The sequence below is a fragment of the Chenopodium album genome, chromosome 7 (genome assembly GCF_948465745.1).
Source record: "Chenopodium album chromosome 7, dcCheAlbu1.1, whole genome shotgun sequence".
Classification (NCBI taxonomy): domain Eukaryota; kingdom Viridiplantae; phylum Streptophyta; class Magnoliopsida; order Caryophyllales; family Amaranthaceae; genus Chenopodium; species Chenopodium album.
The window spans coordinates 71344858-71416946 of NC_137840.1; the positions used below are offsets into that span (position 1 = coordinate 71344858).

General features: G+C 34.1%; 2 protein-coding genes and 2 pseudogenes across 6 annotated transcripts; 2 read left to right on the forward strand and 2 right to left on the reverse strand.

Moving 5' to 3' along the window:
* The first annotated feature begins 6879 nt into the window (after positions 1-6879).
* Positions 6880-8777, forward strand: LOC145639410 (uncharacterized). Of its 2 annotated transcripts, none has more exons than XM_081690648.1 (3): positions 6880-7020; positions 7927-8267; positions 8364-8777. In XM_081690648.1, exons 2-3 carry the CDS (start codon positions 7949-7951, stop codon positions 8585-8587), a joined length of 543 nt encoding a protein of 180 aa, XP_081546774.1. In that variant the 5' UTR covers positions 6880-7020; positions 7927-7948; the 3' UTR covers positions 8588-8777. The 2 variants fall into 2 exon arrangements, with proteins under 2 accessions (XP_081546774.1, XP_081546775.1); XM_081690649.1 differs by having other exon boundaries at positions 6883-7020; positions 7957-8267.
* Positions 8778-8995: 218 nt separating this feature from the next.
* LOC145639411 (uncharacterized) lies at positions 8996-42200 on the reverse strand. Of its 4 annotated transcripts, none has more exons than XM_081690651.1 (26): positions 41072-42200; positions 39879-39959; positions 38549-38686; positions 36954-37064; positions 36808-36858; positions 36609-36709; positions 35312-35405; positions 34868-34999; positions 34454-34708; positions 34296-34374; positions 32548-32633; positions 32335-32418; positions 31365-31439; positions 31198-31245; positions 30922-31017; positions 30278-30507; positions 22565-26043; positions 21424-21500; positions 20959-21039; positions 20701-20772; positions 20524-20617; positions 20364-20418; positions 12289-12417; positions 12068-12185; positions 11866-11948; positions 8996-9891 (listed from the first exon to the last, which is right to left on the reverse strand). In XM_081690651.1, the coding sequence occupies exons 1-26, from the start codon at positions 41237-41239 to the stop codon at positions 9471-9473; spliced, it is 6438 nt and encodes a 2145-aa protein (XP_081546777.1). In that variant the 5' UTR covers positions 41240-42200; the 3' UTR covers positions 8996-9470. The 4 variants fall into 4 exon arrangements, with proteins under 4 accessions (XP_081546777.1, XP_081546776.1, XP_081546780.1 ...); XM_081690650.1 differs by having other exon boundaries at positions 8996-9894; XM_081690652.1 differs by lacking the exon at positions 8996-9891 and adding an exon at positions 10924-11273.
* Positions 42201-42362: 162 nt separating this feature from the next.
* On the reverse strand, positions 42363-43679 carry LOC145639413 (cytosolic sulfotransferase 5 pseudogene; annotated as a pseudogene).
* A 5395-nt stretch (positions 43680-49074) lies between these two features.
* Positions 49075-50311, forward strand: LOC145639412 (cytosolic sulfotransferase 5 pseudogene; annotated as a pseudogene).
* The last annotated feature ends 21778 nt before the right edge of the window (positions 50312-72089 follow it).

Here is a 72089-nt window from a genome sequence, read left to right on the forward strand (position 1 = left end):
ATTTTCGAAAAATTCGAAAATTAGGGTGAGGGGGTTCGAAAATTTCGAACATATTAGGGCTAAAATTCGGTCTCTTCATGGCTATTTTGAGCATAATTAAATCACATTTAATCGATTCCAAAAGTTTAATGACATTAAATATAATAATTGAACCATAATTAAATTAATTTCTCCCTCTTAATTGATTATAAAATTAACGTGGACATCAAATAATCGTATCATTATGATCTAGCGCGTTCATGCAAGAGGCTAACTGATACCACTGTAGGAGTTTATAGGTACTATGCAGCGGAAAAACATGAATCATATTCAATCAAGTACCAATCCCGAGAATCACATGCATAACACACAAGACACATAATCATACCTTTGACGCGTGAATTCCACGAAGCTATTCGACAGGCAAATCAGGGAGAGAATAGAGCCCCAAGCGTTGCTCCTCTACTTAGTCCACGAGATTCGAACGAGCCGTCCACCAATACTAGATTGGTCGAGTGATTGAGGAAAACCGCGATCACCACCTTTATGGACAACCGACCACCGCACGAACCACCACCACCACGAGACACCACCGGCGCCTAGGAGGAGGAGAGAGCCGTGAGAGAGAGAGAGGACTATGAGAGGGGTTGGGTTTCGTGTTTGCTAATTAGGTTTTGATCACACTGATCAGTTAATTGCTTACTTACTGCAAACCTAGGCACCTAGTCTATTTATAATCTCATTATAATTAGACTAGGGCACGAAGCCCAAAACTCCTTCTAATCCACTACATGGCCGGCCACCTAGAGTGATGAGGCCCATGATGGGCCTCGTCCTCTAATGCTCGATCTAGCCCCTTTGTGTGACCTTATAGGATCCGTCCAATTGGACTTTGGGCTATTTTACTAATCCAAAGATCGTTAGTACCTCTAGCTATGGCAAAACGACGACCCAAAAGTACGAACTTAATTATCTCCATAATTTGATCCATTTATATATATAGTAATTGCACACGACGAAGACATAACTCCTTCAATTTGACCATTATATGTTGTCATAAATGTCCGTGGTAGGCTTGAGTTCAAGAAATCGGTGCAAGTTGTGAACAGGTAAATTGACCGTTTTAAGGAAAATTAAATGGTTCCACCCACCTAATTGGACTCCCGGAGGGTATTTGGACCATGATAAACATCTCGACAATTTATATTTTCGGACGAAAAAATTCAAAAATTTTCAAAATTGAAGGCTATTATCAACGCTCTTTGAGGAATTTCGGAGGTTATGGGGCCCGATGGCGGAAAGTCTTTATGCCCTAAGTCAATAGAGGGATGAAAAACGGTACCGTTTTTACAACTGCTATGGATTTGACTTCAACACACATAAGTCAATAGAGGGACGAAACACGGTACCGTGTTTTCAACTTCTAGGAATTTGACTAGTTGTGGCATAAGTTAATAGAGGGGAAAAACACGGTATCGTGTTTTAAACTTCTAGGAATTTGACCATTTGTGGCATCAGACAATAGAGGAAAGAAACACGGTACCGTGCTTTAAAACTTGTGGCATAAGTCAATAAAGGGACGAAACACGATATCGTGTTTACAACTGATATGGATTTGACTTCAACACGCATAAGTCAATAGAGGGACAAAACACCGTACCGTATTTATAACTTCTAGGATTTTCACTAGATGTGTCATAAGTCAATAGAGGGACGAAACACGATATCGTGTTTTAAACTTCTAGGAATTCGACTAGTTGTGTCATAAGTCAATAGAGGTAGGAAACACGGTACCGTGTTTTAAATTTTTAGGAATTTGACTAGTTGTGGCATAAGTCTATAGAGGTTGGAAACACGGTATTGTGTTTTAAACTTCTAGGAATTTGACTAGTTGTCCGTGATAGGCTTGAGTTCATGAAATAGGTGCAACTGGTAAACTTCTCGACAATTTTTATTTTCGGGCGAAAAAGGTAAAAAAATTCCAAAATTAAAAGCTATTATCCATGCTTTTTGTAATACCCCGTATTTTTAATGTATTTTATAAATTATTTATTTAATTATAAAATATATTTTGGGTCAAACTATTTTAATTATGGAATTATAAATAAAACAAGTATTTATATTTGGGTCAATAAGTATTCAATCCAAACGTAGCCCATCTTTATTGAACCCAATCATCTTATTTTTTTACTTTTGGGCCACCTACTTCATCATTTAAGTCCATTATTTTTTATGAAGCCCAAACCTACTCTACACTATAAATACTCTACTTGTCCCCAAAATTTTACCACCCAAAAAGGTCAAATGGTCAAGGTAAGCTATTTTCTTTTTATTTTTATTCTTTCTTTCTTCTTTTCCTTTTTCCTTTTCTTATTCTTTCTTTTTATTCTTGCATTTACGTGGGTTTTGGGTGACATAAACCCACCACCTTACCGGCACCGACCCTAGCCGCCGTCAGCCACCTCCGGCCGCCCAGAAGCCGCCGGCGACCAGCCGACCACCACCACCACCACGGGTCACCTCCTTCTTCCCTTTTCTCTCCTCTTTTCATTCTAACTATTTTGATGATTTTATTTATGGGTTTTGGTTTTAATTATTCAAAGTATGTTTGATTAGTATTATAATTATGTTTTGATGATTAAAGATTATAAATTTTAAATAATAAAGTGTTTTATTTTCAGATTTCATAAAATTATAAGTTAGGGTTTTAATTATTAAAGTGTTGATTTTTAGGGTTTTTATGAATAATTGATTTAGGGCTTTTATAGTAATGATGTTTTGAAATTTTGGTGATTATAACTACTTATTAGTTTAACTTAATTCCAGACTTATTTTGAACATGCATATTCATGTTTTAATAATTAGATTTTCGTTCGTTAATATTAATCTCGTTTTAATCCCGGTCAGATTCTAAACTCCTCCGATTTTGATAAAAAAGTAGTGTTTTTCGAGTGTAAACAACGTTTTAAGAAAGACTCATTACCTTTGGTAATGAGCACCATCCTCTCGTGGCCAAATTCAGCCTCTAAATACGATTTTCGAGCAGTTTTTGATTTTTAACGAAGTTTTTTTTATGCTTTAAATTTTATCTTTGAGTTTAAAAGGGGTAAGAGATAATTTAATGTTTCTATGGATAATTTAAGTATAAAGATGTATTTTGATGAAGTTTTAAAGGATTTTTTATTAGTTTAAAATGTTGGAATTTTATTTAAAGTAGTATAATTGTGATTTTAATAAAAGGGTGTGATTATCCATTAAAAAGGAGTTTAATTAGGGGTTTTTAAATAATTTTCAGGTTATTATAAGTTATTTAAAGTGAGTTTAAGTTGCTGGAAATTGTGTATACAAGGGTAATTAATATAGTATTATTGTCCCTTTATGTAGGAGACTTGGTTCGGGAATTGTTGTAGTGTAATCGGCTACTTTAAGGGCTTATTTGAGGTACGTTCGCGTACTTAGCATATTTTGATGATGTAGAATCATGCTAGGCTTGATTTCAATTAATTACAAGTAGTATCATGCTAAGGTTTATGTATGGAATTGTGAATTTATGATGTTTGTGGTTGAATTGGGAAGCATGAATTATTTGTGACAGTTATAGATTGGAAGATTATATTTTTGGCATGTTGTGTTTGAACCACATTTTTATTTATGGCATGTTAGAAGGCATGATTAATTAAACTACATGTTTAATTATGTTTGGAATATTGAAAAGGAATTTTATTATGGTTCAAATAATTTTTATTGATGCTTTAAGCATGAGGAAGGAACTATATAAGTGTCTATGTACACAAGGAATAAATTGTATGTTGGTGACTTTGTGCACTTAAGGTGTTTTTAACACCGAGGGATAGGATTTTTGGCGCATTATGCGTTTAAGGTGTCTTTGACACTGAGGTAGAATTAAAAAGGGTTCAACATTAAATAATATGTGGTCACTAATTATTCAAGAATTAAATTGGTATGTTTGCTTGATTGAATAATTATTGTTGATTGATTTATTATGCTTTTGAGTCATCACCAAGTCTAATAATATGTAAATAACGTAAAGTGAAAGAGATTACGCACTAAAACTCTTGGAACGTATATACCTTGAGTATGAACAATGGGGGGGGGGGTTATGGGGTTTTATATTTAACCATAACTTCCAATGGAGTACATGACGCTGTATATTCATTTTTATTATTTATTATGCGCAGGAATTCCGCCACCTTTGTGTGGTTTTGTCGCTGGCACGGTTAGCTCCCGTGTCAGTTAACCTCAAATTTATTTGGGGGAGGTTAATAGGTGGAAACCCGTTCGATGCGTAATCAATGCAAAATGAATTAATTAGGGTCTAGTCATTTTGTTGTGTCGATTGGTGTGTTTGTGAACAGGTGCAATGAGGTAAGTGTGTGTTGATAGGTGAAAGCATGTTAGTGTGTTTAATTACGCTTATGTACTCAGCTTTGCTGATTGTGTGTGTTTGTGTGTTTGGCCATGTCTTTACTTTGGCCCTACGACGACCCATTTTCTAATGGCGAGTAGTGGGGACAAGTAGATAGGAGGTTTTCAGGTGATGAAGCATATTCATGAATGGGCATGGGTGAAGAGCGAATCATGCTAGTTTCTATTTGTATATGATGTGTTTAATGCTTTAATTATTTATGATATTATTATCATGCATGACTAACGCAAAGGTTTTAAAGTTGGTTTGGTTTTAATAAGGGCCTACAATGGTTCCAAGTTGTAGGATGATTTTATTTTACTTCGTTTGACTTTGGTTTTGACTTTACTTTCGTTGATTGACTTTTCAAGTTGACTTGTTTTGAACGGTTTTGAAGTCAGTCTTCCGTTGTGTGTCTTTGATGGTTGCCTTAGCCGTTTTCACGGTGGCGGTAATATCTTAGATATTCCTATTTAAATTTTTAAACAGGGAAAAAAAACAGGTATTTTAAAAGAAAGGAATTTCTAGGGTGTTACACTTTTTGCGGAATTTCGGAGGTTACGGGGCCCGGTGGCGAAAATTCTTGAGGCCCTAAGGGATACATCTCAGGGTCATGTAATGTCGTTTGGAACCATATATGACCATTATATGTTGTCATAAATGTCCTTAGTAGGCTTGAGTTCACGAAATCGGTGCAAGTTGTGAACGGGTAAATTGACCGTTTTAAGGCAAATTGGATGGTTTCACCCACCTAATTGGATTCCCAGAGGATATTAAGGACCATGGTAAATATCTCGGAAATTCTTATTTTCGGGGCGAAAAATGGTAAAAAAAATTCTAAAATTGAAGGCTATTATCCAAGCTTTTTGAGGAATTTCGAAGGTTATGGGGCCCGGTGACGAAAAGTGTTGAGACCCTAGGGGATACATTTTAGGGTCATATAATTCCGTTTGGAACCATATATAACCGATATATGTTGTCATAAATGTTTGTGGTAGGCTTGAATTCATGAAATCGGTGCAAGTTGTGAACGGGTAAATTGACCATTTTAAGGCAAATTGGATGGTTTCACCCACCTAATTGGACTCCCCGAGGATATTAGGGACCATGGTAAACATCTCGGCAATTTTTTTTCCGGGCGAAAAAATGTCTAAAAATTTCAATATTGAAGGCTATTATCCACGATTTTTGAGGAATTTCGGAGGTCATGGGGCCTGGTGGCGAAAAGTCTTGAGTCCTTAGGGGATACATTTGAGGGTCATATAATGCCGTTTGGAACCATATATGACCATTATATGTTGTCATAAATGTCCGTGGTAGGTTTGAGTTCACGAAAATCGGTACAAGTTGTGAATGGGTAAATGGACCGTTTTAAGTCAAATTGGATGGTTCCACACTTCCACCCACCTAATTGTACTCCCGGAGGGTATTAGGGATTATGTTAAACTTCTCATCAATTTATATTTCCGGGAGAAAAAAGGTAAAAAAAATCCAAAATTGAAGGCTATTACTTAAAGGTTCTATTAAGGTGCCGGAAAATGTTGATTGAGCCATTTGCTAATTTTTTGGGGGGAGAGAGCGGGTGGGGGATGAAAGCTAGGGGGTTATTTCTTATGTGAGTTATGAATCAAGAGTTTTCTTACGAAACAAAAGAGAGAGTTTCTGACAAATCTCCTTTATTCTTCTAATTGTAAAAATATTTTTAATTTCTTTTACTTTAGCCGAATTAGCATAAGTGTGGTCATGTACTTAGAAATTAGGATGGAAATTCGTGTAGGTGTGACAAATCAATATTCTTTAAATAATCAAGGGTTTTTATAGATGCTTTTGATTTAACTGCATGGGTGTTTGTTATAGTAGATTACTTCGAATTTTAGGCTTGAGTTTTTACGAATCTTCTTGGAATAAGATAGCTTTGTTTATGATAGTATATAAATAGATACAAGTAGTTAAACAAAACAATCAATGAAATCACCAATTTGTCTAGGCCAACTACTTAGAAATTCACACACATGAAACATAACATTAAAGCCAAATTACTTTAGTCCAAGGATTACCGAAGGATGCTTACGTCTCTATGAAGCTCTTTCGTGTTAGCTTGTCATCAATGATTGCTTATTAAATTGTACTCCGTATCTTAATTCCTAAGGATGAGGATGAATTGATTTACATTGAATTCGTCTACTTTCAATAGTAAGCTCATTTCTTAAACAAAATCCTATAAATAAAAAAACTTACAAATAATTAGTTAACCGTCTTTAAAATATCACCTAAAATAAAAGGAGGAATTACCAAAGATAAAATACTCAATTTAATAGATTAGATAAGAATTTTAACTTTGCAACGTACAATGAAAACTCGTACTGTATTTTTTTTAGTAAATGATCAAGGTAGTTTAAACACTTTAGAAAGAGGAGAATAACATAGAAAATACTCCAATTATATAACGCGTCGAAGCAACGCGTATAAATACAGAATATAAATTGTGGTTCCTTCATTTTTAACCACTTATATCAAAATTCTCAAACCTTCAAACATTTTTTCACACCAAATCAAAAACAAGAAGAAGAACCCAAAGAAAAAATTTTGAGGATCAAATTCTGAAGTTTATTTTGGTAATATGCTTTTCATTGATTTAAATTTGTTATTTTTGTATTTTGGCCTAATTTCTGATATTTTATTCCCAATAATTAGTTATTTAATTTTCTTCTTTGATTTTTCTCCTTCCCTGTTTCTGTGCTCCTCTGTTTTTCTTATGATCAAGTTTTAAAATTTTATGTTTTTGAATTTTTTTTGTGGCTATTTGTTGATGGAATGGTTCGGATCATGTTAAACCCAACTACTATATTACGATAAATAGTAATTTTGATGAATAAATATGATTTATTGTAGGTTAAATAAAATTAAAGTTATAAACATATTACATGATTTTGTCTTTCATATCTTCACAAGTATTTCTATGAGATTTTATTTTTAAAAAAAAAAAAAAAATTGATTTTGCTGAAGATTTAATTCTTGTACGTTTTACGCAATATTTTGTTTTCACAAATTTGTACCTTGAAATCGTGTAAAGTATAATATTAATGATTTGGTAAGAGATTTATCATAAGAATCCTGTACAAAACTTGTACACATGTAATCATGTATAGTCAGTCACAAAAATACTTTGTACTAGGTCACTTTCGAAATTAGTAGGCTAAACTAAAATGCTCAAGTTTACTAAAGATTTCAATGAAGACTATATTATTGATATGTAGGAATGTGATAAAATATTAAATAGCAGACAATTAAATATGAGCTATTCTGTAAGGACGGAGGGAGTACAACATTTTATCACGGAGTTGTCTATTATTTCGAATGATTTTGTGGTTTGTCATCGTGATCCCTGATCCTTAGGTCACAACATTGTTATGAGTAACATCTTTAGTACTGCTAGATATAATATCTTCACTATTGTCCTTAATTCTTATGATACTCATTTCTTTGAATAATAGACTAAATTAGGTTGATTGCTGTTGCAGTAACTTAACCTAACCTGCAAGAATGGACAGGCCGAATAACAATGATACAACAGACAAAGGTCTGTTTTCAGGTCTGATGGGATATGCTGCAGGACATCATCGTCCTCACGGTCATGGATACGGTGCATACCCTCCTCCACATGGATATCCGCCTCAACAGTATCCACCACAGCCTTATCCATCCCATTCCTATGACTCTTATCCACCATACCCGCCTCCTGGTGGATATCCGCCTTCTGGCTATCCACCCCACGGGGGCTATCCCCCTGCAGGGTACCCTCCTCCTGGAGGGTATCCTCATTCATCTGGCTATCCACACCATTCATCTTCCCATCATTCAGGTACATCTTTGAGCTTTTATTGCTTACTTTTGATTAATACTTCATTACCATTGCTGTCAACTGATGTTATAATATAACATGTTTTGTATTGAAAAGGCTTTAGACCAAATATGGGACTATTAGCTGGAGGTGCTGCAGCCGCTGCAGCACTCTATGGAGCGCATCATCTCTCACACGGACACCATCATTCGCATGGACATGGTATGTATGGCGGCTTTGGTCATCATGGAAAGTTCAAGCATGGAAAGTTTGGCAAGCGCTGGAAGCATCATGGGGGACATGGCCTATTTGGGCGAGGAAAGTTCAAGAAATGGAAGTGAAGACATTTTGCTATTATCACTAATACTCAATAATACTGTATTTTAGGGGGATTGATCTGGCTTTATGTTTATGTTTAATTATTTTTGGTGTATGAAGAATCGGGTTGTTTAGTACTTATAGGCCCTGGTATATGAATATATTTATCACTCATTTGTGTTGTACTCTTGATAAATAAATTCACCTTATGTAGATTCAATGTAGTGTCAAATACCAACTTTTGGGTATTAAGCAGATTAGATACTCGTTAATGTGGATGTCAACTAACTAATTCGTTAAAGTATTGGTGAATAGTGTTACTCAATACCCTGTTACATAATTTTAATCAGTTAATCTAAGAACTTTGTTACATAATTCTGAAAAAGACGTTTGTTATATTTGGGATGATAATTGCAGGAAATACATGAATGAGCAAGAAGAAAAATATTTCAACAATTCCACTCGTCGACATTGTGGCCTGAAACGATTTGGACTGAAAACTAGTTTTTCTACTACAAAATGTATTAATGACAACAATCACAACATGTGTTGTCTTTGGATGTAAACTTTTCTTCCTACATTTGAAACTATGTACAACCTTGTAACATGCTATACCTAATACCGACTCATTACTTGATAATTGCTACAGTTTTCGCGCTCAAATTCATGGAAGATATACATTGCCTACAGACTACAGCATTAACAAATTGAGAGCACTGGCCATTCATTTGGTAATACAACAAATATTCATACAACAGGTTACAACACAACTAATTCATCTCTGTAGTCATTTCACTTTAGGGCCGCTTTACGCATATTATGTGCCTCTGGTCCATCCTTCAGTTGCAGCTGACCTGTGCATTCAAAAGTTGGTCAGAACTTCAGCATATTTTACAGATTAAATAACTATGAATGTTTTCTCTCCCATTTTCCTTCACGTCTTCCATCTCGTTCTCTTCTCTCCAGTATTTGCCTGGACTTGCTTCCTCTTGACCCATGTCTTTGAGAACCAAATCCACCAGCGAGGCCATCAAATCCTGGCCCTAGCTCGGGATCACCAGTGCTACCTGTATCTCCAGAATCCTTACTCCCATCAAAGTTTTCCTCATAACTGCTGCTGCACTCATCAGTACGATCACGTGCTTGAAGGATTGTTGGAGGTTGAACTGGGAATGTCCTCGAACCTGAGAGGACGACAGTGGGTGTGGTAGCAAGAGACTGGGTGTTGACTGACATATCAGAAGGTAAGCCGGTATTACTTCCTCTTAAGCTGACATCAGCGTTGGACCTCCCATTCTCTCTGTCCCGATATCGATCACGTGGACGGCTGCTAAGGTAACCGAAAACAAGTTAGGAATTTTGAATTTAAGACAAACACAGATTTTAGAACTGTATACATAAATAAAAACACCATTTACAAGGAAGCCAGCAATTAAATTTTGAACAAAATATGGTTCATTAAAGTGTTTTTTACTCTAGCAGACGGCTATTGCTATCTTATTGCCAACTAGAATCAGCCCTCTGTTATAATAGGGCTAAGGCTGCATACATCCCCCCCCCCCCCCCCCCTCCTTCCTTGTAAGGTGGGTGGGAGTTTTTTTTTTTTTTTTTTTGGTGTTCCATCCGGTTCACCCTTTGGGCTAATCCGGATTCGGGGATCAGTTCTGGGTGGTTAGGTTCCTGTCCCCTCCCGATTGTTGTTGCGGGGGATCGAAACCAAGTGTAGTCCCAATCACCACTACACCAACAACCAATTGGTTGGGTGGGAGCTTCTTTAGAGGCTTTAGATGATGCTGTTGATTGTATCTGTAGACAAAAATTGGAATGGGTTGAAACGTTAATTTGGTTGTACCCATCATAGGGCTAAGGTTGCATACATCTGAACCCCCCCCCCCCGGCCCCCCAACCCCTCCCCCCTTTCCTTCCTCGTAAGGTGGGTGGGAGCTTCTTCAGAGGCTTTAGATGCTGCTGCAGAATGTCTATAGACAAAAATTGGAATTGGTTGAAACGTTAATTTGGTTGTACCCACCATGTTGCCTAATTCACCCACATACAGTAAACCTAAAAAGGCAAATCACACAAGTAAAATGGTAATGTTTGGCCCAGTTAAAAAATTAGGTAGTGAAGCGCTAACCCGTACCAAATCTTCATACTAGCGAATAAGGTAACACTGGTTATAATCATCTTTTAGTATCTCTTCCATCGGAACTCTCATATTGATAATCCTTCCTTTTACAATATAAGCAGCTGAACTTGAGCCTGATTTTTTATTTTTATTTTTTATTTTTTATTTATAACAAATCTCTCTAAATAGTAAAATTCATCCAATTGTAATTGTAGGTTTCCAATGTGTCCTATTCCACAAGCATCTCAAGTTTATCATCAATAAGCATCACTGGCGTAAGCTGACACTTAGGGTTGCTTGTTTCAAGCTTAGCACAGCTTCAGCTTGGTTGATCCAACCTCAAAGTGACTAGCTAAAATACTTACCAAGATGGGTCTGAGTCCATACCACAGGCTCGGCATGGCTCACCTATTCACCTTACATCCTTTTTGTTTTACTAATATAAGAGAGCTCATACTACATCAACACTTAACTAAAAAGTGGAACTATGCTTGAAATTGACCATTACAGCATCAACATTCTCTGACAATCTACATTTGAGCCAAGTTGAGGCTTAAAATCTTCTTCAGCGCTGACGCCGAACCCTACAAGGTCAATTCAATAATGACCTCTATGTGAGTTCAGACTATAGGTGACATGATGTATATTCTTCTCTCATAAAAGTCTAACAGTATCAAACAAATGACTTTCAGATTGACAACATGATAACTCTTAACCCTAAGAACAGCTATCTACAAAAAAGGGCATGCAATATATTAACGTGGCGTAGTGAAGGGACATTGCAATTCATTCAGTTATTTGGTACTCCCTACGCCCCATATTTACCTTCTCAAAGAAACTACATTAAATTCATATTTTCCCTCCACATCAACCTTTCTCTCTCTCAAGTCAATACTTTCTCATACTACTTATTCTCTCTCTATCCACTCAATTGTTTCTCTGATTTTAACAATTTTCCTTAATTTCTGTACCACTTCAGAAGTTAAATACGCGACAAAGAATTTTTTTTTATCATCATAACTTTTGTGTATCTGAGACAAATTATCCCAAGTTACTTAGTTACCCATGTGTATTATTTAGCTACTACACAATATACCCAACTTTGGACTTATACACAACCGATGGAACAAAATAAAAACAAGCCAAAACTTGGGAGAATTGAAGCATGACAATTACCTGCTATGAGTGGAAGAAGAAAATTCTCTTCGCGGTGGTCTGCTTCCAGACTCCACTTGCTCTAATTCACGTTGAAGTTCTCTCTACATGAAATTATGATAAGTTGGTAAGCATCACATGTGAATAAATAACTTCAGAGCCAAAAACACGACAGGAAAAAGTCATTTCTTGGATAGTCAAGATCATATTAAAGTTCTCCCACCTGTGTTTGCTTTTCTTTCTCTAAATCAAGATTATATCGAAGTTCATTTGTTTTGGCACGCTCAAGCTCCAGCATCCGCTGCCTTTCAATGTCCTTTTCCATTTCTGAAGTTCTTTGTCTAAGTTCATAAAAAACAGTATTACTAGGAAGACTACACACATGTTACTACTAAGGTACATCAGCACCAGAGTATTATTTATCACTATATATTGGATCCAAACCTATCAAGTTCTTGCAGTTGTTCTGCTTCTCGTAAAGCAGCTTCTTCAAGATATTTCTGGCGTCTGTGTCTCAACATAAGTTTCTTCTGCCTTCGCTCTATTATTTCTTCCTTGATTCTAGATTTCTCTCTGGAATTAGAATGAAGCAGCAACCTTTGGTGAGTAAAAATACTAACTGTACCTCCAGAAACCTAGAACTTACAAGTGCAGTTACTAGACCAAGTAAGAAAGAAGTGAATCGTGAAAGATTAAGTCAACAACTTGAATGGTGCAATAGGATTTCCCAAGAACAGCACAGATCCATAAATAGATAAATTTTGTGTATTAGGAATGCAACTATTATCCAATGATCTCATAACTATGACCCTAGGATAATTTGTATAGTATAAATTAGAGCTGTCAAAAGTTGATCCGACCAGAAATACAGACTCAAACCCGATTATTAACCGACACATCTGAACCCGAAAAAATGGTGACCCAAACACGACCTGAAACCAACCCTAGGCCCCAATTGACCCGAGCATGTGAAACCCGAACCCGAACATGAAGAGATGAACCGACCCGAATGTAACCCGTAAATTTTGACCTGAACCGAACCCAATTTGAACCGAAATTGACCCAAACCAGTTTTAACCTGTCAAAACCCGAATTTAACCCAACTTGTTACTAATCTGACCCGAATTTAACCCGACCCGTTCCTAACCCAACCCTAATTTAACCCAACCTGTTACAAACCCGACCCGAAATCAACCCGAATTGTTATTAACCTGACCCAAATTCAACCCGACTTGTTATTAATACGACCCGAATTTATCAGACCTATTACAAACCCAACCCAAAAATTCAACCCAATCTGTTACTAACCCGACTCGAAATCAACACGACTTGTTTTTTACCCGACCTAAATTCAACCCAAATTGTTCCTGACCCGATTTCAAATCACCTTAAATGCAATTTAGACCACCTTATTATTGTTCATCAAAGCATTTTGTTTAGGAAAACCCAGTCGGTCCAAGCCGGCAAAAGAAAGGAGCATCATCCTCAAATTTAAGAGTTAAATATATTATATATTTTATGTATGATCAAAGGAAACAATTATCTTCCTAAATAATAGATTACAATTTCCTAGCATATTGCCATATAAATTATAGTCAAAGAAAATAACTAGCATGATAAAAATGATAATTATCTATTTATAGTTAGTTGAACTCAAATATGACCTCAATAGAAAAAAAAACCCGACCTGATTGTATCTTGAAAATTATTGACTTGAACATAACCCGACTTGAATACGAGAATGACCCGAATGACCCAACCTCATTATAACCCGCAAATTATTGACTTGAACCGAACCTGACTTGAACCCGAGCATGACCTGACTTGAAAATGACCCGACCTGATTATAACCCGCAAATTATTGACTTGAACCGAACCCGATTCGAAACCCGAGAATTACCCGAACCAGTTTTAACCCCTGAAAACCCGAATCAAACCCGACCAATTGTTCACCAGACCCGAATGTAACCTAACCTGTTATTAACCCGACGCAAACCCGATAAGAAGTATGACCCGACGTGACCCGACTAAAGCATGACCCAACCCAAACCCAACCCGCATAGGTTATGGAATTAATCCGAATTACCCGACCCGAGTTGACTCGACCCACACTTACCGACCCAAACCCAACCCGTTTACCCAAATTAACAGCTCTACCCGAAACCTCCAAAATTTCTCAAAAAATGTGGATATTATTCTTTAATTTTGCAATTTTTTGACTTTTTCACCCAAAAATAAAAACTACCTAAATGTTTACCACTGTCCCTAATACCCTCCGGGAGTCCAATGGGTGGAACCATCCAATTTGCCTTTAAACGACCAATTTACCGGTTTACAACTTGCACCGATTTCATTAACTCAAGCCTACCACAAACATTTATGACAACATATAATGATCATATATGGTTTCAATTGGCATTATATAGTCCCGAAATGTATCCCCTAAAATCTCAATGCTTTTTGCCATTGGGCCACGAAACATTCGAAATTTCTCAAAAAGCGTGGATATTAGCCTTCAATTTTGGAATTTTTTGACTTTTTTTCGCCCCGATATAAAAATTTACGAAATGTTTACCATGATCCCCAATACCCTTTGGTAGTCCAATTAAGTGGGTGAAACCATCCAATTTGCTTTTAAATGACCAATTTACCGATTTACAACTTGCATCGATTCCATTAACTCAAGTCTACCACGAAATTTATGACAACTAATTATGATCATATATGGTTCCAAATGGCATTACATGACTACGAGATAAATCCCCTATAATTTCAAGACTTTTCGACACCGGGCCCCGAAACCTCCAAAATTTCTTAAAAAGTGTGGATATTAGCCTTCAATTTTGGAATTTTTTGACTTTTTTTTCGCCCGAAATAAAAATTGCCGAAATGTTTAACATGGTCCCTTATACCCTCTGGGAGTCCAATTGGGTGGGTGGAACCATCCAATTAGCCTTTAAACGGCCAATTTATCAATTTACAACTTGGGCCGATTTCATTAACTCAAGTCTACCACAAACATTTATGACAACATATAATGATGATATATGGTTCCAAGCGGTATTATATGGCCCCGAAATATATCCCCTATAGTATAAAGATTTTCGACACCGGGCCCGAACCTCCAAAATTTCTTAAAAAGCATGGATATTATCCTTCATTTTGGAATTTTTTTACTTTTTTTAGCCTAAAAATAAAAATTGCCGAAATGTTTACCATTGTACCTAATATCCTCCGGGAGTCCAATTGGGTGGGTGGAACAATCCAATTTTCCTTTAAATGACCAATTCACCGATTTACAACTTGCACCGATTTCATTAATTCAAGCCTACCACGAACAATTATGACAACAAATAATGACCATATATGGTTCCAAAAGACATTATATGACCCCCAAGATGTATTCCCTAGAATTTCAAGACTTTTCGACACCTGACTCAAGACTTCTAAAATTCTCAAAAAGCATGGATATAGCCTTCAATTTATGAAATTTTTGACTTTTTTTCGCCCGGAAATTGTCGAAATGTTTTTACCATGGCCTTTAATACCCTCCGTGAGTCCAATTAAGTGGGTGGAAACATCCAATTTGCCTTTAAACGACCAATTTAACGGTTTACAACTTGTGCCGATTTCATTAACTCAAGTCTACCACAAACATTTATGACAACATATAATGATCATATATGGCTCCAAGCGGCATTATATGACTCCGAGATGTATCCCCTATAATCTAAAGGCTTTTCGACACCAGTCTCCGAAACCTCTATCATTTCTAAAAAAGTGTGGATTTAATAGCTTTCAATTTTGGAATTTTTTTACTTTTTTTCGCACGGAAATAAAATTTGCAGAAATTTTTACTAAGGTCCCTAATACCCTCCGAGAATCCAATTGAGTGGGTGGAACCATCCGATTTGCCTTGAAACGACCAATTTACCGGTTTACAACCTACACCAATTTAATTAACTCCAGCCAACTACGAACATTTATGACAACATATAATGATCATATATGGTTCCAAACGACATCATATGACCCTGAGATGTATCCCATAAAATCTCAAAACATTTCGACACCGGGTCTCAAAACATCCCAAATTTCTCAAAAAGCGTGGATTTCAATTTTGGAATTTTTTTACTTTTTTTGCCCGGAAATATTAAATGCCGAAATGTTTACCATGGTCCCTAATACCCTCTGGGAGTCCAATTAGGTGGGTAAAACCATCCAATTTGCCTTTAAACGACCAATTTAACGGTTTGCAACTTGCCCCGATTTCATTAACTCAAGTCTACCACGAATATTTATGACAACAAATAATGATCATATTATATTCCTTCGAGATATATCACCTAGAATTTCCTAGAATTTCAAAACTTTTCGACACTGGCCCAAAACCTCCAAAATTTTTCAAAAAGTAGGGATATTAGACTTCAATTTTGGATTTTTTTTACTTTTTTTGCCTGGAAATAAAAATTGCCTACCCTCTGTGAGTCCAATTGGGTGGGTGGAACCATCCAATTTTCCATCAAACGACCAATTTACCGAATTCTAACTTGCACCGATTTCATTATTTCAAGCCTACCACGAACATTTATGAAACATATAATGATCCTATAAGGTTCCAAACGGCATTATATGACTCCGAGATATGTCCCCTAGAATTTCAAGACTTTTCGACATTGGGATCCGAAACCTCCAAAATTTCTCAAAAAGTGTGGATATTAAGCCATCAATTTTGGAATTTTTTGACTTTTTTCGCCCAGAAATAAAAATTGCCGAATTATTTACCATGGTCCCTTATACCCTGAGAGAGTCCAATTGAGTGGATGGAACCATCCAATTTGCCTTTAAACCGGCAATTTACCGGTATACAACTTGCACCGAGCCAACCACGAACATTTATGACAAGATACAATGATTATATATGATTCTAAAAAGCATTATATGACCCCGAGATGTAACCCTTAAATTTTCGAGGCTTTTCGACACTAGGCCTCGAAATCTCCAAATCAAAAAGCGTGGATATTAAGCCTTCAATTTTGGATTTTTTTGACTTTTTTTTTCCTGGAAATAAAAAATGCCGAAATGTTTACCATGGTCCCTAATACCCTTCGGGAGTTCAATTGGGTGGGTGCAACCATCCAATTTGCCTTTAAATGGCCTATTTACCGGTTTATAACTTACACCGATTTCATTAAATCAAGCCTACCATGAATATTTATGACAACATATAATGATCATATATGGTTCCAAATGTCATTATATGACGCCGAGATGTATTCCATAAAATCTCAAGCCTTGTTCGACACCGTGCTCCGAAACCTCCAAAATTTCTCAAAAAGCGTAGATATAAGCCTTCAATTCTGGAATTTTTTACTTTTTTCGCCCGAAAATAAAAATTGTCGAAATTTTTACTATGGTCCCTAATACCCTCCGAAAGTCCAATTGGGTGGGTTGAACTATCCAATTTGTCTTTAAACGGTCAATTTACCGGTTTACAACTTGCACCGATTTCATTAAATCAAACCTAACACGAATATTTATGACAACGTTTAATAATCATAAATGGCTCCAAACGGCATTATATGACCCCGAGATGTAATCCCTAGAATTTAACGACTTTACGACACTAGGCAGAATCCTCTAAAATTTCTCAAAAAGCGTGGATATTAGCCTTCAATTTTGTAACTTTTGACTTTATTTCGCCCGGAAATAAAAATTGCTGAAATATTTACCATGATCCCTAATACCGTCCGAGTGTCTTATTGGGTGGGTGAAACCATCCAATTTGCCTTTAAACGACCAATTTACCGGTTTACAACTTGCATCGATTTCATTAACTCAAGCCTACCACGAACATTTATGACAACAAATAATGATCATATATGGTTCCAAACGGCATTATATGACCACGAGATGTATCCCCTTAAATTACAAGACATTTCGACACCGGGCCTCGAAATCTCCAAAATTTCTCAAAAAAAAGTGGATATTAGTCTTTAATTTTTGAATTTTTCGACTTTTTTTTGCCCGGAAATAAAAACTACCAAAATGTTTACCACGGTCCCTAATACCCTCCAAGAGTCCAATGGGTGGAACCATCCAATTTGCCTTTAAACGACCAATTTACCGGTTTACAACTTGCACGGTTCATTAACTCAAGCATACTACGAACATTTATGACAACATATAATGATCATATATGGTTCCAAACCACATTATATGATCCCGTGATGTATCCCCTAAAATATTAAGACTTTTCGACACCAGGCCCCGAAACCTCCAAAAAATTTTAAAAAACGTGAATATTAGCCTTCAATTTTGGAATTTTTTGACTTTTTTTCGTCCGAAAATAGAAATTGACGAAATGTTTACCATGGTCCCTAATAGATTCCGGGAGTCCAATTGGGTGGGTGCAACCATCCAATTTACCTTTAAACGACCTATTTACCGGTTTATAACTTGCACCGATTTCCTTAAGTCAAGCATACCACAAACATTTATGAACATATAATGATCATATATAGTTCCAAACGTCATTATATGACCCCGAATGTATTCCCTAAAATCTCAAGGCTTTTCGATATCGGGCCCTGAAACCTCCAAAATTTCTTAAAAAGTGTGGGGATATTAGTCTTCAATTTTGGAATTTTTTGACTTTTTTTTGCCCGAAAATAAAAATTGCCAAAATGTTTACCAAGGTCCTTAATATCCTACGGGGGTCCAATTGGGTGTGTGGAACCATCCAATTTGCTGTTAAACGACCAATTTACTGGTTTACATCTTGCACCGATTTACCAGTTTATAACGGCCAATTGAATTAACTTAAACCGAACCTGACTTGAACCGAAATTGACCCTAACCCGTTTTAACCAGTCCAAACCCGAATTTAACCCGACTTGTTACCAACCTGACCTGAATTCAGCCTGACCCGTTCCTAACCCAACCCGAATTTAACCTAACCTGCTACAAACCCGACCCTAAATTAACCCGACTTGTTATTGACCTGACCCAAATTCAACCCGACTTGTTATTGACCCGACTCAAATTTTACTAAACCTATTACTTACCCGACCCAAAAATTCAACTCGATCTGTTACTAACCCGACTTGTTATTGACCCGACCTAAATTGAACCCAAATTGTTCCCGACCCGATTTCAAATCACCTTAAATGCAATTTAGCCCACCTTATTATTGTTGACCAAAGAATTTTGTTTTGGGAGACCAAGTCGGTCCACGCCAGCAAATGAAAGAAACATCATCCTCAAATTTAAGAGTTAAATATAGTATATATTTCTTGTATGGCAAAGTAGATAATTATCTTCTTAAATTATATAGTATAGTTCCCTAGTATATTGTCATATATATTATAGTCAAAGGAAATAATTGGCTTGATAAAAATGATAATTATATATTTATAATTAGTTGAACCCGAATATGACCTGACTTAGAAATGACCCGATCTGACTGTAACCTGCAAATTATTGACTTGAACATAGCCCGACTTGAATTCAAGAATGACCCCGACTTGGAAATGACCCAACCTGATTATAACCCGCAAATTATTGACATGAATCGAACCCGACTTGAACCCCAGAATGACCCGACTTGAAAATGACCCGACCTTATTATTTATCCGCAAATTATTGACTTGAACATAACCCAACTCAAACCCGAGAATGACCCAACATGATTCTAACCCGCAAATTATTGACATGAACCGAACCCGACTTGAACCCGAGAATGACCCGACTTGAAAATGACCCGACCTTATTATTTATCCGCAAATTATTGACTTGAACAGAACCCAACTCAAACCCGAGAATGACCCAACATAATTCTAACCCGCAAATTATTGACTTGAACCGAACCAGACTCAAACCCGAGAATGACCCGACCTTATTCTAACCCGCAAATTATTGACTTGAATCGAATCCGACTCGAACTCGAGAATTACCCTAACCCGTTTTAACCCGTGAAAACCCGAATTAAACCCGACCTATTGTTCACCCGACCTGAATGTAACCCAACCTGTTATTAACTTGACCCGAACCCGATAAGAAATATGACCCGACGTGACCCAACTAAAGCTTGACCCAACCCAAACTCGATCCGCATAGGTTATGGAATTAATCCGAATTGACCGGACCCGAGTTGACCCGACCTGAGTTGACCCGACCCAAACCCGACCCGTTTACCCGAATTGACAACTCTAGTATAAATTCGAATATTCTAACAATTTAATCAAGCCTCCTTAAGAAATCATTTACGAGAACAGCAATCTGCAGTCATATCGGTAGCATTATAGGGTATATGTTGTAAGGAATATATTCTGCATTACTTTTGAATGACCTGTTCCTCCTAAATAGAGTGATCCAGGGCCGAAAAATTTAAGGATTAGGTGTTTTAGTACGAAATATTTTCGGTTGCATCATCTACCCTTACGGTTTAACATCCCCCCCCCCCCAATATTCATAGAAGGAAAGAGAACATAGAGTAAAGATATAGCAAGAAGTCATACATAGAACGAATGCCATCCTTAATTTGTTGCACACGATGTCCATCCTTTGCATTAGCTGCAGATAGAAAGATGAGAAAATCCCATGAGATTTGTTAAACAATGTCCAAGAGCTCAAACCCATTGATGCCATAGCTCTAGAATATCAAGGTGAAGTCATTACATGAAGGGAAGGCAAATTCATTTTGAGGATTCATGTCGGGCAGCGGAAATTCTTTATGAAGAATGTCCATCTCCAATTCAGCTTCCTCTAGCTCCTACAAAGTATTTGTTTAAACTTTTAATTAAACTAGATGCATATAATCCCAATTTATCTCATCTGGAGACATGAGTAACTTACTCCAGCTTCTTGGTCCATCTTTTCAGCAAACACGTCAAAGTATGCTTGTACGGAAGTTAAATTAGCAAGAACCTGCAAGAAACAGCAATGAATCCATAAATAAATATAATTATTAAAAAAAAAAAAAAAAGTAATTTCATACTTCGTATAAGACAAAGATAAACAAGGAAAAAAAAATAACAATAGAAAACTCTTTCATGGCTATGGCAGTTCCTATGAACAAACAACAAATTCAGAAGACAAGAAGATATCTTTTACCTGAAGAACAGATTCACGAGTATTTCCAAACTCAGGATCAAATTCTTTTGATTGACAAGAAGAAAGTGCTTCCTTCAGGGCCTTGTGAGAGAAATCAACAGAAAAATTACAAATTTCCAGCCATGAAATCCAGTGAAAAGAAGTGACAATGAATAAGAAGATATGACTACATACACAATATATAGAGACAGAGGAATGACTCAAGCAAACTAATAGAACTTGATTGTCATGATAATATACAAATCTACTGAAACCACCAGGGTTCAAACCTTAGCATGGTTTCCTTGCATGTTATGCAGAGTGGGGTCCCTAACAAATTATACCTTCCCCTCAATTTTGAATGTTAGGTCCATGGTCCACTTTCCCTCCTCAGCTTAACCTCAACGTTGGCCTCATTACACCAAAGGGCCTCTAAAAATAACATCAAAAGAAAGGACAAAACAAGACATAAATCTCATAACTCACCTCTTTGGCTTCATCTTCATCGCTTTTAACTTTACACAAAGCTTGGCAAATCCTCTTCTCCGTTTCCCCAACTCTGCCTGCCATAGTAGTACAATAGGAAAGTCAAAAACACATTACTGAAGGCTCTTGAGAATGGAATCATAGTTTCAGTATTTTAGCTCCAATAATGCTTCACTTGTAGAAATGCAAATTCAACAACTATGTGAATTGTTAAATATGCAAAAACCCAATGCAACTCTAACTGTAATCACAATTAAATGGATATAGATATAAATATCCCCTCCATAATTTAACCCCCAATTGCACCCTACCTGAATTCTGCAAAAAAGAAGACGATAAAGAGGCTAATTTGAAACAATTTCATTATTTCATCTTGATGAAGCATTGATATAGGCTTGCACATGATCATATGTTATGAACTTGTCCATCTAAAAGTATATGTGTGAGAACCTCCAGAGTCGAGCCTATGACGATTAACAAGTTTGGCTTAAACAGATTCACAAAGAGTGTCATTAACATCAGCTTTTGGCCATTTATGACGCTACTTTTCACAAATAGTCTTTCAAATCCAAAGAATCACATATGAACAAACTTCCATGATATCATAAGTTCATAAACATCCTTCTCTCGCAAATATTGTTGGCAGCAAACCCCTACCACAGAGGTCCCCCCCCCCCCCCCAACTCTTTTTATCTTTCAATCTAATAGCCCTTCCCACTTATCAACCTTCCTTCTTTAAACCTCAACAGATCCTTTAAATTAACATCCCTAACACACAAAAATGTTTAAATCTGCACCCCATTTACAGATTAGGCACTTGAAAGGTTGGCAACACCTCAGGCTGGACACAAATGAGATGCCCGGTAATCAAGTTCCTATATTATGTTCAACATATGGATGATGCTAAAGTCATTCCTTGGTTTTCACTTTTAATCACTTCAACACCAAGTTACTGTCTAAACAGTACATTGCAGTATGCTTTTACAAAAAACTATTCTGAAGCAATATGCTGCCAGCAGAAGACATTTTCAAATATAAGCAAAATAAATAAAAAAAATAAAAAAAATAAAAAAGATGGGAAAGGGTGAGGGATAATTAACACAATAAACAAAAAAAAAAAAGAAGAAGAAGATAAACATACCAGATTTGGAACCACCAAGGGTTTCTAGATATCTCCACACACTTTGAGGAACCAATGACATATATTCAGCTGGGCAATACAAGCAAGCACCAGCAATTAGTGCTAATGAAAGTTGAGCAAACAGACCCTCACCCATGGGATAAGCAAAACTTCCCAACGCCTGGAAAAGTGTGTCAGCAGTTTCAAGAAAAGATTGCAATTTGGCAAGGTTGGCAAATGGAATATAATGAACAAGAAGCGCCATAGCAACCGTCCTCAAGTGCAATGATTTGTCAACTGAAGCCGTATGGGAGACTTGATCCCATGTGTTCGAAACAAGCTGGGATAAGACTGATTCTGAGATGAAAACAGCACTATCTTGTGAAGCTAATTTATCAAATGATGGAGAAGTGAGAACCACCCAACCACCATTCACATCTAGGCCAAAGAGTCTACCTAAATGCAGAAGTGCAGTGAAACGTTGCTCTGGTTCAGGATGACTCAACATTTTAGAAATTAATTCTATTAGACATATCCCACACTCATGCATAAGAATACCCCTGGAAAATAAATTGGATAACCATCTATCAGTTTGCAAGCGCCAAGAAATTTTTGGGGCATTTAACATGATATTTTCAATCACAGAGCTAAGTGTAGAAACCACGTTATCCAGGCTACAAAATGCTGGCACTTTGAGTAAACAATCGACCATAGTAGACGCAACTTCCCAGAAACTATTCTCCTGAACCAGAGGAATATTTACTGCAAGCCCTTCTATACCATTTTTCCAATGAGCGAAGAATTCATCAAATGTCTTGCAGATCAATGTGTTGTGTTCTTCCAGACCAGAAATTTCTTGCATAACAGAAGATAAGCATCTTGAGTACATTAAGCACTGGGAAGAATAGACAGCAAGACTCCTAGAGAGTTGTGGATGAAGATTCCAACACGATTCAATTGATTTATTTAGATTAGAAATGAGACTGTGTAAGTCCCCACAGAAGCCTTCTATCTCTTCTAAAGACAGATGATGAACGTCAGTACTTACCGTAGAACTACCACTGATATCCCCTTCAGTCTTCTCAAACTCCTCTTTTTCACTACCATAACAAAAATCATCAGGAAACCATGCATTAGATTCCAAACCATTGTTTCCAGGTGACTGAACATTTACATCAACAGTGCGAGGCATAGGTATAAGACCAAGTACTCTTAAATTTTCCACTAAAAAACCATTGCAACTTTGCAGAAGTTGCTGAAATGAGCTAAGATAATTGTAGAATGCAGTTGTCGGCTCTAATGCAGGAAAATCCGCCCAATGGACAGATGATTGGATGACCTCCCTTTTCCGATCAAATGACAGATCACAAAAGACAGAAGCTAAAATAAAAATAATGAGAGCCTTGTTAACCTTTATCGTAGAAGAATCAACTTTCTCTTGCTCCTGTCTGATGTATGTAAAGAGCTCATCAAAGCATAGACTCTCAAAATCAAGACATGAAACACCATTTAGATACTTTTCTTCATTAAAATTCTTGCTCAAAGAATATGAAATTATGGGTTTTAGTAAGCATAATATAGACCTGAGGAATGGCGTGTCACAATAAGAACTTTTGCAAAGAGAGCCAAGCACCTGCACCAATCTCGGCATCTCCGGGATGATGGCTTCCATGTGCTCACTTATAATAGCCTCAAGTACAAATAGAATGATTGCCTTGGCATTTTTGGAATGGTAACCCTTTGTTGGAGGATAACTATCATGAGTCTTGTCCGCCTTCTGGAGAAAGGGTGATAGGCACAAATCAGAGAACCAACACAATATATCTGGAACTGCAGTTGATGCAAGAGATCTCAGCTGCAATGAAACAGCCTCTAAAATAGTTTCGCTGAAAGCTTTAAATTCTTTTTGCATGTCAGGTAAAATTTTACTTAGGTCTGGGTATATTACAGCAAACGACTGCTCTTGATATTTCTGCTGGGAAAATTTATCTGCCTTATTGGTGTCTGGTTTTCCTTCTAACTCTTCCAAATCCAGAACCTCTTTCCTGTCTCCACCAAGTTTCAATACTCCCAGATCATCAGCAAATATGGACAATAAATTTGTAAGTTGTGACAAATTTGAAGCAAGGAAAAGACGCTGAGTCAGGTAACCTTTGGCATTCCGTGACACTGCCATCCAACCAAGATAGCGGACCAGAGGAAAAGTACATGAAGAAAATGTTGATATCTTGCATATCCAGGTTGATGGGGGAATCAGATTGCTATACTGACAGCCACTCACATTAAATACATTTTTTGATCTATTGCTTCCTCCACTAGAAGCAATGACCAAGCTTTGAAGAATCATCCAATGCCTTTGTACTCTATATATCCTTTCTGGGTTAAGCTGCAAATTCCCTTCTTTATACTGGTGAAGAGTAGACATCAAAGATCTGTTAAGTTGCTCAGCAGAACCTAGGATAATGTCGATCACATTTTCAGGAGAACAAAGAAGCTTAGTGGCCGAATGTAACAAGAACACAAGAGACTGCATAAGAGTTTCACGCAATGACTGCTGCTCTCTTTGCAATTGATGAATTAAAAAATTGCACAGCAATTCTTGGTTTCTCCTAACCAATGTTATCGCATCTACAGATGCATTATCATTCACAGAAAAGCTTACAGATTCATCATCACTCCCAGCGCCATATGGGCACTGATCTCCATCAGACACTTTCTGGTAATAGCTCCTGTCCATCTCAGCAGCCTCAAGCAATATTTGGACAAACACTTTATCTCTCTTTCTCTCAAGGTGACTTATTGTTTCCAGATTGCAGTTTCCTTTTCCAAGGGTTTTCCTGAGTTCAGAAATCTCATGGGGATATTTTGTCCCATGAATCTTCACTTGATTACAAAACACTGAATGTTCTTTCGCAGAAATCATAAAAGGATTGATATAGCATTCGGCAGACAGGATCATAGCATCTATTGCAGCATTGTGACCTTCAAGGTTAACATTTTTTTGAGAATGCAGGTCCAAAGCCAAACGCTGAAACTCGGATGCCCGAGATTTGCAAATCTCATAGTCTAATAGTTGGGTATGATTAAGATGCAAGCTAAAATATTTCCTGGAAAATCCGGAATCCGATGTAGCACACTTGCGAACTTCAGTAGTTTTTTCTTCTCCAATCACAGGTGTATCATCATGGTTGGGATCGGAATGGGTAGCTTGCATACCATTGATAACATTTCCAAAAGAGTTTAGTAGTGCAAGATTTCTCAGCTCCTCCGGGGCAAACAAAAGGCTGGCATCTTCTAAAATATCCGATTTGCTGGGACCATCCGTCATTCCATCCCCTTCATCTGGACCAGGGTGTTTTAGAGTAGAGTTTCCTTCGCTAGATGCATGTGGCGATGAAGATGAGTTCAAAATTTCTTTGTCAGGCTTGGAGAGAGAAGGCTTGCAAAAGTCAATATCAGGTAGTAACTGCAGGTGCGGGTCCAGAATGGATAGGAGTACACTGCAATTAAAAAGAAATTGAAAAGAATAAAATAAAAAATTAATGAATAAACCCAACATCAACAACAATAACAAACTTTGAGAGAGGAACTATGACGCACAGAGCAGAAAATATTGACCAGTACATTCTCCAAATTTTCAGCTGGCAGATCGAGTGTCATTTTAATGCACTTTGAACATGAAAAATCATGTTACCAAATATCTCATTGATAGTTTAAGGCAAAGCATGAGAGAATAGAACAAATATCACAAACAAGTACTGTACGTAGCATTTTCTGCAAATTAGCTATTTTCAGTTATTTCTGAAACAATCCTAAATTAAACATGTCTAAAATGTGTTAAATAAGAATTAATTATTATTTTTTAGAAAAGGGAGAATTAATCACAAACGAAATTCAAAAATAGAGGTACTGACTTAGTAGCTTAGTTACAAATCTTACAATTTTTTTTTTTAATCAATAAATTGCATAGTGACATGAGCCAAACAGATATTTTCGTGGGGGCGTTCCCTACTCAGCGACGCGCTGCACTTCCTAGACCCGGGTGTAGTGATAAGTATGCAAGGGTTGCTAGGTCGTCGCCCAGAAGCGACGCGCCACATTGCCCGAGTGTGGTGTCAAATGAGCAAGGGCGTGCCATTGGGGCGTTCCCTACTGAGCGACGCGCTGCACTTCCCAGACCCGGGTGCAGTGATAAGTATGTAAGGGTTGCTAGGTCGTCGCCCAGAAGCGACGCGCCATATTGCCCAATTGTGGTGTCAAATAATCAAGGACTTGGAGTTGGGATCAGGAGGGAGCGTGGGAGAAAAGAATTTAGTTTGCGGATTGGTTCTTGGAATGTGGGGTCTCTTACGGGAAAATCAGCAGAATTGGTAGAAGTAATGAAAAGACGACGCGTGAACATCATGTGCCTCCAAGAGACAAGATGGACAGGAGAAGGAGCTCGAGGCTTGGTTTTGGGGTATAAGGTATGGTATGTTGGGCAAGAAACGAGCCACAGAACAAGGAATGGTGGAGCTAGGAACGGTGTTGGTGTGGTTCTCGATGAGAGGTTGGCAAAAGAGGTGATCGAGGTCTATCGGAAGAACGATAGGTTGATAAGGCTGAAGTTGCTATGTGGCAAGGAGATTGTGAATGTTATCAGTGCTTATGCTCCCCAAGTGGGTTTAGATGCAGAAGAGAAACGACAATTTTGGGAGGACCTAGACGAGGTGGTGCAGGGTGTCCACCACTCAGAGAAGTTATATATTGGAGGGGATCTAAATGGGCACGTTGGGGCGAGCCGAGATGGCTATGAGAGTGTCCATGGAGGCTTTGGGTATGGGCAGAGGGACGCCGGTGGTGAAGCTATTATGGATTTTGCCCAATCATATGATTTAATTTTGGCTAATACTTGGTTTAAGAAGAGGGATTCACACTTGATAACTTTTCGGAATGGAGCAAATGCAACTCAAATAGACTTCCTGCTCACAAGGAGCATAGATAGACAAAGTTGCATAAACTGTAAGGTTATCTCAGGGGAGAGTGTGGTCACCCAACACCGGCTATTGGTAATGACTATTCGTCTGAAAGAGAAGGCGAAGAAAAAAGTTAGACAAGAAGAACCAAGGATAAGATGGTGGACCCTAAGGGATGCAAAAGCTAAGGTTTTTACAGAAAAGGTAATTGAAGAAGCGGATTGGGATGGAGAGGTGGATCCGGACATGACCTGGTTACGAATGAAGAACTGTTTCCTAAGAGTGGCCAAAGAGGTCTTAGGGGAAGTAAGGGGAAGAACTTCGGTACAGAGAGATACTTCGTGGTGGAATGAAGAGGTGAAAGCAGTAATTAAGCAAAAAAGGGAATGCTATCAAGCCTTAGGAAAATGTAGGAGTGATGAAACCTTTGCAGCGTATAAGGAGGCTAAGAGTAAGGCAAAGGCAGCTGTTCGCCAAGCAAAAGAAAAGGCATATCAGGAGGTTTATGAAAAGCTTGATTCCAAGGAGGGAGAAAGGATCATTTATAAGATGGCAAAGAGAAGACAAGAGGCAAGGAAGGATATTGGCATGGTGAAGTGTGTCAAAGATAAGAACCAAATGGTCCTAGTGCAAGAGGAGGGCATCAAGGACAGGTGGAAGGGGTACTTCGATGAATTATTTAATGGAAGTAATGGAGTTGTGATAGGAGATACCTCTATGAGTGATGAAGAAATCAACATGGAGTATGTGCGAAGGATTAGGAGAGTAGAGGTGGAGATTGCACTGAGGAAGATGAAACCTAAGAAGGCGGTTGGCCCTGATGGGGTACCGATAGAGGTGTGGAGGTGTTTGGGTAAGATTGGTATTGATTGGTTAACAAACCTTTTCAACAAGATATGGACGGCTACAAGGATCCCACAAGATTGGAGGAAGAGCACCTTGGTCCCGGTTTATAAAAACAAAGGAGACGCTCAAGATTGTTCTAACTATCGAGGAATTAAGCTTATGAGCCATACTATGAAGTTGTGGGAAAGGGTGATTGAACAAAGGTTGAGGGCATGCACAAGCATTTCAGATAACCAATTTGGTTTTATGCCTGGGAGATCTACTATGGAGGCAATCCATTTGATAAGACAAATGATGGAGTTTTATAGGGTAAAGAAGAAAGATCTTCATATGGTCTTTATTGATTTAGAGAAGGCATATGACAAGGTGCCAAGAGAGATACTTTGGTGGGCAATGTTGAAGAAAGGTATCCCACGAAGGTATGTAGACCTAGTTAAGGATATGTATCGGGATGTGTCAACAAATGTGAGGACATGCGGAGGGTTGACAAAAGATTTCCCTATTACAATCGGATTGCATCAAGGGTCTGCATTAAGCCCTTTTCTTTTTGCAACGGTTCTAGATGAATTAACTAGACCAATTCAAGATGAGGTTCCATGGTGTATGCTGTTCGCAGATGATATCGTTTTGGTGGATGAGACTAAGGATGGGGTTAATGTCAAGTTGGAGCAATGGAGGCAAAGGTTGGAATCTAGAGGGTTTAAGCTAAGTCGGAGTAAGACTGAATATTTGGTATGTCGTTTTGGCACTCAGAGGGGGACAAGCAATGAAGTGGTGAGTTTGGATGGAAAGGATTTGACCATGAGTGAATGTTTTAAGTACCTAGGGTCGATCATCCAGAAGAATGGTGACATTGATCAAGACGTGACCCACAGGATTAAGTCAGGGTGGCTTAAATGGAGAGCGGCCACGGGAGTGTTATGCGACCGCAGCATTCCCTTAAAGTTGAAGGGAAAATTCTACAGGACTGCCATAAGACCAGTGTTGCTCTATGGTACAGAATGTTGGGCTTCTAAGAAAGAGCATATTAAAAAGATGGAGGTTACGGAAATGCGCATGTTAAGGTGGATGTGTGGAAACACTTTAAGAGATAGAATCAGAAATGAGGTTATTCGCAAGAAAGTAGGTGTGGCGGGCATTGTAGATAAATTAAGGGAAAATCGTCTGCGTTGGTTTGGACATGTAAGACGGAGACCCGAGGGTGCACCGGTGCGAAGAGTGGAAGAGTGGGACCATGGAGGGATTAAACGAGGAAGAGGGAGACCAAAGATGACTTGGTTGGAAGGAGTGAGGAAGGATATGAAGTGCATGGATTTACGTGAGGATGAAGTTTTGGATCGTAAGGGATGGAGGAGAAAGATTTATGTTGATGACTACACGGAATAATCAAATTTGGTTCATGTTAGCCGACCCCACTTTTGGGATTAAGGCTTTGATTGATTGATTGAATAAATTGCATAGTGATCACTAGAACATGAGGCCTGTAATAGCAAGCTGTACACTTTCCTTTCTACAAGTTGCCCTTAAAATAATAAATAAATAGATGGATTAAAAATAAATAACTACCATTAACATTAAAGCAGCATTGATATACTCCCTTTGTCTCCCAACAATCTGCCGGGTTTGACTGGCACTAGGGCCATTGAGCCACATCAAATCAGGAAGACGGAAAAGGCAGGGATAGAGTGTTAATTGAGTAGCTGGTTTAATTAAGGAGTGAAAAGTGAACCCACAGAAAGAGTGTAAGGTATTGGTCAGAGGGACAGCTTGCCAATTAAGGAAAAGGTAACATGTTGAAAAATCACAACTTGACAGGTTTAAAGCCAGTAAAAACCAAAGTTATGCGAGGAAGATGTGTATACCAGAAAGGCAGAAAAGCCCTTTTGAGTCCTATTGGATGCTATGACCAAGAAAACAGAGACATAAAAATTACCTAGGAGGTACTGATCCAAGCCGCCACTCCTGTTCTAATGAGGGAAGAACAGAAGGCTTTTTCACAGCTGCACGGATCACTTGAAGTGCAATAGCACAAGTATTTTCATTAGCATTGAGGAAAGTATAGGAGAATTCAGCAGAGCTTATCATACTTTGTGAGGCGGAAAAGGCAGGCTCAAGAAAAGTCTCCAGCATCTCCACAAGAAATAGAACTTTAAGCTTTGCTTCCTGAATAAAGACCAAGAAGATTAAGAGTAATTTCTATTCTGATCTATATCTGAAAATGTACAATAAAGAGTTATAACTGTCATATTGACGATAAGAAAAGAAATTTTCATGCTAGGACTCCGATTTCGAATCATGAAAGTCAACAGGTAATGTGACTTTTCCACCAATTTAGCACGAGGATTTAGTTTCTATTACGAAGAGTACTAGAGTAGTACAAGGAAACATGTAATGAGAGTCATGAGACAATCGATACACCGACAAGGATAATAATTTTCCTCCATAGACATTTAAGATATATGAAGTATACATAAATGTACCAAATTCACACATTAAAAAGCAAATCGTAAGGTAGCAAACAATTGAAGGAAGGTACAAAGACTGGAGGTTAAAAATATCACTCGAGGTTCTCATTACCTTGTATTCTGCCAGTACATTGTCCATGTAACCAGATAAAGCCAGCACGAGGTATTTAAGGGCAGCACGGACACGTACTAGGGAGTGATGTTCACCCTGTTGTAACGCCATGCATCCAAATTTCAAAAGATGAAAGCAAAGACAGGTTAATTATTGCAAGCCAAAAGGCCAAAATATCATGGCACATTCATCCAAAAGAAAGGAATGGCAACTGCAACCAGATCCATTAAAAACTATTGAACAACATGCAGAATCCAAAGGAACCAAGAAATATACCTGAATAACACCCAATAGATCTTCTAGAAGCTCCACAGCCAAGTCTATCTGCAGCAAAAAAAGCCATTCTACATTATTATTTTTTTAATTCTCCTCTTAAATCAAGTAATCAAAACAGTAACAAAGCCAAATATAAGATGAAGAAACTAAAAGATCCCCTAACCAACCTTTGCAATGATTCGAGGCATCCAAGGTGCAAGTGAACTGCTGCACAAGTCAATCAGGACACAAGCAGTTTTTGCCTGCACCAGGGATTAAATATATCATTTTCTGTATATTAAAGCCATTTAAACATGTTCCACATGAAAATAAAAAATAATAATAATAATAAATAAATAAAACTATTTAAAAAAAAAAAAATTGTGCCTATGAAACAAATATAACACATTATGACTTAGCACCTAATCCAACAAACACCTAGATACATAGGTTAATAGCTAATGAATTACCCTAATTTATCCCAATGATACAATAATTTTATTTTTATCTTATTTACACAATATCATTCAATGATTATAATAAAAAATAAAAAAATAAAAAAAAAACTTATAACGAATAACGAGTCAAAAGCCTCATCCCTTGCCACTTTACGCCTAACTAGGACGCTCTAAAACCTTGAGAAACATGATCAAATTAGGCACCCTTAAAACCATCCCTTTCACAACTTAATCTAATCCAAAAATCCTTCGAATCCAAGACATTAGTTAAAAAATGTCCAAGGCTCCAACAATCCCTGCCATAGTCCTCTTCATATATCCAGTTTAAAGATAGTACTAGTATTTCCTTTGCAAGTATTGCAACCCCCCCCCCCCCCCACCCTCTTCCCTCCAAAAAGACCCGATTCAAGTAAAAACTGTCACACACAAAAAAAAAAAAAAAAAAAGAAAGAAAGAAAAGGAGCAGTCTAGCAGCAAAACAAGAAGATACTACTACTACATTAGGCCACTAAATCCAATACAAACATGCTTAAACAATCATAATAACTAAGGAAGAAAGCAGTGAAAGCACCATAGTTAATGCAAGTAATTACACTAAAGGCTTTACAGCTTACGCTGCTTAATGAGAAACTATCTGATCGTCACTAAGACATTAGACATACACTCATACAGTATGAGGCAGAGAGCAGAAAATACGCACATGAGAAGGTGAAAAGGAAGACAAATAGCCAGCACAACCATGAAGAAGTGGATGATAAGCAGGTGATGACAATGTTGATATAATCTGCAAAACAACAGCTGCTATATGAGAGAAGAAAACTAGCAATGCCGATCCAGCATAAAAAGGAGAAAAATTCAAGAAACAAGAGCAGTAAAAGACACATTTATAGCTACAACAACAACAATACGTAACCTTCAATAAGGCTTGTTGTACAAAAGGCTGCATCCACTGCGAGAAAGTATCATCTACACTGAGTATACAATTGGCTGGACGAAGAGCTACAAGATTCCAAGAGTTTAACTATGAGAAGGAAATCAATTTATTCACTTCATCTAAAAAAACATTAATAAATATGTCAGAGAAAAAACACTCAATCAAGAAACTCAGAAAGATTGACTGCTGTAATTAGGTTTGGACGTCAAATGTTACAAAAGCATGAGGATATGGGCCAATTATTACCTAAAGCCATGAAAGAGTTTACCCAGTGATAATTTTGTAATAAAAGGAATCTCTACATTTCAGATCTGATAGCAGAAATGGAATCTTCACTTTAACAACATTCCATGTAGTGCATGACTTTCTTTGAGCATTAAGGTCTTCCAGAGACATAACAAAATAGGAAAACAGAGTATGAATGGGCATAATGGTTGTTCAGATCTATTAACTATTACTAAAACCGAGGATGCTGACGTCACCCTGCCCACGTGTCGCTCTCTTAACAATCTTTTTCCCGCCTAAATAGAATGATGATGTCATCCTTTTTTTTTGTAGAGCTATCATATTTAAAAAATTTAAAATTAAACATTAGAATCTTCTACATTACAACTAAAACCTATAAATTTATCGTAGGAAATCGAAACAATTTTAAATAGCACACTAATAAACAACATTTTGCATTGAATTATGTATTTGACAACATTGAACAGAAACTATATCATAATTTTGATGAAAATCTAAAATTTTGAAATTACAAAATGTACGCAATTATTAATATTCATGTATAATAGCCATTTATTTTTAAAATGTATAAATTAAAAATAGATTTTATATAAATCGTGCATCACATGGGTTCTAACCTAGTTTAAAATAAAAGGGCACTCTAACCAATGAAAAGGTTATGTAAACATTCTAAGTAGATTTCATGGGTTCATCATTTAATCGTAACTGGTATAGAGGTACATCTACAAGATCTCTATGTATTCTATGGACTGTCGAGGCCTGAGGCCCTGAGCACCTGACTTGGACAGTTGGACCTAATATTACCCGATCATTCTTCTATCTTAGCATACCTTTACCACAGTTTAAGGGTATCTTTTCACCATTATTATAATGATATTAATTAATTCATTAATTGAAAAAGGATTTTTTACAATTCTATCCCAAATTTCTTAAACAACTAATACTATACTCCCTTCGCCTGAAGGATGAGACAAAATGATCTGGTCTAAAATTTGCCTGAATTCTTTGTCCTTTTTTTTTTTTTTTTTTTTTTTGGGAAAAAGTCTAGTTTAGTACTCTGGTCCGACTTTAAGTTCTCCAAAGTCATTAACAAACAATAATATTTTCTATTTTTTAAAAGACAAATCTAATCTAGTCTGGTCCAGTCTTGTTTATGGTCTACTGTGACCTGACTTACACTTTCATTTTGGTCGGATCTATTTCGAAGAAAAAGTAATAATGACGTGAAATAATGCAAAAGGAACATAGCATTAATAATTAATCTGCTCTCTCCACCCCCTCCAACCCACAGAGAAAAAGAGGCATTTAAGATAAACGCGTATAAAAAAAGAGTAAGATAGGAAGTTTCATAACTAAGAAGCTCTATGTAGCTAGAGAAAAATCTTTTCAGCCAAAAAAAATAAAGCAGTTTTCTGAATTTCCTCAATTAAGAATATTTCAAGTTTTAGAATTATATGATCTTAAGTTACAAGATAACTAACCTGGCAACAGCGCTTGTATAAGAGGTAATGTCAACCAAAAGTTAGTAACACTGACTGCCAGCTTACTGCATAGCAACGACTGTTGATGTACTTAGATAAGATACAACAGAAAGAAAATAAATGAGCTGATCACAATTGTACTTCTGAAGTCAACTCACCTGAGAGGCACAAGCAAATAAAACATGCAAAATTCCCTCCTCTACCGCTCCAATATCAAGGACATTTATATAGCTAGGATTCCAGTCAACAACTGGAATGAGAAATTGGTCTCCAAACAACTCTGAATAATCTGATAAAGCAACATGATATGATTTCGACACCGGTGCTTCAACCAGAGATGATGTCTCTCTGGTTAAAAAAGATGCTTCTTGTGCTGATGTTGTCTCTGCTAAATGATAAAGAATCTTTGCAGCCTGAAAGAAAAAAAGTTCAAGAGATCAGGCTATAATGCTATATGTTGTATAACTAAGCTAATGTAAATGAAGAGGGGAGAGATGAGGAAGGCCCAAAATCTCCCACATCTACATAATGGCTTGGATGCAACAAGTAACCAAAAAGACAAAATTCTATACCACTTTGCATACAGCTCCTAAATCGTTATCTGCAAAAGCTTTCCTCAGCAGCGTGAATACGGCATCTGGACGAAACACAATTGATCGGGATGTTGGTACAGGAAATGGTGACATGCTTCGTAATTTCCGTGGCTGTAAATAATATAGAGATTTAATGTCAGCAAATGAGCAAACACAGAAAAGGAAGATATCGAAATAAATTAGAAAAAAAAAATAGAGAATTAGGTTTAAGAAAAATATTAAAAAGCTGGGGGAAGACAACAGCAATGTGAGCATATTAATCACTATAAAGTATAAACAGCTCAATTATTATGGAATATTGAATAAATAGCCAATCTTGTCAGATTTGTAAACAAGAGATTAAGGAGGCCGATTTCTTAGGTCAAATGGGTAATGAACAAAGAAGTAATTCAAAGATAGGATATAAAAAAGATACTGAACTACCTCAAAATTGGAGGAAACAGTTAAAGCTGGCACTGGTTGACTATTTCTAGAAACTTCAGAGTCTACACCAATAGCTGAGCATCTTGCGGTTTCTCTGAGATTTACATGCAGTGATTATCTAATTATCAGTAGGCAATTAATTGAATAACAAACAATATCCAGCCAAAGAGCATGCCGTGAAAACAAAGCCAACAAATAATTGCCAGAGAGAGAGAGAGAAATAGCCGCGGGGGCGGGGGGGCAGTAGCTGTATAAGATTTTTGCTGTAAAAAAACATTTAGCATAAGAACCCATGTTTAGTGTGTTCATATCAGTGTGCATGACCATGTTAACTGTTCCCATAACTTGTTACATAAGGCAAAGAGAAATTAGTAGATTGAAGAAGCAACGAATTTGCTGCAGCAAATTTCCCCCCATGGGCATTAGATATATTTTTGGGAGGGGGTTGAGCTGGAGCTTCTTCCTTCCTTTGTGTCAACCATGGCTCGAAAGACATTGTATAGTGAATAGTAATCAAAAGAAGAATTATTATACGCCTTGTTGACCCAATATTACTTACAGGTATCACGGAATATGTAAAAGTAAACGAAACTGATTTTTATCGCCATAACCAACTCAAGATATTAGTGATGCAAGTCCAAACAGTACTATTGGTGCAATTAACCCTACGATTACAAAGCCCATTATTAGATGCCACATCCTGAGATAGTTTTGTTTTTCAGCAAGAAAAGGTATCAAGAATGATGGTAATAATGCATTATGCATGTATTCATAAAAGTGTTCATGCCAAGATGTACTCTGTTTCAACATTGATAAATTATGGCATAATTTTGCTGTAAAGATGTTACAAGTATATTTAAGAGGGTTTTTTTTTTTTTTTGGAAACAAAGTATCTTTTAGGGGGTGTTTGGTATAAATTCCGTAAACGGAATGGAAAGGATTTATATAAGTAAGGGAAAGGGTAATGATACACGTTACCTTTGATATATGTTTGGTATCTTTATAAAATGGAAACAAATTGAGGAGTTTATGATTGAGGAGGGAAACACATTTTGTTTCCACTAATTGGATAAGGGTAACAATTTGGGGGATTTTGTTACCCTTTGGAAACGGTATTTGTTACTCATAGCTCATACCAAACTAATAGAAACGAAAACACTTATTTGTTTACGTTTCCTATGTTACAAATTTTCATACCAAACACCCCCTTAGAGTTTAAAATCTGTTAAGAATAATTAAAAAAAAAATAGACAAAAAGGTAATAATAAAACAATTAAAAAGGAGGGGAAAATCACACCTTTCGGTGACAATTTGAAGAATGGGATAAAATGGACCGGCGAGCATAGCGAGAAATCGAGTGCTAGTCTCTATATCATCAGCATATTTAGTAAGCTCTGACTGCACAATGATACGAAAAACCACATCAGCTCGAAATCACATACATCACCATGACTCCACGAATAGAAAATTCTGATACCAAGCAGCTGAACTCGTACCTCAAGTTGAGGAAGGAAGACATGCAATCGATCTGTTATATCTTGAAGCAACTACAAGCTACCAGATGTTAGAAGTCCATTATGGAGAAGTAAAAAAGGAAGATCACAGATACGTATGACTTATGATAGAAACAAATATGTGCCACCTGAAAATGCAAATCATTAGAATCTTGTTCATGTGTCGTAATTTGTGGCAGAAGGTAATTGACCACAGGCTGAAACTCAGGTTCAAGACGAGGCACTGAAATCCCGACCAACTGAAAAATACACACACCAAATAAGTCTAGACTCTAGAACTATAGAATAAGCACCTGGACATAACCATCTTCAGATATTATCTGTTTCAGCTGCAAATGTCCTTTCAAAGGAAACTTAAAAGGCAACTGCATCGTCAACATCCAATTTAATTAGTAAGAACAAGAAGACACCAGAGACTCAGTTCCCTATCAAGACAACTCACAGTAAATACTTCTATAAAGGCCATTAATAGAGATAAACTGCAAAATGGCCAAAAAAAAAAAAAGACGCTCCGGTATGATGTTTTAGACATATAGTAATCCTTGGGGGACTATAGTAATTGTCAACTCTTTTTGGGAGTATTATTATGCTGGAGCGCCTATTTTTTTGGCCATTACATCTAATCTACTTGCCTAATACGTATGGAACTAACTTATAAAGCATCATAGTAATACGCATGAAAAAAGAACGGAGGAAGTATTTATAAGTTACTTCCATGAGTATTAGGCAAGTAGATTACATGTTTTAGACATATATCTTTACATATTTCTAGGATGAATTTGAAGCATGTTTGTTTTAGTTTATTTAGGATTCTTGTTACTTGTTAGTCAATATCCCTACAAAACAGACTCTGTAATACATTATTATTAAGTCATGACTTATGAGAAATTGATATTATTTTCTAACAGAATTTATCGCGTTCTAAAAGTGATATACAAACCTTAATTGTTAAGTCAGAAATGTAGAAGGATTTTTCATATATAAATACCTTTTGCTACACCAATTTAGGGAATTCAAGATCCAATACGGTGAGGAGTTATGTAGCGGAATTTACTACTGGGTACTTTACCTTTTGGATCAAGATTCACTCTTAACACCAACAAGAAGAAAAAATGCATACAGTGCTGACATTCCTCCAAACTTTCAATGAACTCTATGAAGCTGTTACACTTGCATTCTTTCAAACGTCTCCACATCAAAAGGAAATGGAGTGTAACAACAAATCAGCATGGTGAAAAAAAAAATGATGAAAAGCTGAAAATGGTGACTTTGATTGATATCATTGAACTTACAGAAAATTGAAGATAGACTTGACAGTTGACATCCTTCCAAACCTAACTAAGTAAGGCTATACATACTACACTAACTTCTCAATTCTTCTCATTATCCTTTCTCTTCGTTGCCTTCTTTGTTTAATTCTTACATTAGTATCCTGATTCCCCTTTCCCTCTAACATAGCTTCAGCCTTTACTCTCAATCTTCTAGCTCATTTATGAGAGTGAGGGATAGCTCAAGTGGTTAGAGCTCCCCTCCCGGTCCTAGGTGATCCTAGGATCGATTCTCATCACCCGCCCTTGTGGCTCTCTAAACACCCAAAAAAAAAAAAATCTTCTAGCTCATTTATTGAGAAATTTCATATACATACACACACACACACACACACAAGTACAGAGCCAGATTTAACAAATAAAATAAATGGGATATCCTGGTGTTCAAAGGTTACCTGGATGAAGAAGATAGCAATAGGACTTCCTCTAAGACAAGATAATCGAACATAACGACATGGAGTATAATTCATGGAATAAATCATGTCTCGTCGAGGTGCTTCACATCGCTGACGAACCTTTACAAATGTCTCTGGCTGCTTTCAAAGCAAGTAAGTAGATCAGCAAGTCAGATGTAAAAAGCAGCACCATATCACAAAAAAAAAAAGGTGTAGTCCAAAAGTAACATACTTCAAATAAAACAAAAGACTACCAAGGATTCTAAACGATTTTAAGTTCATACATAAACTAGAAATTCAACCTTAGCATTCATAAAACTATTCCCTTTCCCTTTGGGTGCACATCATGTATGACACTGTGGGACACTAGAACATGCTAGCTAGAGAATCAACAGAAATACATTTGCTAATGATACAAATCAATCATGAAGAACTCTGGTACATTACCAAATAATTAACAACTGCAAGTCAACATCAGTTAGCAAACTTTTCAAGCCAATTTATAGTTCGAGGAGTGGGGTAGTTTTAAGTCAGGAATCCCTCCCACAACTTGTATTTGAAGTAGGCCATTCAAACTCATCCATCATAACATATTTGAAGTAGGCCATTCAAACTCCTCCATCATAACACCCATCCAACCCAACCTGAAGTCTCTTCATTCCTCCCAAGAAATCCATCTGATCTTGCCCATATTTTGCAGGTTTGTCAAACTAAAGCAGTCTCCTCCCGATACAACAGAAAGGCTGTGAACCATCTACTGCTATACAACATAACAGGAGAAGAGGCTTTTAGTGATAATTAAACCATTAAAATCCAACACGCCACAGACAAGTGAATCTATTATTACTATATTTGAGCTAACGAGACAAGGAGATGTTAATAAAAACAATTACAAGTCATCAACTTGTTTATAGTACCTTATTTGTTTCTCCTAAAGAATGATTCCATCATAATGAAACCTTTTGTTGTGACTACGTGAAAATTCAAGGATTTTGTGTCCACCACAAGGTTTCAGTTTTAATATGCATCTAAAAGGTAAATCTATTGTTATCACCAAATAAAATTTTCCAAGAGATAAAATATATCCCAACTTAAACTACACCGTTATTTGTAAATCACATCTCACAACCAGCTCATTTTAGACGCATTTTTTGGCTCCATGTCTACAAATTTTCTATTTATGCTTCTCTAAGATGTCACTCTTCTAATATAAGCTACAGTCTTCAGGGTGTACATATACAAAGCATTACTACATCAAATTAACAATAGCTTTAAGCAACAGATTAATCAACATGTACTTATCCAGAATCTATTACTTCAAGTTGTTAACCTTGTAACGCAAGCCTGCAGCAACTTCCCACTCCAGAACAGATTTATTGTGTATCCGTATATGAGATAAAAGACACGGTTCCTGCAGACAATACAGAAACACATTAAGTGATTAAAACACAATGGTAAGTTTTTGAAGATAGAACTCATAAAAGCCATGGTGTCATGCACTTGATAAACCTTGAAACAAAGTCCAAATGGTTCATGATCATAGTGCAGGGAAAAAATTTCAGACATGTGGATAAAAGAACGAAATATATAAATTACAAGGCCTCTTAAACCATGCAAGAGCTAAATGGTTAATAAAAATGACCATAAACAGAACAGCTTAAATTGGCAGGGTATTACATAAGGCAGTAATCAATACATCAAATCGCCCCTTAATATGTAGCTCAACGCCCCAAATGTATTTGAACTCTCAAAAAAAAAAAAATCCTTACTGAAGTCACCATATGTTATTGCCAGGTTAGCTCGATTACTACAGTTTTCTTGTTGACTAGCTAGTCAGTCGTATACAAAGAGCTAATATGCAACATATTATTGCCAGGTTAGCTCACTTACTTCAGTTATTTCCGTTTTAAAATAGGCCTCAGTACCCTTCATAACAACTACGAACAGAAAACAAAACTGAATAACTTTTACATAAGAAACCACGCGATTTAAGAATGCTAGATAAATTGAAGGAAAAGATCCTCAATTAATCAAGTTGGTCAATCTACTTATCATATAGTACATTATTTCCTGAACTCATGTATATACCATCCTGGCGCACTATGGAACCCAGTCTGTCCCCTCACATATTTCCCGACTACTCGAAACTCCAATTCTTTATCAAACCTCATATTCTCATGTATATACCGTCCTGGAAATTGTGTCAGTATTTTCAGCATCACTCTCCCCAACCAAATTTCATCAATAATTGCATTAACAGACCTAAATTAAGCTGAAACCATTGCTCAATTACTCTTCCTTCATGAATTCTAACATAAATTAAAATAATCCCTACTACATCCAGCATAAACCAAAAATTAATCAGAACGGCGAAAACATGATCACTAATCACTCAATCAACAATCATCTAAAATCAAGCAAAAATTAAAGCAAAAACAATGAATCGAAAACCAAAAGTTGGAATAAATGCAAACAAGAAGAAAATTAGGGTAAAATTGAAGGAAGATTAAGAAGAGAAATTACATTGAGTTCAAGTAAAATCCACTCCTTAGTATTGGTACCAGTAGACCAGTAATTGCGGAGGTCGGCGTCAAGAACATTGGTGGCTTTCTGAGCAGAAGTTTCTCGAGACATAGCTTTGATTTTGTACGTCAATGGCTTCGTTCTTCCACCTTCCAACTCCATCTCCATTTTCTCTCTCCTCTTCGAAGGCTCTGCGCTTTGTGTTGGTTTTCTTTTGCTGCTTTCTCTCGCGTCTTTCGCCCAGAAGACGGGAGAATGAACTTTTTGTTTTCACAAAAGAAAGTACGACTGTACGAGTACTGTTTTTACTTGTTTGCGCACTAGATAAATCGTTAAATCGTTAAATCTTCCCCTCTCTTACTTGTAATGGGTATGAGTGTATCCACTTATCAAAATATACTCTCTTCGTTTCACAAGGACAACCATAGAGTTCAAATATCATGAGATTTATTGAGCGATTTTGTTGCTATACGAGTATATGGGAATAGAGAAAGTATGTTAATGTATTTTTATGTGACTAGTAATTTTTTTTATTGTATGCGTTTTTTTGGATTTCATGTTCTATGCTTTCTTCTATGTTTGTTTGGAGTTTTTGTGTTTTGTAGTATTATTAGGGTTCATTTTTTTTTTTATCCTTAATGTTATTTTGATAACTTAAGAAAGAAAAAAAAAAAAAAAAAGCGTGTTAGGAAATTTTTGTTTTTTCTTTATTTTCTTTTTTTACACATTTGTCTTCGTCATCTATTTATTGTTTCTATGATGTACTCTTAGAAAGTTTAAAAGAGCATCACATGAATTTTCTTTAAGCTTCTAAGGCAATTGTTAACTTGTATTTTTTTTATATATACCACTAATAATTTTTTTACAAGGCCCATGTTAAATTGTCACGTCTTTTTATTTTTGATTAGGTAAGGAAATTCCCACCCCAAAAATATTTTACTGTGGAATGATTCCACTAATTTAGTAAGGAGAATTCAACATTGTCTAACAATCAGACCCGTCAATGCCTAATCCGACCAGCCGACCCGATAACTCAACCCGACCCAAATTATATTACTGAGAGAGAACCTAAACCTGATCCAACCCAAACAACCCAAAATTGACCCATGTGTTCATATCTTGTAATGATCCAAACAACTGGACCCAAATAATCCGAAATCAAACTCGAACTTGACCCATTGACCCAAATTAACAAGCTACTAACAATCGTTTATAAAACGATTGTTATGAATAAGCTTTTCTTAATTCTTTTTAATTAAGCCTTGTAATAATTGCATTATGGCAGATAGCGTACACATGAATCATGATTAACAATTTAATAAGCATAATAATACACTAATCATCAACTAATCTTCAACAACTCCCACACAAAGTGAATAAGTGATGTAACTCACTGTAACATAGCTAACACTACAGAGTGGTGGGCTGAAAAAACAAGTATTGATGAAATACATACAAATCAAAACTTAGCAACGTTGCATAATTCAACAAAAACATAATGTTGAATTGATCTAATACAAAACTTACTACTGTATAAATGTAAATTTTGATTCATCAAAGTTGTAATCTAAAGGACAAGCCAGAACCTTCAAGTTTTTGTTCCATCAACTTGTTCATTCTATCAACCATGGAATCATTGAGATAACGAGTCCATCCTCCGACCGCTCCTTCCCTAAAGAAAGTCTTGTTCTCCAAAATTTTGCTAAGAAAACCATTTTTATTAATTTCGAGTTCTTTAAGATTGTTGATGCTGCAAAAGTCTACTACTTCTTTGATAACACATTCATTTTCCTCTTGTGGAGAAAACGGCATATCTATGAATTCAGCCAACTTCTTCAAATGAATACTAGGATTTTCCATCAAATCCTCGTACTTCAGGAACAATACTTTGTTAGGTTGCTCTAAACTCTGCTTCCAGTATCCAAGTACGTGCTCAAAAAATGGTCCATTGAAAACATTACCTTGGTAGAACTCCTCAAAGAAATCTTCAATACCAGGGGGCTGAAAATCTTCGTCGTCTCCTATTACTCTCTTGATCATTTTTGAATAAAAATGCCAGTGTGACACAAGTGTGTCTAAGGGATTTCGGGTTATGTACAAAATCTTACAGGGAGAAGTCTTGATAGATTCAGGAAGAGACGCGTAAGGCACATGAGACTGGAGAAGTCGCGGTGATGGGAGTTCCTTAAGCTGGTGTGGGCTTGGGGCCGTAAGGCTATTACCATAGACAGCGGTTTCTAGACCACAAACAAGCACATGTGGACTATTGGAAACCAAAGGGCTTTGGGTAGGAGGGTGGACCTTTCGATTGGCAACCAAAATTAAAAGAGTAACGATTTTAACTAAGTGGTGCCGGTTTTAGGGAAGCTAGCTATTACAAGATCAGTGTCTTGAGCTAAGAAGTGTCTTTGGAAATTATAAATGTTAGGGACACGAGAAATAGGGTACCAAAAGCCTTGAATATTTATGAGTTGGAGCTTATTACTACCCATGAAGTTTACCTTTGGAAGACATTGTTTGAGTTGTTCAACTTCTTCTTCAGAGAGAAAAACTGTTTCTTTACTTTGATTTGTTTTTGAATTCATTGAGTGTGGCTCGGCCATTTCTTTCCCTTAAGGTATAATGCACTTGTTAAGTTGTTATGCCCATATATATAGCTATACTTTGAGGTTAGTTGAAGCTTAGCACGCTCAATTACTACTTTTACAAGCAACTTTCTATTCGAAGTTTGGTCACGGGATCAAATCTCATTAAATTAGATCGAAGATTTGGTTAGGATTTAATAATGATATATTAGAAGACAATAAATGAAATTTACCTATCTAATAATTTCTATTTGCCATGTGGTAGGTGTAAACTTGAGAAGAAAAACAACAATTTTTATTTTTATTTTTACTTTTTTATCTTTTTTGTTTGTGACATCAAAGATCTTGTCAACAATTATTTATGGAGTACTATAATAACCATTAGCATAATTAATTTGCTCTTATAACACTTTTAATAATCTATGAGAGTGAGGGATAGCTCAAAAACGTGGTTAGAAATTCCCTCCCGGTTCCCGAAGATCATGAGATTGATACTCACCCCGCCCTTTTGGCTTTCTAAATACCAAAAACACTTTCAATAATTTCTCATGGATTTCTGAAAAGTATAAGAGTCCACTAATTTGTATACCACATAAATGTTTAATCCATGCAAGGCAAAAATAAATCTGATTTTTAAAAAATTTGACCTACAAGTCTAAATTATTACATATATATATAGTTTGTGTATCTAATTAAACATTAATATAAAATAATCAATAACTATATATTAAAAGGCACCAGCAATGACACGTGTAGTATTCTAACTAGTATGTCCTTAGTTTTTTTTTTTTTTTTTTTTTTTAAAAAAAAAAAATAAAATCTATTTAAGAAACAAATTAAATCTTTCATCTACATATATGTAAAAATTGCATACAAATTAAAACAAAATATTTTGATACAAACTTTTTTTTTTTGGAAAAAGATTTGATATAACTTTCCACAAAAAACATATTGACAAATATAACTTAAGCAAAAAAATGAAAAATAATATTCTTAACATAATTTGTGACATATGACTTTTTTTTTCGAAAGACATATTATATACTACATATGTTTATTATTACAACAAGATTATATATTATTTTCTTGATTTTTTTGTAAAATTATGTAATAGAAGCTACAAGCTTAAGTAATGAAATACGAATATTAAATCAACAAATGATACTTTTGTCATTTCTATGAATAATTTATGATTAAAATTTCAATCAATTAATACTCTACGATACTTCAATAAGATTTGCCAAAAAAAACACGTATTGATTATTCTTAGTGTGATATTTTCCTGTCATTTTTGTTGTTCTTTAGCATTCAATTGATATGAATATAACATACGAAAGTCAAAAAATTAAAGTTAATAATGCTAATTTTAAAAACATCTATTGAAAATTACCGTGCATGGCACAAGACCTAATCTAGTTTAATTTGTACTAAAACAATTAGCTAGTTAAATCAACTAATAAATGTAATACACCAATATATATATTAGCTTAGACTATCTAGTAGTGTTATATTTAATTTCATCTATTCAAATAAAAGTATATATAATTTTAAAATATTTGCTTTATAATAATCCCTCTAATCCTGAATGTTTGACTCACTTTGCATTTGCACGGTTTTATTTATTCAAGCTTTAGGCGATCTTGATATATTCTCCACATGATACATGAGATATATACTTTCTAGATTGTATGTACTTAAGTAATATACTACCTCCGCTAAGTTGCAACTTTGGGGTATTATTTGTTAGACATATTAAATATTCCAAAGTTGCAACTAAAAGTTAACGGAGGTAGTATATTTATTCTTGTATAAAGTCTTTTTACAAAGCATATATGGCTTAGTGTAATGATAAAGTTGGTATCTCACAACTATGAGGTTGTGGGATCAAACTCTATTAGAGAGACTTTTTGGGGGTGAGATTCCCTTACCCTTCCCCTCCTCTCCCAAAGTATCTAGCTTGCTAATTCGGATCGGGAGAAACTGTGTGGCCGTAATAGGTTCCAACCCGATAGGACCCTTCTCCTTACCAACAAAAAAAATAGTATATATTTATGTGTCATCACCAACTATAGTGTTAGAAATGTTTTTTTGATCTAAATCGGATTAAACTAAACTGATTACTACTACTACTACTACTACTACTACTACTACTACTACTACTACTACTAATAATAATAATAATAATAATAATAATAATAATAATAATAGCCTTTGTAAGCTTGTTGTTGTTGTGGTGTATTATTTTATTTTTTTTTATGAAGGACCCTATTGAACCAGCACCTCTCACAAGTTTAACTAGCCAAACTTTACTGGTCATCGCTGGAGAGTAGAGAGGGGAGGTAAGGGAATTCCCCTACTTCCAAACATTTTTGTAGTTGGTGGGACTCGAACTTATGACCTTAAAGTCATAAGGTGATTTTGCCACCTAGGGGTCTCCGTTCAGTTTTCGGTTTAGATTTAGTCCAAATCCGATCCAATCCGAAATATAATTTGGTCTTCAATTTTCCAATCCGATCCGAATTTCTCTCTCATTCCAATCCGAATTAAAATTCGATTATTTGGATCCGATCTGAAAATTCGAATTATGATACGTAGTATATTATTTTTTAGCGTCTAATACAAATATGAAAATTGAGCTTTAATATAAATACAAGTCTTTAAAATCACGATTAAAATAAATAGTTCAACATTAAGTCATTAATTAATTAATACAAAATCTCCCTTATTAATTTTATGTAATAGTAAGTATTTGAGCTAATTTCAAAAAACAAAGAAATCCATATTTATACAGCTTAATTTTACAATTCGGTTTTCGGTTTGAATTGGATCCAATTAAGGTCGGTCCGATCCAATCCGAAAATCCGAATTTTCAAAAAATCTCAATTTGGTCCAATCCGATTTAAAGTTTGGATATGATCAGAATTTAAATTCGGTCTGAATTTCGATTTTAATCCAAATTATGGATACCCTACCACCATATCCACCGAGCTTTGCTTGGTGTGAGCTTGTTGTACTTGATCCAAAGGTTTAATTTTTTTTGTGTAAACAATCCAAGGGTTTAATTTTATGATAAGGTAGTTGTCAGTTAGTACACATCACGTATTAAAAAACAGATTTGGAAAAACTAATTTGGTCCAATCCGATTTAAAGTTTGGATATGATCAGAAGTTAAATTCGGTTTGAATTTCGATTTTAATCCAAATTATGGATACCCCTACCACCATCTCCACCGAACTTTGCTTGGTGTGAGCTTGTTGTACTTGATCCAAAGGTTTAATTTTTTTTGTTTAAACAATCCAAAGGTTTAATTTTATGATAAGGTAGTTATCCGTTAGTACACATCACGTATTAAAAAACAGATTTGGAAAAACTAATTTGGCTTATTATTATGTGCATTATTGACCATACCCCTAAATATTGTCAATCTTTAATTTTTCAGCCGCCTTCACACCGTAGACTTTTCTTTATTCCACATAAAAGTTTGTACTGTAGTATTTTCTTTTTTAATTGTTTAACACTTTTTTTAATTGTTTCATGGTAAGGATGATTAGATCACATCTCATCATTTAAGAGTTTTTTAATCTATTTCTTATGAGTCTTTTTTTTTTTTTTTTTTTGACAACTCATATTTTTTATGAGTCAAAAGCTTAAGAATATAGGAAAGAGAATAAGGGAATCTTGTCAGATAATGTAAATTCCTTGATTAGAGTGATTTCCATTGATCAATATTTATAGGGTTACAATGAGTAACCTAATCATATTAGGTAACTATAAGATATGTATAGATATCAAAGATAATCTTATACAAAATATATCCTAAACCTAGGATGAGAATATTTTATGGATATTCTCTATCACACCCCCGTAGTTGGAGCGGGAGAAATTCGGATGCTCAGGCTAGATCTGAATCACGCATCGAGCGGTAAGGATAGTATGGTAACCCATGATCAAAAGAGAAGTAGTAGACATATGCTGGTGATGACGATTAGAAGCAACAACCACGACCTACGTAGAGTAGAGATAAGAACTGCTAGGCCGGAGGAGAAGGAGAAGAGCCGCACACAGACTTGGACTAAGTTGCAGATCCAGAGAAGAAGAAGCTAAGGGATCAAACCATCATCGGGAAGAAGACACTACACTACTACAGGAAATCACAGTTGAAGAAAAAACAAATAAGATAGCCTAAATCCCACACCACTTAACCATTAGTAAGAGTTTACCTCTAAAAAAAAAAATTGACCCACACAACAAGATAAATTCCACCAAATTAAAACAAGCTAAGTAGCGGCTGGATTTAGAGAATAACAAATTCCACCGCATGTACTTGTGATAATTAAAATTAACAATAAATTGAAAAGGTAAAAAATATAAGTGTTGTTAGTGCCAAAAATCAACACTCCCTTTAAGTTATTGTAGTGTAGTTGAACAAGGCTCCTGCCAAGTAGAAGACCTCCACTGGGAAGGGGTCAAGAGCAAGACTACAATGTAACTAAGGTGGTGGAGGCCAACAACGACATTGAGAAAAACAAGACAAAAAAAAAGGGTGGTTCGTCTCGTGGATCTGGCTCATCCAAGACTATTATCAGTCATCGGATACCATACGCTATGCAAGATTGCATTTCACTCACAGATTCGGCTAAAGAAGGAAGACTATGAGTGAGCTAGGTGGCGTATTAGGTGGAGAACCAAGAGGTAGAGGTGGTGCACAAAGCTTCTATGTTAAGATAATAATTGCGTATTATCCACAAACACCATTATTTAGTAGGATTGGTACCTTATATTTTTAAGGAAAATGTTATACATAGCCCTAAGGACTACATTTAAGCATTAAAAACACTCTTGAAAATTGTATAAATTTAGAAAATCACGATAAAAACATACTAATTACACTGATCTACGCGTGTTTTTGTCATGAATTCCTAATTTTATACAATTTCCAATTGCGTTTTTAATGCTTATATATAGCCCTAAGGGCTATGTATAGGATAGGAAATTTATTAGGAAAAATTGTCAAAAATAATACAAACTTTGAGCAATCCGCCAAAAATAAGTCAAACTTTTAATTATTTTTTAATAATACAAACTTTAAGGGTTATCCGCTTTAAACAAGTTATAACCGATTTGTTACCTCATGAATAAATTATATAGAACACGTGACATTGTATTATTTTTGTAAAATTATTAAACAACTTTATAAGATAAATAATAATAATAAAAAAAAACGGTTAAATAGTTGTAGGTAAAATAACTCGTTTAAAGCAGACATCCCTTAAAGTTTGTATTATTTAGAATTAATTAAAAGTTGGACTTGTTTTTAGCGAATCGCTCAAAATTTGTATTATTTTTAACAATTTTTCCAATTTATTAAGTGAGTCAATACTTTATTAATATAACACCTCATTACTTATACATCGGGAAAAAAGAAATGGTTGAGCCATCCAAAATGAATCAAAATACAACTAGTGAAACAATCCAAAGTGAGGAAAAAACGGTTTTAGTCTCTGAAGAAGAAGTTGAACAGCTTAAACAATGTCTTCCAAAGGCAAATTTTATGGGTAGTAATCAGATTCAACTCATAAAAATTCAAGACTTTTGGTATCCTCTTTTTGTTTTCTCCAACATCCTCACTTGTCAAAGACATTTTCTTGCTCAACACACTGATCTTGTAGTAGCTAGCTTCCCAAAAACCGGCACCACTTGGTTAAAATCTCTACTCTTTTCGATTGTCAATCGATTTGTCCAACCTCCTAGCCAAAGCTCTTTGCTTTCCCACAATCCACATGAACTTGTTTATGATTTAGAAACCGGTGTCTATGGTGTTGACCCAAAATTGCCAACCCCTGACCAACTTAATGACCTCCCTTCACCGCGGCTTCTCCATTCACACATGCCTTACGCGTCTCTTCCTAAATCTATCCAGGATTCTTCTTGTAAGATCTTGTACATTAGCCGGAATCCATTGGACACACTTGTGTCACACTGGCATTTTTATCCAAAGATAATAAAGAGAGCAACTAAAGATGAAAGTTTCCAACACCCTAGTATTGAAGATTTCTTTGAGGACTTTTGCCAAGGTATTGCATTAAATGGGCCATATTTTGAGCATGTACTCGGATACTGGAAGCAGAGTTTAGAGCAACCTGATAAGGTGTTGTTTTTAAAGTACGAGGATTTGAAGGAAAATCCTAGTGTTTATTTGAAGAAGTTGGCTGAATTTATTGGTATGCCGTTTTCTCCACAAGAGGAAAATGAAGGTGTTATGAAAGAGATACTAGAATTGTGCAGTATCGATAAGCTCAGAGAACTCGAAATTAATAAGAATGGAAATCTTAACGAATTTGCACAAAACAAAGAGTTCTTCAGGGATGGAAAGGTCGGCGGATGGACTCGTTATCTCAGTGATCCAATGGTGGAAAGAATGAACAAGTTGATGGAACAAAAATTTGGAGAATCTGGATTGTCCTTTAAATTTTAGCTTTAATAAAACGCATACTTTTTAATATGCTATGTTATTGTAGTTTTTACGTGTTGTAGATCAACAATGTGTTTACTTTGGTGTAGTATGTTTTGAAATGATGTTATGCATTGCTTTTTTTTTTTTGTTTTTTTTCCTGAGGAAATGTTATACATTGCTTTGTTTTGATTTGTATTTCAATATTTGCTTTAATCTTTCAACTTTTATAATTGTGTGTTTGTATAGGAGTTGTTAAAGTTTTGTTGATGATTGGTACTGTGTAGTATGCAAATTCATGTATGATCTAGTTTTTATTAACACAAATCACTAATAGCATCTTGAATATTTTTGGAAAATATTACATAAAGGGCCCTAAACAACGAAGTCGTACTTCATACATTAACACAAATCACTAACAAAGGTCCATCTTGAACTCTCCCTTGACAAAAATCCTCAAAGAAGTCCTCAATACAAGGGGGTTGGAAATCTTGATCTCCCATCGCCTTCTTTAGAATTTTCGAGTAGAAGTGCCAATGTGAAACAAAAGTGTCCAAAGGATTTCGAGCAATATACAAGATCTTACACGATGAAACTTTGATAGATTCGGGAATAGATGCATAAGGTAAGTGCAATAGATAAGCTCCAAAAGCCTTGGTATTTTATCATCTCAAGCTTATTACTACCCATGAAGTTTGCCTTTTCAAGGCATTGCTTAAGTTGTTCAACTTCCTCATCTTGAACTAATTGTGTTTCTCGAATATTTGTTTGATCTTCATCTTGATTCATTGTGGATGGATTCATGTCAATACCCAAATGTTACAAATAATTAAGTAAACTTCAATCTTTAGAATTGAAAGGCTAATGTTTTTGATGATATGAATATAGCTAAATCAGATTATTAATAAAACAAAGATCAATATATTCTTTTTTTGAGGCAAAACAAAGATCAATATAAATAATATAATAGATTCGATCTGAAATAATTGTTATTTTATATAAAACTAAGCTCAATAAAACAAGTTTACGTACGCATAGTTTATATTTGTAATCTTACTCGATCTCACCCATTGAAATTAAATTTATAAGCAAGAAGGCTGATGAAGCTAAGAGTGACGATGCATTATTATTAATTTAATAATTTATAATAAGGTGTTAAAAATATACTCCGTATATATGTATATGTTATTTTACTTCTTATAATTACTTGAAAGTTAAAACTATAAACAGAGTACTATTGTTCCGTGTCCTTCTTTTGTTTACATAAGTAAATTAGCTTATTACGGAGTATATTATAAACTCTTGTTTCTAAAAATGCATCAAAAAATTGAGTGAGTATAAGAAAAAAAAAGTTATATTAATATTGATAGAGTATAAAATAAATTCATTGGTCTCAACCATTAGCTTATGATAGAGTATACGAGTAAAACATTTTCTCAGACCTTAATTATCAGCTAAGAATATCAAATATAAAGTTACTGGAGTAAGATAAGATAATTTATGTTAAAACAATTGCAGCTCTACCCCTACCTTATAAAAAGTGGGAAGTTGTTCTTATGAATAGTGCACGGACCTTTTTACCCTTCAAAATGTTTATTTACCTTCTTACCCCTTTCTAATCCCTACCCATTAATGAGTTTTGCGCTTTAATTTTTTATCTCCTTAATCTTTATTCACCATCCCTGAGTAGAAGAAAACCCAGAAAAGATGAAACACAACCCAAAAGTGCGCCAATCAATGGAGGCTATATTTAATTTATTGCACAACATCTTACGTTATCAATCTGTCATAGAAAGCGTAAAATAGTACTGTACTTGAAAATAATTTGTAATAATTATTCCCATAAACAATAATTGTAACTCTTTTCAAATTCCGTGCATTAGTTTCCTATTATCAATTCAATTCTAATTAAAACCAAGCTCAAGAATTGCTAGAGTTCGTAACTTGCAAGAGTTTTTTTTTTTTTTTTTTTTTTTTTTTTTTTGCAAGAGTTTTTTTTTTTTTAGGAAACTGATAGTTCTTTTATAATTCCAACAAATTATATACTTGGTTTTCCTATTTCTCCTTAATCTTAATGTCTCTTTCACCTTTAAAAAAAAAAGTTAGTATTGTTCAATGCATTATTTCACACGGCGACTAGCAAGAATTTGAAGTAATAACTACCACCTTGGCAACCAAGCTAATGTACTTTTAGATTGCATCAACAACATCCCTAACCATACTTCAGGTTCTAAAGTGGGCTATCAAAGCCATTTCCTTTTCCTAGACTCTACTAAAACAACTTAGCAACAACATGAATAAGTACACAATGTTTCTTCATATAAGAACACTGCCACATACAACATATTATGCTCAATGTTTGGTTGTAATTGTTGCTTTTGAACCTTTTGTTTGTAACATTTTCAAGGTTATGGTTTAAGAATATTATGCGTTAGGTTAGATGCTTTAGTTGTTCCAATAAACCTTAAAACTATGGCCTAAATTTGTAAGGCTTTATTAAAAAAAAAAACACTTATTTTAAACATAGTAATCGTCCACAACTAAAGTAATCGTTGTTCCACCCAAACACTACCAAGTTTTAGCTACACTTGTGATAATTATGTACACATCATGTGATAAGTGGATATTGCCATTCCTAAACACAAGCTGAAAAAAGCTAACTCGAAATGGCTAGCTATTTCGCGCGCAACGCGCGCGTTGGATGCCCTAGTTTATGTAAAAAATGGTTATATCCTTTTCAATAAGATAATGATCATGACCAATGATATCTGATTTAATTTTTAAAATATTGTTAGTTTAGATGAACTACTACGAGAGGGGGGGTGAATAGTAGTAGGTTCCAATTGCGGAACTTAAGCGGAAATAAACAATTAAAACGTAAAGGAACTTTAAAGCACACAGCAAGTTTTACGAGGAAACCATCCAGTGCCTAGCTGGAAGTAAAACCTCGGCCCTATTGGGACTTATAAACAAATTCCACTATAATAGGCAACTCTCCTAGTACAACCTACTACACAGACCTTTGCTTTGCAAGTTCCACCACGGACACTTGACTATATGATAGGACACCTCCTACCAGACCTAAGACACCTCCTACCAGACCTAAGACACCTCCTAGGACCCTTTTCTCCCTTTACCCAGGACACTTCCTAGGTGACCCAAGACACCTCTCAGGTTCCTTTCACTCACTGTGCACTCACAGCTACCACTCGAATTTTAGAGAATTCAAACTCATACACAAGTGTGAATTTAAGAGAATTCACAATCTCACCCCAAAACCAATTACAACACAAAGACACACTCTAACACATAAATGGAAAGCTACACATGAAACCCGAAATCAAAATTATAAAGCTTTTAACCTTTGGCAAACTTACTCTTAAACACTAAGTGGTTTTCACGCTTAAAACTCTCTATTTGCTAAGCTGAAGTACTTCTATATTTATAGGAGTTTCTCAGCTACACAAACTAGGATTTTCGCAAATAAGATAAATCAAACAGAAATCTAATCTTATCTTCTTTAAAATCGAAATCAAAACAGATTTAATTTCGTTTTATCTGAAAACCAATTTTATCAAATTCGTTTTAACTAAAAGATAGAATTTTATGAAAAAGATAAAACCAAGTTAAGTTAGATTTTATAAGATAAAATCAGTTAAGTACTTTTTCATAAAACCAAAGTTATCTTTTACGAATTAATCAGCTTGCCAAGCTTTATCTGATCTCTAATAAATTTCATGCATAACAACCATTAATATGCTTACATCAACCTAAAAAAACAAACTTATCTTTTATACAACTATCAAGTTATGAAGTTCATCTTTTTCGATTGATATCTCGATCTTTGCACTGATCCTTGATTATTGAGGCTTGCCCCAGCATTACACCGGAACCAGGTCGTTACAACCCGTTTTGAAATTCCTGTTGAGAAACTTCGGGAAGTTCCATTGCTGGAACTCTTCTTCTGTCTTTACTTATCCTCTTGGATCTTCTAAGGTTCCTTTGTCTCAGTTCCTACTTCAGCCACTGCTTACTGAACCTGCAAACATCACAACACTAGAAAATCCTTATTAAAGGAAGTTTGCTCAATTCTTAATATCATCATCAAAACCTCATAAGGGTCCACAAATATCATATTATCGCTTGGACACTTATTTAAAAGGATGAAGCCAAGGGTCTCTAAGTTTATGTCACTTTTAGACACTTCTAGGTTGAAAACTTGAAATAAACTTAAATGCAATGTATGTGCTCCAAAAATAACTCACATAGACTTACGTTTACTTTCGATTTCACTCTTAAGTGAAGAAGTGACCTGCGTCACAGTGTAGTTCCGCTAACACCATTAGTTGTATACTTGTATTAGATCGAGGCGTACAGTTTAATTGTTCAAACTTTTTTTTTATTTCTTTTAAGGCAGATAGGAAAAAAAAAGTTTAAATCAAATAATATAAGTTTATGAATAATAAGTTTTAAACATAATTTATCATTCTTATATATATCCTTTTATATATATGTCCATGTACATTAAAAATGAACACTATGTTGTTTTATATTGCATACACATTCCGCCTTTTAATAGTCTTGGAGCACAGGCACCATGCGCATCGTGTATTCACATGCACGAAGCACGAACCACGCTTTGTAAATAGAAACATTATATTATTCTGAAATCAAAGGAGTAAGATTAAAGACGAATTAGACTTTCATCCAGGTCAAAGATACGCTTTTTTTCGATCCACACCAACTACTCCGTAATTAATTGTGGACAGCATCACCCTCACGTTCACCTAATGAATGATTAATTATTAATTACTTATCTTACCTTTAAAAAAAATGGAGTATATATATATATATTGTCAGGTTAGATTATTTTAAAGTGGTTGTCAGCCTGACAGCCAATCAAACATTATTAGAGAATACTACAATACTCCCTGCGTTTTTAAATAATTGCTCAATTTCTCTATGCGCGGAGTATTAGGAGAAATTGGATAAAGTAATAAAATATAGAGATAGTGGGGTTGGTGGAAAAATAAAAAATTGTAAATTCAAAAGTAGTGGAGAGAATTGAAGGAGAGGCAATATGGAATTAATATTGTTGGGTCCACTTAGTGAAAGATTTTAATTAAATATTGTAAAAGTTTTCCAAATAAAGAAATGGAGCAAATATTTAAAAACGGTCGGAAAAGAAAAGTGGAGCAAGAATTTAGAAACGGAGGGAGTCGTCTCTTTATTTTTGCCCCATTGCAATTTTTTGGGTCAAATTTTGAAAACTTTGACCATAATTACTTTTAATCCATAAAAGATTAAAAATAATATAGTCTGAGTGGTCTTGTAAAATTCGTTTCATTGTATTTATTAATATCATGCTTTTATAATTTTTACGCATATAGAAATAAAGATATAGATATTTTAAGACACGTCTTAAAGACCATGCACAGTCAAATAAGGTAAAAAAATTAGAGACAGAGGGAGTACCTATTAAAAATCATATTTGGATCAACTAATTTTTGGCTTATTAGTGCATAAATGCGTAATTGTTAATCTTTAATTTTTCATATCACCCGTCTTCACGACCAGACTTTTCTTTATTTTACGTACAAAATAGTATGATATAATGATAATATGATATATGTTTGCTACTTTTTTATGGTTGACTTACAAAACAAACTGAACAAAATTAAAATAAACCAATCCCGTAGCCCTAAGCCTACCTGAAATCCCTAAATTACTTTTCCCACCACATAAAAACCCTAAGCCGGCCCTCCCCCCACCATCGAAACTCTAGCGCTAGGGTTCCAATGGTTGGGGGAGGGTTGGTTGGGGGTTTTATGCGATGGGATAGGTGATTTTGGGTGGTCGTGGATGGGATTTCGGGGGTTGGGTTGTGGGATTGGTGGTTTTGGGGAAAGAGAGCTACTGGCGAGACCACTGCGAGGGGGAGGGTGTTTAGCCGGAGCGTAGGTCGGGAAGGGGGTTCCGGGCGCAATTATTGTGGGGAAGGTGGTTCGTGGGTGGTGGTTGGGCAATTTTTTTAATTTTTTTTTTCAATTTTAGTTTTTTTTTTTTAAAAAAAAATTATCAACCAATCACATGTATGGTGACACGTATTACCTTAACCAATTATTACAAGTTATTAACTGGTTAGAGACTGTTTTGAGCGAATACAGTCCAAAGTTGGGATTAAATATAACGAGCTGGAAATATTACTATAATGTGTTTATTAAGAATTGGGCTTGTTTACAAAATTATATTGGAAAAAATTCCAGACCTCACGAAAGACTTTTAACCAATAATTTTATTACTCTTTTTATATTCCTAAATAATTGACAAATTTGACTTTTTCACTATTTATATACTTTGATCATCGATTTTTTAGCAACATATAAAATAAATATTATCATGATGAAATATACTTTTAAATACTCCCTCCGTGTCCTTTTGATAAAATCATGGGAATTAATAAACAAAAATAAGAAGTAGCAAAAGTAAATTGAAAAAGTAAATTTACATTGGTTAAGAAAAAAAGTAGAGAAAAAAAGTAATTAAAGTACATGGGAAAGTAAAATTTATATGGAAAAGTTAAATTTGCACAAATATTTTTGCAAATGGGAGAGAATTTTGGTAAAAAAAAAATAATATTAATGAAACTTGAAAAAAACAAATGTGACTAACATGGCATAAGTGACTATCAAAAGGGGACGGAGGGAGTATGTATTAATATTTTTTTTTTTTGAGGGAAAATAGGTATTAATATAAAGTTTTATTATACACACACACATATATATATATATATATATATAAGGTTAAACTAATACATTGATATGTGTGTTAATTTTAACTATGTCAATTATTTAAGAACAAAGAGAGTAACAATCAAGTTGCTTATCACCAGCTTATATATATCAGCTAATAATGATATTTGTCATCGAGTTTTACGTAGTAATGTATTTTGTTATGATCGAGAGGTTTCTAGCTAACAGGGTGTTTTTGAAGTATGTAAGCACACTACTACAAAAAGTTGAAAAAGGAACGCATAGTACACAACGGTTAAGTATGATAGGCGATCTACAGGGTTTTACAGAACGCCTTTGTTGGATGAGCGTTTTATATGTTGAATCTTATAGAACGCCTCCTTGGTAAACCGTTCTATTTGATTTATTATTATTTTTTTAAAAAAAAAAAATATGATTTTACATAAAGAACACCTTTCAATCTTTCATGGATAACTGTTCTATTTGATTTTAAGATTTAAAAAAAAAACCTAGATAACATAACCCTAGTACGACTTTCCATCCTCTTTATTTTTTTGCTCTAACTTTTCAACCGCCGCTCAGTTCCTTCAATCTCATCCCATCTCACAAATTTCCTCTTTCTCTTCTCCTCAGACCCAATTAGAGTTCCTACCTCCATTATAACTGATTGGTTCATTAATAAGGAAAAAGAAGCTTTGACCTTAAAGACGCTTGACAATGGCAAGCAACAAGGATGATAATATTATTCCTGCAATTTCCAAATTAATATCAACAGATCGAAGTCAATGAAATCCGATTTCAAGGTAAATCATTCCTCTTTTATTTCATTAAATTTCATTTCAATTTAGTTTTTTCAGATCTTGTTATGGTTAATATTGATCCAGTTTCATTTTATCATTTTTTTAACTTCAATTTTTTTTAGATGTAATATGATTAAGGTTTTAGTTTTTTATTTTAACATGTGCCAAAATTAATCCAAATTAATTAATTCTTTTTAATTTTGTTGAACACTTCTGCAAAAACCCAACAATGTTTGGTATATGATCGAAAATTTTGTACTGTGTAATACTGATATAATCAAATACTTATGATTTCAATTTAACTGTTGGATTTTGTTTGATTCTTAATCAGGTCTTAATTTTGATGTTTTGAAAATATATTTCTCACAAACTTCGAAATTTAGATTTTGCTTTGATTTTTTTATCATTGTCAGATGTTCAATTTGGAAGATTTTTTTAACAATCTAGAATATTTGTTATAATTGTTGCACATGTCTTGTAGATTCAATATTCATATGTTTCTTTTCATGTTGATGCAGATTAATCGATCATAAACAAGAAGATCAAGTACTGCATATATGGTTTGTTACGGGTCAACATCAATGAAAGAAAAGAGATCCTTGTAGATTTTTTATTTTTATTTTTCATTTGAAACTTGTTATTCGTTTTTCATTTGCGAAGTTGTATGAAAATTTTATCAATTTAATTATAAATTTTGATAACTTTTCAGTACTTGATAATTTGGTAGTTGGTATCTTAATTTGACTTTTACTATGTATTTATTACGAGTAAGTTTTTCAATTTGCAAATTAGCTACCTAAAATCTCGCAAAGAATTTCATTTTTTTAAAAAAAATAGGAGGAATAGAGAACGGTTGGCATACCTAACTGTTCTCTTTAATAAAGGAAAACAAAACGGTTATGTATGAGGATCGTTCTCTTTTCCTTCATAATTTTCTAATTTTAGGTGGGGAATAGAGAGCGGTGACCAGACACAACCGTTCTCTATAGTTGAATATATAAAACGCCTGATGGAACCGTTCTATATACTTTATACATCGCTTAGCAAGAACGGTCGTCATGAGGCGTTCTATAAAGCCTATTTTAACCGTTCTCTAAACCATTTTTTGTAGTAGTGCATTTGAAGGAGAATCTTATGAAGTACTTCGTAATTTTGGAAAAATTGTCAAAAATAATATAGACTTTGAGCAATCCGCCAAAAACAAGTCAAACTTTTAATTATTTTTTAATAATACAAACTTTGAGGGGTATCCGTATTATTTTTTTAAAAACTGTTAAACAACTTTATAAGATAAATAAAAAAATTAACCGGCTAAATAAGTCGTAGCTAAAATAACTTGTTTAAAGCGGATATCTCTCAAAGTTTGTATTATTTAGAAATAATTAAAAAATTGACTTGTTTTTAGCCGCTCAAAATTTGTATTATTTTTGACAATTTTTTCATTTTTTTATTTGAAAAAGTTGGTTGAATTTATTAATCGACTTGTCATTTTTTTTATTTTATTTTATATTTTTTTAAGACGCTTGACATTTATTTTCTCCTCAAGAGGAAAATAGGTAATTTTTTTTTTTTTTTGAATAGAGGAAAATAGGTAATTAAATGCATGCGTAATTAATTAACACTGTTTAAATTGGTGTAATATACTACGTATAATTTTGGGTAATGCTATATGCCTATATATATGTAGCCTTAAGGGTTATATATAAGCATTAAATACACTTTTGAAAATGGTATAAAATTAGGAATTCATAACAAAAACATGCGTAAATAAGTGTAATTAGTGTTTATATTTTTATGATTTTCTAACTTTTTACGATTTTCTAGTGTAAATTAAATGCTTATATGTAACCATAAGTACTATGTACAACATTTTCTTTTAATTTTAATTTACTCGATAATAAGTTGATGTAATGTGATCTAAAAAGTCCAACGATCAATCAAATTAAGTAATGAGATAATGAAAGTGCAGAACTGACTCACGTTGTTTAGATTATCTTATACTTAATACTTCGTATAAATTAATTAAGCTACTGACTAGAGGCCTAGAGCCCTACAATAATTGAAAGATTATAATCATAAAGTGATCAATCAAAGTCTGTACCTCTATCTTAACATAACAATATTTAAAGATTGTGCATGGGATTGAAGATTGGGCTAAAAGAAAAGTTTGAGCGTAAAGATCGGGGGTGATGAAGAATTGAAGTTTGAAAACGCACATAATTTAATAAGCCAAAAAATTACTTGTATCTAATTTGATTTTGTCTCAGACAAAAAATATATAGTTTTATATTGTTCAATGTTGATGATGATTGAACAACTACCTTAGCACTTCCTTTATATTAAAGGAAACACTTATTTATATTTCGTTTTTATGAAGGAAAATTATATTTGATTCAATATCTTATGTATTTGTTAACGTCGAATCTCTATTGTAAATGTCGTATGACTTTTAATTAATTAAATATTTTTGCTATTCAAAAAAAAAAAAAAAAAAAAAAAAAAAGAAGAAGGAAACACGTATTTATATTTCGTTTTGATGTACTCATCTCTCTTTTATTTTATTTAACTAGGTTCTAATCCGTGCGATGCACGATTTATATACAATCTATTTTTTATAATTTGTACATTTTATAAAAATGGATGAATTATGAATATGATATAATACCTGTTCAATATCACCTAATATATATTTTAAAAATCCATTTATTAGGGTGCTAATTATATAATTGTTTCATTTTTTAAATACCAAGGCTTTTGGTGCTTATCTATCATTCTTAAGCCTATTCTTTATCGAAAATTATTGTGTAGAACGGACTCATGTGAGTCCGTTCTATTTACTGGCACGCACTCGGCCCGTTTATTAAATATTAGCCCGCGCGTGGCCCGATACTTAAATAGGTCTTTTTTTTTCGTCGTTCCGCCTTCCTCCTTCTTCTTCTCACCCACGATTTCTTCTTCCACTCCATTTCTAACAGTTACACTCCATTACTATCGACTTAATTTCACATTTCCGACTAATTCGCATAACTACTTCTTTTTCTAGCTTTAATTTCACTCCATTACTTAATTTTTACTTCTTTATAAACCCTAACATTCTTCATTTTCGACTCAATTAATGTCGTCGATTAAAGATACTTCTCCCTGAAAAGTTTATCAGAAACGAAGTAAAGAAGCTCGAAAAAAAGAGAATACAGTTGCAATGGCTGAAAGGTTTTTATACTTCAGTTATTTTCTAGGTTATACTTCAGTTATTTTTTTTCTAAACAATCATTTTTATAATTTATTATTCCGTTTTGTAGGGTCGATTCAGAACCACCATTGAAGAAGCGTGGTCCTAAACCTGGGTCTAAACGAAGTCGACCTGTTAGGTGTGAAATTGTATTCTATTTATTTCGCAAAAAGACATAGCATTTTGTATTTGTTGTTTCATGTTGAATACTTGTATATTTTCTTGGGAAATAAACACACATATGTGGTTATAATATTGTATTTTGGTAAGTCAGGAATAAGATTATTATTTTCAAGAAATTATAGTTTTTTAGCCAGGAATTATGATTGTTTAGTCAGATATTAGATAGTGTGCTTAAGGAATTGGTGAATTCAAGTCAGACATATATTAGCAAATTTATATCAGGAATTGATCTAGGTTTATCAGTAATAAAAAAATAAATTAATCAATTGATGATGTCAATAGTTATAGTTTTGTATTAAAAAATTTGAAGCCAGAAATAAGATTATTATAATCAGGAATTAGTTTGCTTTCTTCATATATTAGATAATTTAATTAAGTTCTTTGTCTTTTCTGGTCTAGCATAACATTTTTATTAGCCAGTAATTAGGATTGTTTAGTCAGATATTAGATAGTGTGCTTAAGGAATTGGTGTATTCAAGTCAGACATATATTTCTAAAAGTTGGAAATTATCAAGTTTTAGTTAGATATTAGCAAATTTATATCAGGAATTGATCTAGGTTTATCAGTAATAAAAAAATAAATTAATCAATTGATGATAACAATAGTTACAGTTTTGTATTTTAAAATTTAAAGCCAGAAATAAGATTATTATTAAATAATTTAATTAAGTTCTTTATCTATTCTGGTCTAGCATAACATTCTAAATTTCAGGAATTAGCAAGTTCAAGACAGAAATAAGATTAATATAATCAGGAATTAAATATTATTAGTCAGAAATTAGAATGGTAAGAAAATAAATCTCATGCTTTGGTAAATTTTATTCAGGAATTAGTACGTTTTAGTCAGATATTACATAAATTTTTTCAGTTATTAGTCTTTTATTTTACTCAGAGTGTTTCTCATTACTGTGTGATTTGGTTAAAGATTTTTATCTTAAATATTTGATTTTTTACTTTATACACTTTCAGAATTCTTAGTGAAGATGATATTGAAGACTTAGAGCTTGGTAATAAATCTGGTCCTAGTCATCTTTGTCAAATCATGGAAGATTTAAGTGATGAGCAAAAAAAGGATGTGAAAGATATTGGGTTTGGTGGGTTGCTTAATATGAACTTGAAGGATAATATCAGTCACCAGTTGTATGGTTATATGGTAACTCATTATAATCCTAAGGCAAGAAATCTGATTGTTGGTAAAAAAGAACATGCCATTCATATTGACAGTTCTGATATTGCTGATGTTTTGGGCATTCCTTTTACTGATATACCTGTAAAAGAGATTTCCAAAAACAAAAAAGGTTTTAATCCTGATGATTATTTGAAGTCAGAGTGGAGAAATTTTTTAGGTTTGGATGGAGATGAAGATTTGGAAAGAGAAAATGAATCTGAAAGTAACAAAAAAAAAGAAGAGGAAAACTGGTGATGAATCTGAAAAAGGTATTCAAAGCAAGAAGAAGAAATTTGAAAGACCAGCTCAAAGTAAGAAGAAGAAGACATATGTTAATTTTCTTACTTATCAATTACTGTTTGAGAAATATAGGGGTGGAGGTTATGAATTTAAGAAACTCTTTGTTATGTTTGCTGTTTCTAATTTTTTGGCTCCAATTGGTGATAAGTCCCCTAATTTTAATATCATAAAGTCTTTGGAAGATGCACGTTTCATAAAGACTTTCAACTGGGCTGGATATGTGATGGATTGGTTATGTACATCTATAGCAGAGTTTCAGTCCTTTGTTTTGAAGAAGAAGGAAGGACAAGAATTAAAAAGTAAATCAAAACAAGTAAATGGCTGTTTGGTTGCCTTTATAATTGCTTTTTTTGCAAAAGTTTGAGTTTGGTACCACTTTAGATAGGAAGCCATTTGTAATGAATTGGTCATGTGAATCTCTGAATGAGCGGATTAAAGTGGTTGCTGAAAATATTGATTATGGTTCTGTGAAATTGTATCCTCAGACATTACCATTACAGTATGCTGGCAAAAGTGAACAGGAGATTCTTAAATCTTTTCAGCTGGATAAGAATGAGTTTAAACTTGAAGATATTGATGATGATGAAGATTCTGTTGGTAATATGGAAGGTCAGGGTGTACAATCTGGCCTAATTGATTCTGGTAAAAATATGGATGGTCAGGGTTTACTATCTGCTCCAATTGAGTTCAAAGCTGATGATGACAAAGCTAGATATGTCATGTACAAAATTCCTAAAGAATACCCAACTGATGATGACATTGATAAAATGGATATTGATGTAAGTTTAAAATGTTTTTTTTTTATTATTAATTTATTAAAGCTTTTAATTCAAGAGTTCATTATTTATTATCTGTTATTATGCACTAAATTCTGAAATCTTTTTTATTATAACCTGTCATTAAGTTTAGTTTATTTTAGTTTTATTAGGAGTAAGAAATTTGATATCATTATTAATATGAGAATATTGATCAGGAATATCATAGTTTTTTTTCAGGAATGGAATAATTTTAATCAGGAAATAACTTATAATTCTAAAAGTTAGAGATTATTAAGTCAGATATAAGAATATTTTTATCAGGAATTTATATATGTTTATCAGTAATAAAAAATTAAATACCTAATTGATGATGTCAATAGTAACTGTTTTCTAATTAACAATTTTATTCCAGAAATAAGATTATTATCAGGAATTATATATTATTAGTCAGGAATTAGGTAAACATTATTTTTCATTAGAAATTATATTACTTTTAACAGGAATAACATTATTTTTGTCAGGAATGTGTTATTTTTTGTCAGTAAATAAGGTATTATTTTTAGGAATAATGTTGTTTTATTCAGAAATTATTTAATTTTTATCAGGAATTAGAATATTCAATGTCTTTTATGTTGGATATGTTATTATATTTAACTCATTCATTTTTTAAACTCAATTTTTTTTTTATCAGCCTGTGAAAAAGAAAATGATGAAATTTGGTCGTGACTTGAAGATTGTATCAGAGAACCAAATTCACTTTGCTACTAACTTGAAGGATGAGGCAATAAAAAGTTCACAAGAATCTCAATCTCAAGGAGAAGATGATATATATTCCAATCCACAGTTCTTAGCTAAAATTGATGAAATAGTGTTAGCTGCTATGAAGAGCAAAGAGTTAGCCACTGAATTGGATAATTTTGATCTTAAACTTAAGTCTGATGAAATTGTAAGTTTAATTACCTTTATCTTTAATTTTTATATGAAATTTAACTTAATTTTTATTTTTTATATTAATGTTTATTTCATACAGGTGAATAATGTTATTGCTGATCTTGATTTGTCAAAAGTCTTTAGTCAAGATATACCTGAAGAAGATAGAAATGAAGAAAAAGAATCTGAAGAAGAAGAAGAATTTGATGTGCCTGAAACTGGTGTCCCTGAACAGATACCAGAAAAAAATGAAGATGAAGCTGATGTTTCACTTGGTTCAGAAGCTGCTCCAGTTCACCAAGGACCTGTTGCTGATTTTTCACTTGGTGCAGAAGTTTCTGGTAAGGAGGGTGTTTTTGGTTCTTCAACATCACCTCCTAGGACACCAAGGAAAGCGAGGGGACTCAATGAAGTTTATTCCGCGGGTTTGAATGATAATCAGGCTAGGATTGTGCAAGAAGGTAGAAGTTTTTCAATGGGAGATCAGTCTATGCCAAAATTTAATTTAATTACCCCTACTCCTCCTTCTCCTCAACCATCAGAAGAGCAAATTGCAGATGTTACCGAAAAAGAAGTTCCAGTAACTGTTGAAGAAGAAACAAAAAATGACAAAGATGATGACAGCACATCTAAGGTCTAATATTTGTATTTTATTTGAATAATTTATTAAAAATACTAGTAATTATTGTATTAAAATTGAATATTTTATATAAATAAATTATTTATTTTTTATTTCTGTCATACATATGTTTTCAGGTTTTTACTAAATCTGATGATGTTGGTCAGAGCAAAGTTATAGAAGAACATCAATCAACTATTGATGCTGTGAATCAGGTAATTTTTTTTTGTTATTTTTCACGAGTTAAATTATTCTGGTCAGGAATTAGAATTATTTTGTCATATATTATTTTAGTTTTGTCAGTAATTAGAATATTTTTGTCATGATTTAAAATATAGTTGGGTATTTAATTAGATTCACTGTATCAGGAATAATTATATTTTATTCAGTTATTAGATGATTTGTGCAAGAAATGATAAAATTCTGTTCAGATGTAAATTTTAACTCTAGTTGTTCATCAGGAATAAAGTTGTCATTGTCAGTTATTAGAATATTTTAGTCAGAAATAATTAATTTTTTATCAGAAATTTACTTCTTTTTTTCAAAATAATACATTCTTAATCAGGAAAAAGATTTATTCAATCAGCTATTAGATTAATTTTGTCAGTAGTAAGAATATTCTAATCAGGAATTAGAAATTTTAGTTCAATAAAGTTGTCATTGTCAGTTATTAGAATATTTTAGTCAGGAATAATAATTTTTTGATCAGAAATTACTTCTATTTTTCAAAATAATACATTCTTTATCAGGAAAAAGATTTATTCAATCAACTATTAGATTAAATTTGTCATTAATAAGAATATTCTATCAGGAATTAGAAATTTTAGTTCAGTAAAGTTGTCATTGTCAGTTATTAGAATATTTTAGTTAGGAATAATAATTTTTTGATTAGAAATTTACTTCTTTTTTCAAAATAATACATTCTTAATCAGGAAAAACATTTATTCAATCAGCTATTAGATTAATTTTGTTTGTATAGGTTATTTTTGTTTGTATTTAAGTTATTTGTTTTTTATTTTAATACTTTTTTTTTGTAGGAAGCTCAGCCTAGAGATACAACTGAAGTTTTAGATTTGTTGAGAAATAAATATGTTGAAACGGAAACGGTTGCTAATGAATCTGTTCCAACTGAAGTTGTAAAATCTCCTAGTGCTCCTCTTTCTACCCTTATTGTAATAGACAAAACTCCTACTCCTACTGCTGCTGAATCATCTCAAGATGAGTTTATGGAAATAGGATCTCAGCCTCCTAAAACTCAAATTCAGTTAATTGATGTGGACAAAGTTTCTACTGATAAAAATGTCCCTCCTGAAATTGAATTTATTTCTGCTGATGCATATGCTGAAAAAAAGGCTGAGAGATCACAATATCTAAGAGATAAACAACTGTTGGAATTGCAGGCTAATTTGGAAGCATCTAGTTTGGATTCAGATTGGGTAGATCCCCCTATTGATAAGATTCCAATTCAAAATTGAGAAATGATTGTCTCTAGGAGTTTGCAGGAAAATAAGCCTTTGTATCTGAAAAATTTAACTGAGCATGAAAGATACATGTGTGACTTCCTCTTTTTTAGAAAATATGATGAGGAGCGTGAGCTAGATCCTACAGGAGAAGATGAGGGATTTAAGGCGCTGACAGGGTAAAGTCGTATCCCCTAATAAAAAATAATTACCTAATTCACTAACTAAAGTAGATAGGGAAGTAGGGTCGATCTCCACAGGGAAACAAGTCTTTTTACTCCTAATTAAATATTATAATCTAAATTATTTAAGTAACCAATATTAAAAGTTGAATATGAAACTAAACTAAAAAGAGTAAGAAAAGGGAGAAAATAATATATAAAAGGATCTAGGGCATAGGTTCAACAATAAATAATACTCCGGGGTAAAATAGGGTAATCAATCATTGACTTTGCATAAATAACATGATTAACAGGCTCTCGCAATTTATTAACCAACATAGATCTAACAGGCTCTCGCAATTTACTAGATCTAAGTTCTTATTGAAAATAGCCTTTAATATCAAATTAACATCTGCTCGATTCATCAATTTAATATTGCTATACTTTTACAAGCCGCAATTGTAAAACATTAAAACAATCCAATAAGAAATCATCATGCAATACCAACAATCAATAATAGTCAATCATCAATGCATCAATTAACCAGATTGTAAAGGGCTCTCGCTACTTATTACAATCACATAATTAAATTACCGGTATTAAATCTCATCTCTCGAATCTTGATTTAACCATTTATAAATTAACTTGCCTATTGAAACTAGACCTAAACATTAATTCTCATCTCTCGATTCTTGAATCAATATTGTCAAACTCATGCATAAAAGATAGGCCTAATCTAGTCACAGAGCATTAAATCAATCAATAGGAAATTAATCTAGCATTGTTAATCAACAACAATAATTTACCCCTTCATATTATTTATTAGATCCCCATAAACCCTAGAAATTAAACTACTCACACATAATTAAATATAGACTAAGCAAAGCAATAAAATAAATCATGATCAAAGGAATAAAATAAATAACTAAGATTAAGGGAAGAGAAATCGTCACCAAAGTAAATCTGGAATTAATCAAAGAAATAAGAACAAAAGTTTAGAGAGAGATTAAGAGAGAGAAAACTAAGTAGAGAGAGAAAGTCTAGGAGAAAGGATTAAGAGAAGAAGAAGAAGATAAGAAGAGAGAAGAAGATCTCCCCAAAAGAAGAGACGATCTAAAAACGTATTACGGAGGAGTATTTATACTCCGTACAAAAATCCTAAACTAAAACAAATTAGTACGACTCTAATTGTTTCCTAAATATACACGCGCCCGATCGGGCGAGGCACCGCCCGATCGGGCGCGCCTTTTTATCTTTAATAGCTATCTCGCGCCCGGCCGGGCGCGTCACCGGGGCGCCAGCCTTTTTGGCCGGGCGGATCATTTGGGCCAATATTTGGACTTCGATTGGGCTCCAATTCTTCGGGCCAATCTGGGTTTCCTCTTTGGGTCTTGAATACTCGGTCCAAACGCCCCGGTATCACCTCTACCGAGCCCTTAATCACCGGTTCGATGGCTCCAACCGGCCCTGGGCTATAAAATCTGGTCGTGCTTCTCCAGTGCTCGTGATTGCTCCAAAATATCTCGGGAAAATACTCCAAAAGCATAAATCCCTGCAAAAGTCAACCAAACCTACGAAAACACTAGAAAACACCAATTAATAATAAAAGTGGCTCTAAAGAGCCAAAAACACTACTAATTATGACCAAGGGACGGGGGTAAAATACTATATAAAATGAATACATCAGGCGCGTAACAGGACAATGTATGTGGAAGATATAGGTGATGTTATCTGTCAGTTTAAAACTGAAGATCTTTCGCAAAGCGATATTATTTTGGTGAAAGAGGAGTTTTGTTCGGTGCGCCCCTCTGTCTGGATTAATAGTGCTATTCATGATACTTGGGCTTCTGCTTTGAATCTTGAAGAGAGCAAAATAACTGACAGAGAAATATTTCAGTACAAAAGATTTGTTTTTTTTTACTGGAGTTGCTGTAAGTTTATTTATTTATTTTTTTTTATTTCTACTTATAATGTTTATAATTTATATTTATATAACATAATATATGTTTCAATTTTTTTGTTTTGTAGGATTCTGTACAGAGATATTTAATAAAGAGAGAAAATTACAAAAACAATGTCAAGAAGATAAAAGAGCAGGAAAAAATTTTGAATTCTTTGGAAAATAATCCAGAAGAATATGCAACTTTTAAGGAGAAGTTGAAAAAATTAGAGCTCAATATGGAATTGAAAAAACATGATGCTAAAGATGTTAATGCTGCTATTCAAAAATGGGTTGATCGTTTTCCAAATTTAAACATAGCAGAAGCAGAGTTGGTAAGTTATTAAATTTATTTTTTCATGTATAAAGATATTTAATGTAGTAAAGATATTTAATGTACAAAAATCACTACACTCTGATGGTTTTCAATTTTATTCCTGATATAACTCCACGTATAGATTGGATAAATAACAGGACTGACATTGATCGATCTGACTTGGATTTAATTGATAAGTATTTGGTAAGTTTGTTGTCTAGTAACTATTTCATTTTGTTTCTTAAATATTACACTTTTAGATGTTTATATATATATATATATATATATATATATATATATATATATATTTACAGATCAGAGTTGTTCATCGTTTTTTGCAAAGTAAAGGACATCCTTTAGCAGATAAGGTTCCTACCTTGACATGGAATACTCCAGTTTTTAGTTGGAAGACTGGCACTGAAAATTATGATTGTGGGCTTTTTGCATTAATGTGTATGCAAAAATACACTGGATTTGATGGAGGACTAATTGATTTAAAAAGCGTAAGTGTTTTTCTGTCTTTATTTTTTATTTTATTTTAACTAATTTTTTTTAGTGTTTTTATTTCTTTATTTTTGTATAAATTTGCAGAAACAAAATCGGAAATTGTATAGATGCAGGATAGTATATTATTTGGTTAATAGAGAAAACAATTTTTTGCGCAAGCAATTATGGAATTCTTGCATTGAATTTTCTATTAACAAAGACAAAATTTTAAAAGCTCAGCTTGCAAGGAAGAAGCTTGAGGCTCAATATAAGAAGGATGTACAAGCTATACAAGATGAAAAAGATAGGAGATACAAGTTGGAGCAGAAAAAACTACAGGAAATGGAAAAACAGAAGAATATAGACCAAAGTTAGATAATTTTATTTTGTATATATATTACCTTTTTGTAGTTAAATATTAGGTTTGTTTTGGTTGATAAACTTTGTTTATACAGTTATTTATATATGTATATATTTTGCTTTTCCTTAATATTTATCAATTAGGTGTACATGCGTGTTTTTGAATAAGTTAGCTTATATTTATCAAGGAATGAGAGAATATTATCAGGGAATAAATCATATTAGTCAGTAATATCATTACTATGTTCAGAAATTATATTTAAGAAATAAGTGATGTTTATCAGGAAATAAAACATGTTAGTCAGGAATAGAATTTTTTTTCTTCAGAAATTTGATTAATTCTGTCAGGAATAATAAAAATTATCAAAACTTAATTTTGATTATAAATCTAAAATCTCGTTTTAACGGTGATATATGACTTAATAGGTGTGCATATAATCTTCATCAAACATCAAAGAATTTGACGTATATTCTCCTAGGTTGGTCTCAAATTCCAACTTAAAATCCTTGAATAAGTTCAAAGCATAAATTGATATAGTCAGGAATAAGAATCTGTTAGTCAGGAATTAACATTAGGTAATCAGGAATTAAATTGAGTACGTCAGTAATTAACTTTAGTTAGTTAGTCAGTAATTAAGTCAGGAATGATATTATTTTAGTCAGGAATAAACATAGGTTAGTCAGGAATAAACTTGAGTACGTCAGCAATAAGATTTTTATGTCAGAAATAAAACTAGGTTAGTCAGGAATAACATTGTCCTAATTAGAAAATAAAATAATTTTTTTCAGGAGTAATAAAAAAATATCAAACCTTAAAATACCAAGATATAATATTTTTTACAATTCTTTTGAATAAAAAAAAATTATTTGAAGATTGGCCTCATGATAGAAGAAGTCAGCAGTAGTGAAATATTAATTGAGTTGTGGATTTGGAGTTATTGTTCCAAACTCATTTGGATCTCTTGTTGTTGTTCTTCTTCTTTCAAAATGTCCTCTAATTATTTTGTTCTTCTTTGGCCTTCCTTTTGTTTTTGGTCGTTTAGGATCTTTTATTGTATTTCTTCTCTCTTCTTCTTCATCAAGTTCACGAATTTTTTCTTCATTTGTTTGGAACACTTTCCTTACAGATTTGTACATTTGTTCCAAAGCATCATCACATATTTTTGATGCTTCTTCATTCCCTTGACATATTGTCACAAGGTTGTAAAAATTCTTTGTTATTTATTGCCTCCAAGGAGTGTTTATTAATGAATGATCTGTAGTTGAATTTCCTAACCAAAAAAAAAAAAAATAGATTACTACATTTTTGTCAGCAGTAATAAAAAAAAATTTACTCAGGAATAAAACATGCAGCTTAGGAATAATGTTATAATTTTCTGCTAAAACAATATTATAATATCAGAAAAGTCATTAATAAGCTATGCCATGATATTTTTTTTTTCTGTTTGAGCCATAAGTTTTCTGACAAAATTTATTGCATTTCTTACAAAAGTCATACAAAATTTAATAAAGTCATGAAAAAATTCTATAAATCTGAAAAGTAATTTATTGCATCATTGAAAAGTCATTCTAATCTAGAAAAAGTAATTTATTGCATCATTAAAAAGTCATTTAAATTTGACTGAGGTTATAATTTTTTCTGTTAAATTACAGATTAATTATTGTTGTTCATACATAACTCTTCTCTATTTAAATCCTGTTCTAAATCAAGTTTTTTCTATTAAAAGAGTTATATTAATATATACATTGTTTCTATAAAAGGTGCAGTTTTGTAACAATAAGTTATATTTTCTTCATCTAATCAAGAGTTCTAAGATAATGACTGATTTCTACGCAAATAAAGAAAAATGCACTATTACTTTCAAAACAATTCATCGCCTTAGTATGGTAAATATATTTTACATTAAGTTTTAAATTTATAAATTTGTTTTGTGTTTTAGTAAAAACTTAATGATTTCATTTTTTTTTTTTAATTTCAGCCACTTCCTGCAGAATGGAAGTTATTTCTTCTAAGAATCAGACATCATGTAAGAGTCTATGCTGGAAATAATGGCAGAGAAGATAGATTTTGGGAAGTAAGAATCATAAGCATACCACAAGATACAGGGTATGGTGGTATGTTGGTTGATCGTGAATGGGAAAACTTCGTAGCTATTAACAACATAGTTCCTGGAGACAGACTTGATATTTACCATGATCGTGATACCATTTACATTAGAATTTTTAATGCTGATGGTACTGAAAAGCTTCCTAATGAAGCAGAAAATGGTAGCAATGTTTAAGTTTTTTAATATTAAGATTATGTTTGTAATAAATCTGATTTTATATCAGAAATAATAATATCTGTATCAGATATTAAACTATGATTTTCAGAAATAATAATATTTGTATCTGATTATAATATGTTGTTCATTGTAAATTATCTTCAGGAATTAGATTATTTTTGTCATTTATTAGATTTGTTTTGTCATAAATTAAATTTTGTATGTCAGATATTAAAATATTTTAATTAGGAATTAAG

Excerpts from the sequence above, each read along its gene's own strand:
- LOC145639410 (XM_081690648.1), top strand. The coding sequence starts at position 7,949 with ATGGACAGGCCGAATAACAATGATACAACAGACAAAGGTCTGTTTTCA. Across the intron at positions 8,268-8,363 it reads TTCATCTTCCCATCATTCAG|GCTTTAGACCAAATATGGGA; the intron begins GTACATCTTTGA and ends TGTATTGAAAAG.
- LOC145639411 (XM_081690650.1), bottom strand. The coding sequence starts at position 41,239 with ATGGAGATGGAGTTGGAAGGTGGAAGAACGAAGCCATTGACGTACAAA. Across the intron at positions 21,040-21,423 it reads ATGAAGATGAAGCCAAAGAG|GCCCTGAAGGAAGCACTTTC; the intron begins GTGAGTTATGAG and ends TTCTCTCACAAG. Across the intron at positions 11,949-12,067 it reads AGAAAGAAAAGCAAACACAG|AGAGAACTTCAACGTGAATT; the intron begins GTGGGAGAACTT and ends AATTTCATGTAG.